Below are 69,686 nucleotides of genomic sequence, written 5' to 3'. Positions count from 1 at the left end.
ATGGCTAAATAATGTAACCATGTAATTAAGCTCAAATCTCACAGGTTGTGTGTTCTTAGCTTAAAACGATGTTCCAATTTACAATCTTCAAACAAGCTTCTAACACAAAAATTTTTAATTTAAATTAGTGAAATTTTTCAAAAATAGAGTCTTTAAAAGAAACTTATTATTTTTCAACCAATTAGAACATGCATGCAAATAACTATTACTATGCAATCTATCCTATCCTAAAAAAAAAGAATTTATCTACTGGTGTTAAGAGAGAAAAGTTACCTCCGAAAGTCAGGTACTGACCGTCTTCCCCACACTTAAAACTTTGCACCATCCTCGGTGCCATCATTTAGGAACAAAGGGGGGCTGGTAGCAGTGTCTCCACAATCGGGACTGTCATGGCTCCCCGTGCTGGTAGTTGAAGTGGAGTTCGGAGTATTTGGGTCTTTTTCAGGTGGGTGGTTCCCAACAATCAGCCTCTTGAGGTATGTGAATTGGCGCTTGTTATGGCACTCCATGCGTTCCATCTACCGGTCTTATCGGTTCAACCTCTGAAGTATTTGAAGGAGTAGCTGATTTGTTGAAGGTGCTTGTGATGTGGAAGGAGAAGGGATATCTCTGGCCGGGTCCACAATCCGGCTAGTAGTGGCTGCTGTGAGTCTGATGTACTTCCCACTCAGAACATATTCATCATCCCAAGAAATCATGGCCTTGGTGTCCCCAGCTCTGTAGGAGACTCCGGCTGCGGAGACTAGATCTGAAACCAAGGCGGAAAAAGGTAAGTTGCTCACAATTTGTACGTGTCCCATGGCATGCCGGATGTGTCTTGATAAGTTGAGAGGCTGGTCTGTAAGGATACACTAGAGGAGAATAGCCATGTCTGCAGTAAAGGAGGACTCGTGAGTGCTCGAAAAGACGTAATGGGACATAATATGTGCCCATACTCGAGCCTCCAAGGTAAGTGCTGAAGCCAATATCCCCTTGGGTTTGGAACGATGGTATCCATAGATCCATCTGCTACCAGGTTGTGCTATAACTCTGAGAATGGTTTCCCAGTCAAATTGGTATGTCTGGCGCTTGACAGAGGCTTCTTGAAAGGCGTCCAACCCTTCTGGAGCAGGAGGAAGATATAAAGCTTGCTGAATGGCCCTTTCAGAGATAGAGATTTGTTTCTGACAGATGTAGATAGACTGCAAGGTTAGCATATGGAAGTTGGAGTAGAATTCGACTACCTATGAAAGATTGACCTGCCGTGGCTGCTTCCGTAAGAAATTCCAATGTCTCTTTTCAATGCGGGGCTCCACCAAATCAACAATGTTTGCAGGAAGGATAAGAAGGTGCTCATTATTGTAGTTCCTTGCTGCCAGAATGGGGAACATCTGCTCACAGAAGCGATTAGTGAACCGAGCAGTGTCCTTGGCTGGAAAGGCTTTTTCAGATTCATTGACCTTGATGATCTTCTTGACTCGCTTTGTTGATGGTTTGACAACTGTTGAAGATGGTTCCGCAGTTAGCACTCTTTTTGTTCCTCTCGTTGCTTGTGGCTTGGGGGTAGCTTTCTCTTTGCCCTTTTTGGTGGCCATCATGAAAAAGGGAAAAGAAACGTAGCATGTAAGTCCAAGGGTTAGAGCAAGGAAGAGAACAGTACGAGTGATAATCAATGCCCAGGTAAGGAAAATAGTGAACGAAAGACATGGTCGCGATTCTATAGGATCAGTTCATCAATGGAAATATAGCAAGGGCATATGATGGCAAGATGCAAGATATTTATTAGCATGCCGACAAAGGCATGAGTAGCATAGATCAAGCATTAATTGCCTAAATTGGTTATCAAGTGTTTCAAACTATCAATCTGTTTGTATTGACAATTATATTCAATCAATAAAATATTGAAAGGGGTTTTGTGAAAACCATGCGTTAGAGTAGTAGGATAGAATAATTAAAAATTACACAGCGCCATACGGGCTTATTCACAAACACTTAGCATGCATGTTTAATATAATAGGGAGAGAATTAAATTGGAACATGCAAGCATCCCAAAAAATAATTAATATTAATTGTCAAACAACTCCATAATAATAATCACAAGCATTTATAGAAGAAATCACCCATTAAGATATCTAACACCAAGTAGAGTAATGCAAAAATAAATAATTAAGAGGAAGAAGGGAGAGAAAATAGAAAGAAAGAACCTTGAGAAGAATGTGATAAAGGGAGGGATGATGGAGAAATTAAGATTGAGAAAATATGAGAGAAGGGGGAAGAAGAAGAAGATAGAAAAGATAGAGAGAGAGGAAGAAGATAGAAGAAGAAAGAGGGAAAAAGAAAATAGGATTAGAGAAGAAAAGATATGAAAAGAGGTGACACAGGGATCAGGTTGCGCTACGCTGATGACGCGTACGCGTGGTGGACGCGTACGCGTGGGTTGCGCAAAAAGGAAGGTGACGCGTACGCGTCGGTCACGCAGACGCATGACCGTGTTTGTGCTACTAGCGCGAGTGCAACGTGGCTCTCGCACAACCTTCTGTGCAAATTGGGATGTGTGCCAAAATGCCATCTGACGCGTGCGCGTCAGCTACGCGCACGTGTGAAAACTTATAATTTGAAAATGATGCAAACACGTTTGGGACGCGTACGCATGATGCAATTTATGCCTCGAGCACTGTGCCAGTGCCAAACCAGCCCAACTTTCGGCCAATACATCTCTTACGTCGATTTTTCAGGGTCACGCATGCGCGTCACTAACGCGTACGCATGAGGTGCCAAAAACCCCAAATGACGTTGGTGCATGAAATTACGATCTACATGGCGCCAACAACTTGGTACGCACAATTGTAATATCACTATTTTTCACAATTTCACACAACTAACCAGCAAGTGCACTGGGTCGTCCAAGTAATACCTTACATGGGTAAGGGTCGATCCCATGGAGATTGCCGGCTTGAAGCAAGCTATGGTTATCTTATTATTCTTAGTCAGGATATCAATATGGTTCTTTAGTTTTAATTGTAAAAAGTGAAAGAGCATGAAATGAATATTTGTTACACAGTAATGGAGAATGGGTTGGAGTTTTGGAGATGCTTTGTCCTTTGAATTTCTGCTTTCCTATTGTCTTCTTCTTCACGCACGCAGGTCTCCTTCCATGGTAAGCTGTATGTTGGTGGATCACCATTGTCAATGGCTACCAGCTGTCCTCTCAGTGAAAAGGGTCCATGTACATGGCTAATCATTTGTTGGTTCTCACTAATGTTGGAATAGGATCTAGTGATCCTTTTGCGTCTGTCACTATGCCCAACGTTCATGAGTTTGAAGCTCGTCACAGTCATCCCTTCCCGGATCCTCTCGGAATACCACAAACAAGGTTTAGACTTTCTGAATTTCAGGAATACTGCCAATTAATTCTAGCTTATACCATGAAGACTCTGGACTCACGGATTGAACGCTCTGTTGTCAGGAGAGGCAGTCAAACTTGTGAACCAGAAGCCCAAGAGATATACATTCAATCTAAGGTAGAACGGAAGTGGTTGTCAGGCACGCGTTCATAGGTTGAGAATGGTGATGATTGTCATGGATCATCACATTCATCATGTTGAAGTGCGAACGAATATCTTAGAATAGAGATTAGCGAGAATGAATAGAAAACAGAAATACTTGCATTAATTCATCGAGACGCTGCAGAGCTCCTCACCCCCAACCATGGGGTTTAGAGACTCATGCCGTCAAAGATACAAGTTCAGATGTAAAAATTTCATGAGATATAAAATAAATCTCTAAAAATATTTTATATACTCAACTAGTAACCTAGGTTTACAGAAAATGAGTAAACTGAGATAGATTGTGCAGAAATCCACTTCTGGGGCCTACTTGGTGTGTGTTGGGACTTAGCATTGAAGCTGTCACGTGCATAGGCCATTATTGGAGTTAAACGCCAGTTTGTAACCTATTTCTGGCATTTAACTCTGCTTTGCAACTTGTTTCTGGCGTTTGACGTCAGAATAGGGTAGAAAGCTTACGTTAAACGCCAGATTGCGTTGTCTAAACTTGGGAAAAGTATGGACTATTATATATTGCTAGAAATCCCTGGATGTCTACTTTTGAACACAATTGAGAGCGTGCCATTTAGATTTATGTAGCTCCAAAAATTCCACTTCGAGTGCAAGGAGGTCAGTATCCAATAGCATCAACAGTCCTCTATCAGCCTTTGAATCAGATTTTTGCTCAGGTCCCTCAATTTCAGCCAGAAAATACCTGAAATCACAGAAAAATACACAAACTCATAGTAAAGTCTAGAAATTTGATTTTTGCATAAAAACTAATAAAAATATACTAAAAAGTAGCTAGATCCTACTAAAAACTATATTAAAACACCCCCAAAAAGCGTATAAAATATCCGCTTATCACAACACCAAACTTAAACTGTTGCTTGTCCCCAAGCAACTAGACAAATAAAATTGGATAGCACGAAGATCAAGAGGAAATCTCAGAGTTTTACATGAAGCTCAATTCTAATTAGATGAGCAGGACTAGTAGCTTTTTGCTTCTGAATAGTTTTGGCATCTCACTTCATCCCTTGAAGTTTAGAATGATTGGCATCCGTATGAACTCGTAATTCAGATAGTGTTATTGATTCTCCTAGTTTAGTATGTTGATTCTTGAACACAGCTACTTTATGAGTCTTGGTCATGGCTCTAAGCACTTTGTCTTCCAGTATTACCACCGGATACATAAATGCCACAAACACATGACTGGTGAACCTTTTCAGATTGTGACTCAGCTTTGCTAAAGTTCCCAATTATAAGTGTCCAGAGTTCTTAAGCACACTCTTTTGGATCACGACTTTAACCACTCAGCCTCAAGCTTTTCACTTGGACCTACATGCCGCAAGCACATGGTTAGGGATAGCTGGGTTCAGCCGCTTAGGCCAGGATTTTATTCCTTTAGGCCCTCCTATCCATTGATGCTCAAAGCCTTGGATCCTTTTTACCCTTGCCTTTTGGTTTTAAGGGCTATTGCCTTTTTCTGCTTGTTTTTTTTCTTTTTTTTTCTTCTCTTTTTTTTCCACTGCTTTTTCTTGCTTCAAGAATCAATTTTATAATTTTTCAGATTACCAATAACATTTCTCTTTTTCATCATTCTTTCAAGAGCCAATAGTTTTAACATTCATAAACAACAAGATAAAAAATATGCACTGTTTAAGCATTCATTCAGAAGACAGAAAGTGTTACCGCCACATATAAATAATTTGAATTTTTCTTGTTAAGAACTAAAAAAATTGCCTCCTTATTCTAAAAAGCTATTTTATTCATGTTTAATGACGATGAGATAAATAAATTATAGCTTACTTGGAGATGATAAAAATAAAAAATAAAAATACTAATTACTACTGCTCATATGACTCCTAAGATAGATTTCTAATAGCAGAAGTTATCGCAGGATTAAGATTAGGACTCAACAACCTTTATTTTGGGAGATGGACACTCCTTCAATTTGTGGGTTGTCTGGACCTTCAAGAGAAAGCTTCTGGCGCTTCAGCTCCTGTAGTTCACGCCCTTGCTTCTCCTATTCCTTAAGCAATTTGCAGATCATAAACTTTTGATTCTGCTGTTCTTCCTTGAGTTGATCCATAGTTTCTTGCAACTTGGTGATAGATGCTTCTAGGCGGGTCCAATAGTCAATCTGAGGGATTTCTGGGAGGAACTTCTGCGCCCTCCTTTTGATGGAGTTTTCTTGTACTTGTTGTCCCTCCATTGACTTCTTGGTGATTGGATGTTCGACTGGGATGAACTCATCTACTCCCATCTTCACCCCAGCCTCTTTACATAACAGAGAAATCAAGTTTGGGTAAGCCAACTTGGCATCCTTAGAGTTCTTATTTGCAATTGTGTAGAGCTCACAAGAAATTAGTTGATGAACCTCCACTTCGTTTCCTTGCATAATACAGTGGATCATCACTGCTCTCTTGATAGTGACTTCGGAGCAGTTGCTGGTAGGCAGTATGGAACGCCCAATGAAATCCACCCAGCCTCTAGCAATTGGTTTGAGATCCCCTCTCTTGAGTTGATTTGGAACACCTTTTGTGCTGGTTGTCCACTTGGTTCCAGGGATGCATATGTCCTCTAGAATTTGGTCCAAACACTTATCATCACATACCATTCTCATATTAAAGGATTTTGGATCATCTTGTGGTAAAGGTAGCTTGAAGACCTCTCTTATTCTGTTAAGGTGGAAGTGAATCATCTTCCCTCTAACCATCGTTTGAAAGGTATAGAAAGCGGTTCTAATCATTCTCTGCCTCTCTATTTACCACAGATTTGAGTAGAATTCCTGAACCATGTTTTTACCCACTGTTGTCGCAGGATTAGCTAGAATTTTCCAGCCTCTATTTCGAATTTGTTCTTAGATCTCCGGATATTCGTCTTCTTTCAGATCGAATTTTACTTCCGGGATCACTGACCTTAGACCCATTATTTTGTGGTAATGGTCCGAATGTTCCTTGGTTAAGAACCTCTCTTGATTCCAAGGTGGTCTTGGATTATTCTCTTTCTTACCTCTTGAAGTGGTTTGTTTTCCCTTAGGAGTCATGATCTTAGTGAGTCTTAGCTCAGTGATCACGCAAAGCCTAGAGTTAAACAGCAGAACCTTTTGTCCTGGCTCAAAGACTCTGGATGACAGGTTCTTATCATGCCATCTCTTTGCTTTTCCTTGTAAATTTTGGCATTTTCAAAAGCATTGAGTCTGAATTCCTCTAGCTCATTCAACTGGAGCAATCTTTTCTCTCCAGCTAATTTGGCATCAAGGTTTAGGAATCTGGTTGCCCAGTAGGCTTTATGCTCCAGTTCCACGGGCAGGTGACAGGCCTTCCCATACACAAGCTGGTATGGAGAGGTTCCTATAGGAGTCTTGAATGCTGTACTGTATGCCCATAGAGCATCATCCAAGCTCTTTGCCCAATCCTTTCTACAGGCAATTACAGTCCGTTCCAATATTCTTTTTAGTTCTCTATTAGAGGCTTCAGCTTGCCCATTGGTCTGTGGATGATATGAAGTTTCCACCTTGTGGCTAATTCTATATCGGACTATGGCAGTATAAAGTTGTTTATTGCAGAAATAAGTGCCTCTATCACTGATCAGTGCCCTAGGGACACCAAATCTGCTAAAGATATATTTCTGGAGGAACTTCAGTACTGTCTTAGTATCGTTAGTAGGTGTTACAATTGCCTCCAACCATTTAGATACATAGTCTACTGCCACCAGAATGTAAGTGTTTGAGTACGTTGGTGGGAAAGGACCCATGAAGTCAATACCCTATACATCAAACAACTCAATCTCTAGGATCCCTTATTGAGGCATGGCGTAACCATGAGGCAGATTACCAGCTCGCTGGTAACTGTCACAGTTACGTACAAACTCTCGGGAGTCTCTATAGATTGTAGGCCAGTAGAAGCCACATTGGAGGAATTTGGTGGCTGTTCGCTCACCTCCGAAATGTCCTCCATATTGTGATCCATGGCAATGCCATAGGATCTTCTGTGCCTCTTCTCTAGGCACGCACCTATGGATTAGTCTGTCTGCGCATCTCTTAAAGAGATATGATTCATCCCACAAGTAGTATTTCGCATCAGAAAGCAGTTTTTTCTTTTGCTGCCTGCTGAACTCCTTGGGAATGAACCTTGCAGCTTTAAAGTTTGCGATGTCTGCAAACCATGGCACCTCCTGAATGGCAAAGAGTTGCTCATCCGAAAAGGTGTCAAAGATCTCAATGAGGGGGTAGAGACATCCCTTCTACTGGTTCTATCCGGGACAGATGATCTGCTACTTGATTCTCTATCCCTTTTCTGTCTCTTATTTCTATATCAAACTCTTGCAGAAGCAACATCCATCTTATGAGCCTGGGTTTTGAATCATGCTTTGTAAGTAGATATTTAAGAGTAGCATGGTCACTGTACACAATCACTTTTGATCCTACCAAATAGGATCTGAACTTGTCAATGGCATAAACCACTGCAAGCAATTCCTTTTCTGTGGTTGTGTAATTTTTCTGCGCATCATTTAGAACATGGCTAGCATAGTAAATGACATGCAGAAGCTTGTCATGCCTCTGTCCCAATACTGCACCAATATCATGGTCACTAGCATCACACATTAGTTCAAATGGTAATGTCCAGTCCGGTGCAGAAATGATAGACATTGTGACCAGCTTAGCCTTCAGAGTCTCAAAGGCCTGCAAACACTCTGTGTCAAAGATAAATGGTGTATCAGCAGCTAGCAGGTTACTCAGAGGTTTTGTGATTTTTGAATAATCCTTTATAAACCTCCTGTAGAATCCTGCATGTCCCAGAAAACTTCTGATGGCCTTAACATTAGTGGGGGTGGTAATTTTTCGATTACCTCCACCTTAGCTTGATCCACCTCTATGCCTTTGTTTGAAATTTTGTGCCCAAGGACAATTCCTTCAGTCACCATAAAGTGACATTTCTCCCTGTTTAAAACCAAGTTGGTCTCTTGGCACCTTTTCAGAACAAGTGCTAGATGGTCAAGACAGGAGCTGAATGAATCTCCAAATACTGAGAAGTCGTCCATGAAGACTTCCAAAAAATTTTCCACCATATCAGAGAAAATAGAGAGCATGCATCTCTGAAAGATTGCTGGTGCATTACAGATACCAAATGGCATCCTTCTGTAGGCAAATACTCCAGATGGACATGTGAATGCTGTTTTCTCTTGATCCTAGGGATCTACTGCAATCTGGTTGTAGCCTAAGTAGCCATCCAAAAAGCAGTAATAGTCATGACCTGCTAGTCTTTCTAGCATTTGGTCTATGAATGGTAAGGGAAAATGATCCTTTCTGGTGGCTGTATTGAGTCTTCTGTAGTCAATACACATATGCCACCCTGTAACTATTCTTGTAGGAACCAGTTCTTTTTTCTCATTATGAACCACTATCATGCCTCCCTTTTTGGGTACAACTTGGACAGGGCTCACCCAGGGGCTATCAGAAATGGGATAAATAATCACAGCCTCTAGTAATTTAGTGACATCTTTCTGCACCACCTCCTTCATGGCTGGATTCAGCCACCTTTGTGGTTGAATCACTGTTTTGGCATTATCCTCCAGTAGGATCTTGTGCATGCATCTGGCTGAGATAATGCCCTTGAGATCACTAATGGACCACCCCAAGAGCTGTCTTATGTGTCCTTAGCACCTGAATTAGTGCTTTCTCTTCCTGTGGCTCTAAGGTAGAGCTTATGATTATAGGAAAAGTTTCACCTTCTCCCAAAAATGCATATTTTAGGGATGGTGGTAGTGGTTTGAGCTTGGGTTTAGGAGATTTCTCCTCTTCCTGAGGAATTTTCAGAGGTTCTTGTGTTTCCTCTGGTTCCTCTAGATCAGGCTGAACATCTTTAAAGATATCCTCTAGCTCTGATTCGAGACTCTCAGCCATATTGATTTCCTGTACCAGGGAATCAATAATATCAACACGCATGCAGTCTTTTGATGTGTTTGGGTGCTTCATTGCTTCAATAGCATTCAGCCTAAACTCATCCTCATTGACTCTCAGGGTTACTTTCCCCTTTTTGGACATCAATGAGGGTTCGTCCAGTTGCTAGGAAAGGTCTTCCTAGAATGAGAGTTGCACTTTTGTGCTCCTCCATTTCCAGCACTACAAAATCAGTGGGAAAGGCGAATGGCCCAACTGTGACAATCATATCTTCAATCACGCCTGATGGGTATTTAATGGAGCCATCAGCAAGTTGAAGACATATCCTGGTTGGTTTGACTTCTTCAGTCAAGCCAAGCTTTCTGATAATGGATGCAGGGATTAGATTGATACTTGCCCCAAGATCACATAGAGCTGTCTTGGTACAGGTTCCCTCTAATGTCCATGGTATCATAAAGCTTCCATGATCCTTAAGCTTCTCTGGTGAGCTCTTTCAAATGATTGCACTGCATTCTTCAGTGAGAAAAACTTTTTTAGTTTCTCTCTAATCCTTCTTATGACTTAAGATCTCTTTCATGAACTTAGCATGAGAGGGTATTTGCTCAAGTGCCTCTGCAAATGGAATCTTGATTTCAAGAGTCCTGAGATAGTCTGCAAAGCAGGCAAATTGTTTATCCTGTTCCGCTTGGCAAAGTTTCTGAGGATAAAGTATTTTGCCTTTGTATTCTTCAACCTTGGTTGCTGCAGGTTTATTTCCTACAGAGGTAGGTTGAGAAGCCTTCTTGAGGGAGTTATTATCAGCACTCTCAAGTGTCTGACCCCTCATAGGCGTTTGAACACCCGGATTGGGGGCTGGATTGGCGTTTAACGCCAAATTCCCTCCCCTTTCTGGCGTTTGAACGCCAGAACTGAACATGGTTTGGGCATTTAATGCCACTTTTTCTCCCTTTTCTGGTATTTGAACGCCAGAACTGGGCGTCCACTCGGCGTTTAACACCAGTTTTTCACCCTTTTCTGGTGTTTGAATGCCAGAATCATTCCTCTCTGGGCTCTTACTGTCCTCAGAGGGATTTTGGATAGCAGTCTGCTAATCCTCTATTATTTGTTCTTTTCTTGGCTTTCTGCTGCTTTGAGCTAAGGTATTCAATATTTTTTCACTCCTTAATTGAACTGCTTAGCACTCTTCTGTTATCTATTTTGATAACTGCTATCTTGTCTTGTCAAGTTGTGCTTCCATGTTCCTGTTAGCATCCTTAGTGTCTTGTAACATCTCTTTAAATTCTGCCAACTGTTCTGTCAGATAACATAAATGCTGATTGATTTCAACAACTTGTTCCAGAGGACTAAGTTTAGCAGATACTGCCTTAGCCTCCTCTTTTATAGAGGACTCACTACTCAAGTACAGATGCTAATTTCTAGTAACTGTATTAATGAGCTCTTGAGCCTCTTCAATTATTTTTCTCATATGTATAGATCCACCAGCTGAGTGGTCTAGAGATATCTGAGCTTTTGTTGTAAGCCCGTAGTAGAAGATGTCTAACTGCACCCATTCTGAAAATATTTCAGAGGGGCATTTCCTTAGCATCTCTTTGTACCTCTCCCAGGCATTGTAAAGGGATTCATTATCCTCTTGTTTAAAGCCTTGGATGTCCAGCCTTAGCTGTGTCATCCTCTTAGGAGGGAAATATTGATTTAGAAATTTGTCCCATAACTGTTTCCATGTTCTTATGCTAGCTTTAGGTTGGTTATTTAACCACCTCTTAGCTTGGTCTTTTACAACAAATAGAAACAGTAATAATCTATAGACATCCTGGTCTACATCCTTATCATGTACTGTGTCAGTAATTTATAGGAACTGTGCCAGAAACTCAGTTGGTTCTACCTGTGGAAGACCGGAGTATTGACAATTTTGCTGCACCATGATAATGAGCTGAGTATTCAACTCAAAACTACCGACACCTATGGAGGGTATACAGATATTACTCCCATATGAAGTAATAGTGGGGTTAGCATATGACTCCAGAGTCCTTCTGGACTGTTCATTTCCACTTAGGTCCATGATGGAGTAAGGGAGACGAGGTAGATTTATTTTATTTACTTTATTATATTTATTTATTAAAATTTTTTGAAATAATAAAATAAAACAAAATAAATAAATAAATAAAGATTTGAAAATATTTTTTGAGGACTTTCGAAAAAAAGAGGAGAGAGAAAGTGGTTAGGATGTTTTTGAAAAAGATATGATTTTAAAAATTTTAAAAGGATATGATTTGAAAAATTTTGACTAAGTCAACCCAAGGGATTCGAAAATTATGAGCAATTAAAGGAAAAGATATTTTTTATTTTTGAATTTTATTATGAAAGAGAAAAACACACAAAAGACACAAGACTTAAAATTTTTAGATCTAATGCTCCTTGTTTTCGAAAATTTTGGAGGGAAAACACCAAGGCACGCCAAACTTAAAAATTTTAAGATCAAAACACAAAGAAGGCTCAAGAACACCAAGAACAAAAGAAAGAACACTAACCTTAAAATTTTTAGAAAACCAAAATAAAATTTTCGAAAACTAAAGAAAAATTAACAAGAGAATACCAAACCTAAAGTTTGGCACAAGATTTAATCAAGAAAAATTATTTTTTTTTGAAAAAGTTTTAAAAGAAAGATACCCAATTAGCAAGAACACAAGCACAACGCTCTAGCCAACTGAGCTATAAATTTAACGTATTTTAAAAAGGTATTTTTAAAGGAAAACAAAAACATGCAATTGACACCAAACTTAAGATATGAAACTAAACTCAAACAAAAGACTCCAAGAAAAATTAAAAACTAATAAAAAAAATAATATTTTTGAAAGATTTTTTAAAAGGAATAATAAAAAATGCAATCCTAGTGACTCTAAACCAAAAAAACAAATTTTTCCTAATCTAAGTAATAAAATAAACTGTCAGTTGTTCAAACTCGAACAATCCCCGGCAACGGCGCCAAAAACTTGGTGCACGAAATTGCGATCTCAATGGTGCCAACAACTTGGTACGCACTGTAACAACCCTGATTTTCGAGTACGCGAGATCTTTTCTGAAGTCACGGATTTCTCCGGTAGATCAGTAAAGGGAACACCTCTTCTATATCAACAAGTATCTCAATCCTCATTGTCATTATGTCCTCCTTATGCTAGAACTTTTTCCAAGGCAAGCTCGATAACGCGGACACGAAGAACATAGTTTTTGAACCGTATCGGTTAGGAGTTTTGATCCGGTTTTTCGTAGATAGTCTCAGTTTGACGAACTGGACTCGATTCATGAGAGAAGAGAGATAATAGGGTAATATTATCATTATATTAGTAATAAAAGTTTCTTGAATGATATTATAAGGTTACTTGGTCAGTTTTAGTTAAAAACAGAAAATCGGTTTAACCGGGTTTACGGTTTACTGGTGCAGCTTAGCACCAGCACTCTCTGATGACTTTAGCAATGCTAAGGCCTCATTATTCATGTTTTATTCTCATAATAAATATGTTACTAGTGTCATTTATGCTAGTAGCTCATAAAATAATTTTTAGAGATGTTTTTACAAGTGTTTCGATACACCTAGTTTTAGTAGTTATACACCAGAGATATTTTAATATTATTTTAATCCACCTTCAAGCCAACCAATCACAACTCTCCTTACACCCCCAAGACACTCCAAGGCTGGTCATTTACTCCCTTTGGCCGAAAATGTGAAGAGAGAAAAGAGAGAAACTTTCATGACCCTTTAATCTTCAAAGCTTGATTTCTTCTGAACTAAAACTCAAATCAAAACTCCGATTTCACCAAAATGATCCTCTCTTCTTCCTCTACATAACCATGTGACTTATCAAGGCTGGAAATAAGGTGAGATGGCTGTCTCCCTCCCTCTTCAATTCGGTTTTCAAGGAAAACCATGTAAACATGTGTTTTCTTGATGTGATTTAGGAGGAAAAAGTGCTAAAGGACCACCTGAAAGTTTAACCAAATTAGGAGCAGCAAAACCAGGTAGGGTTTGGTAAAATTAATCTTGATTGATTGTGTTTGAGATGTGTGATTATGATATGGTTTGGTTATGCTTGAAATTGATTGCTTATATGAGTTATTCTTGGTGAAAGTTTGTTGAAATTTTGATGAAATTTGATGAAATTCAAGCTTTATGTTCATGTTCTTGGAGCAGCTGGAAAAACGAAACCCTAGGCCTAAATTGAGGTTCAATTTGTGTTAAAATCATGTGGAAAAGATGGGGTTTTAGTGGCTGGGAATTTATTATGAATTTTGGTAAAAATCGGTTGCTGAAAAGATTGAAAAACGGGTAAAAACAGAGAAAGAATTTGAAGAATATACGAAGAACACGAAGAACACTTTGAGTGTGGTGAAGAACAATGAAGAACACCTTTTTGATTCATAAAAGGGCAGGGAAGTAATTATTTTGGTGTTTGAGGGGTTATTTGGTAATTTCTGAAAGTTAGGGTGGTTAAAGTAGAAATATTAAAAGTTACCGGGATAAAAAGTTAATTTTAAAGGTTAAAAGGTAAAGGCAAGGTAATTTTCGAAAATATATTAATAAAATAATAAATAATAATAAAATATTAAATAATAATATTTAATTAAAAATAATATTTTAATAAAAATAATAAAATAATGCGAAAAAAGGCAGTTTTCTGTAAAAGCTTTAGAAAGACAACTTTAAGTGCAGAATCTCATAATTACCTTCATAAAACACTTAGGGAGTGGTAAGAACATATTAGTGAGGCAAAGATAAAAGAAAGATAAAAGTTAAAGGAAAGATAAAAACCAAAGAAAAGTCTGTAAAGTTTTAATAACAGAAGAACAGACAGAGACTAGCGAACGAACTAGGGCAACATAGTTAGTCCTCGAGTTGCGACTAGGGTTAGGTATTATATGAAAAGTTAAACTGTTTCAGTATAGACTTAATGAATCTATACTTGGGACAGGCAAACTATTCATACCGAGATTTACATAATATTAAATACATACGTTAAGCAGAGAAAAGAGTAATCAGAGTAGAATAAAGTAACACAGAGAACATAGTAACCAGAACAGAGTAAAGAGATACGAAGGGAAAAGATTAATATGATAAAGAGAAATGATTTGAGCCAAGCTTTTGTACAAGTGAAAGATGTAAAGTTTGTATAGTATGGTTGAACAAAGAAAGAGATAGATATTGTATAAGAATATGTAACTGGAGATGAATAATGAGAATGATAACTTATGATGATAATTACATTGATTCTGTTGAGGAAAAGTATTCAGTTTATGAAATTGTTGGCAAGGACGTGGGTTTTGTCCCGCTTGCATATTTATGATTATAAAAGAGAATAAAAAGCAGAGGACCTGTTGAAAGGTCATTGTTGCTTGAGGCAACCCAAGAGATATTTAGTTGTTGCTTGAGGCAACCCAAGAGATGTGTTTATTCATTTGTTGCGTTATGGCAACTCTTGAGATATTTGTGTGATGATCTGCTGCGTGAAGGCAGTCAGATAGATGGTGGTACGACCACTGAGAGTGCTTTCCTGGGATACTTAGCTATAATGCTATTCTGTAAGTCAGAGGACTCTTACAGAGGTATCGAGAATACATGACTAGCATATACTCCTGTAAGTCAAAGGACTCTTACAGTGAGAGTGTGTGTATGCTCTTGTAAGTCAAAGGACTCTTACAGAGAGTGTGTTGGGCAGATATAAGTTAACTAGCTCCGCCATGCAAGTCAAAGGACTCTTGCAGTGGGTTGCTAGTGCCGCCCTGCAAGTCAAAGGACTCTTGCAGTGGTTTGCCTCACAAGTCAAAGGACTCTTGCGAGGGACATTGCCAACAGGAAAGCCTTACCTGGTCAGAGGACTCCGGGTAACGTCGGGAGCGGGTATGTAACCGACAAATGAGCTCATTACCTGCACTAGGGCTAGACATGCATCATTCTTGTCTGCGCATCATTCTCTGTTGTATACCTTTCTGTGTGTGATCTATTTCTTTGTGTTTGTCTGCTTGTATGCTATTTCTATGTTTTATTTTCTTGTATTCTTTTGTTTGTGTTCTGCTTTCTATTGCCTCTACTTTCTCTTTCTATCTTTATCTTTTGGTTATTGCTTCGCTATATTCTATTATTTGTCTGCTAATCGACCCCAAATAAATGAATATAACTAATAACCCCGACCCTACTAAGGACTCCCCAGTTCTTACCCCTTCTCTCTCCCTTCCCCTTCAGATGGAAGTAAGAGTACCTTACCGTAGTTCGTTGATGATGGTTCTGCAACGAGGATTCTGCTCGAGATAGTCTTCTGAGTCTAGGGTGAATCTCGTTCTCTGATTATATGTATATACTGTGAAACCAGCCAACGTCTGCACCCCGCTTATCTACAAACTTTAGCCTAACTCCTTCGTACGATGTTGCTGTTATGTGGCCACTCGATGAAGTACTTGAGAGATGCTCTTTGATGTCATATGATCGTGCAGAGGAGTAGTATACAACCTTCCACCTTTTGATGACGTTCCACCTGACTTGAGTTTAGAAGACCTAGAACGTATTTTCCCTCGCTTTAGTAGGTTAGAGGGACTAGGTGAGTATAGAGTCTAGGCTAGCCTGGGCGCCAGCTTAGGGACTTCTTGAACAGGTCAGGGCCTAGGATGTTGTATGTATATATGTGTACATAGTTATTATCTAGCTATATCTAGGGGTGTTCTAACTAAAGGTCTATACTCTAACAAAGGCTGGATAAATGAATGTTGCTAGCTACTCGTGATGTATTTATGTGTGGTTGTTTATAACTGTTTTATATATTATTAGTTGTGAATTAATTATGAATGATACTGTTTGTTAATCCAAATGTTTTCAAAAAAAAAAAAGTACCTCGTAAAATAACTACGCTTTTAACAACGAATCAGGCTCATATAATAAATAATAGATAATAATTAGGTAGACAAGTTGGTAGCGCTCAGTTTCTAGTATGATCATGACGTACCAGAAATTGGGTCGTTACACGCACAATTGTAATATCACTCTTTTTCACAATTTCACACAACTAACCAGCAAGTGCACTGGGTCTTCCAAGTAATACCTTACGTGAGTAAGGGTCGATCCCACGGAGATTGCCAGCTTAAAGCAAGCTATGGTTATCTTATTATTCTTAGTCAGGATATCAATAGGGTTCTTTAGTTTTAATTGTAAAAAGTGAAAGAGCATGAAATGAATATTTGTTACGTAGTAATGGAGAATGGGTTGGAGTTTTGGAGATGTTTTGTCCTTTGAATTTCTGCTTTCCTACTATCTTCTTCTTCACGCACGCAGGTCTCCTTCCATGGCAAGTTGTATGTTGGTGGATCACCGTTGTCAATGGCTACCAGTCGTCCTCTCAATGAAAAGGGTCCATGTAGATGGCTAATCATCTATTGGTTTTCACTAATGTTGGAATAGGATCCAGTGATCCTTTTGCGTCTGTCAATATGCCCAACGTTCGTGAGTTTGAAGCTCGTCACAATCATCCCTTACCGGATCCTACTCGGAATACCACAGACAAGGTTTAGACTTTCTGGATCTCAGGAATGCTGCCAATTGGTTCTAGCTTATACCACAAAGACTCTGAACTCACGGATTGAACGCTCTATTGTCAGGGGAGGCAGTCAAACTTGTGAACCAGAAGCCCAAGAGATATACGTTCAATCTAAGGTAAAACGAAAGTGGTTGTCAGGCACGCGTTCATAGGTTGAGAATGGTGATGATTGTCACGGATCATCACATTCATCATGTTAAAGTGCGAACGAATATCTTAGAATAGAGACTAGCGAGAATGAATAGAAAACAAAAATACTTGCATTAATTCATCGAGACGCTGCAGAGCTCCTCACACCCAACCATGGGGTTTAGAGACTCATGCCGTCAAAGATATAAGTTCAGATGTAAAAATGTCATGAGATACAAAATAAATCTCTAAAAGTAGTTTATATACTCAACTAGTAACCTAGGTTTATAGAAAATGAGTAAACTAAGATAGATAGTGCAGAAATCCACTTCTGGGGCCCACTTGGTGTGTGCTGGGGCTGAGCATTGAAGCTTTCACATGCATAGGCCATTATTGGAGTTAAACACCAGTTTGTAACCTGTTTCTGGCGTTTAACTTTGCTTTGCAACTTGTTTCTGGTGTTTGACGCCAGAATAGGGTAGAAAGCTTGCGTTAAACGCCAGTTTGCATCGTCTAAACTTGGAAAAAGTATGGACTATTATATATTGATGGAAAGACCTGGATGTCTACTTTCCAACACAATTCAGAGCGCACCATTTAGATTTCTGTAGCTTCAAAAATTCCACTTCGAGTGCAGGGAGGTCAGAATCCAACAGCATCAGCAGTCCTCTATCAGCCTCTGAATCAGATTTTTGCTCAGGTCCCTCAATTTCAGCCAGAAAATACCTGAAATCACAGAAAAACACACAAACTCATAGTAAAGTTCAGAAATATGATTTTTGTCTAAAAACTAATAAAAATATACTAAAAAGTAGCTAGATCCTACTAAAAACTATATTAAAACACCCCCAAAAAGCGTATAAAATATCCGCTCATCAGACGTGTACGTGTGGAGTACGCGTACGTGTGACGATACTTGTGCGATTGGCACACTTTTTGCACTGCTCCCACGTGAATTTCTGCCACTTTCTTTTGTTTTGGTGCAAATATGCAGATGTAGATGCAGACTATATGCAGAATAATGAGAAGAGTCACTAAATAAAGCAAAAAAGAGAGAAGGGAACGATCATATCATGGTGGATTGTCTCCCACCCAGCACTTTTCCTTAACGTCCTTAAGTTGGACGGTCCACTAGTTTAGTCTTCTGCTGTGGGTGGATCCTCCAAGAGTTAGATCTCCAGCTTCTTTCTTTTCTTCATCTACTCACCATGATACAGCTTAAGGCGATGTCCATTTACTTTTATAAATTTGGAGCTTGAAGGATGACTTAGGTAAAAGACTCCGTATGGCTCTGCCTTCTCTACTCTATAGGGACCTCCCATCTTGATCTCAACTTGCCTGACATGAGCATTAGTCTGGAGTTGTAGAGGAGAACTAATTCCCCTGGTCTGAACTCTCTCTGTTTAATGTGCTTGTCATGAACAGCCTTCACCTTCTCTTTGTATAGCCTGGAGTTATCATACGCTTCAAGGCAAAGGTTCTCTAATTCTTGTAGTTACATCTTCCTTTCTGCTCTGGCCCTCTCAAATCCCATGTTGATTTCTCTTATCGCCCAGAATGCCTTGTGCTTTAACTTGACTGAGAGGTGACAGGCTTTTCTATAAACTAAGTGGAAGGGGCTCATCCCTATAGGTGTGTTGTATGCTGTTCGGTATGCCCAAAGTACATCTTGTAGCCTGGTGCTCCAGTCCTTCCTATGAGGCTTGACTATCTTCTCCAGGATACACTTTATTTCTCTGTTAGACACCTCTGCTTGTCCGTTAGTCTGCGGGTGGTAAGCAGTTGCTACCTTGTAAATAATGCCATGCTTCTTTAGTAGAGCGGTCATTCTCCTGTTATAAAAATGGGTGCCTTGATCACTCACGATTGCTCGTGGTGATCCAAAGCGCCAGATGATATGGTTTCTAACAAAAGAGCCAACAGTGTTAGCATCATCAGTGTGGGTAGGAATTGCTTCCACCCACTTGGAGACATAATCCACAGCTAACAATATATATAAGAAATCGCTAGAGTTTGGAAATGGACCAATGAAGTTAATACCCCAAACATAAAAAATCTCACAGAACAACATAATTTGTTGGGGCATCTCATCCCTCTTGGATATATTACCAAACCTCTGGCATGGGGAACAAGATTTACAGAAGGTAGCAGTATTTTTAAAAAGAGTACGTCACTAAAATCCACAATCTAAAATTTTTCTAGCTGTTCTTTAAGGGCCAAAATGTCCACAACTCTCAGAGGAGTGGCAGGCCTCTAAAATGGACTGGAATTCTGATTGAGGCACACATCTTCTAATTATCTGGTTAGCACCATACCTCCATAAATATGGATCATCCCAAATATAATATTTGGACTCACTTTTCAGCTTGCCCCGCTAATGCTTAGTAAAATTGGGAGGGAAGGTATGACTAACTAGATGATTAGCTACAGGTGCATACCAAGGAACTACTTTAGATACTGCATGCAAGCTATCAAATGGAAAAACATCATTGATAGGAGTGGAGTCATGCTTGATATGCTCAAGGCGACTCAAGTGGTCCGCTACTAAATTCTGAGAACCATTCCTATCCTTAATTTCTAAATCAATTTCTTGCAGTAATAGTATCCAACGTATTAGCCTTGGTTTAGACTCCTTTTTAGCTAATAAATACTTTAGAGCTGCATGGTCCGAGTATACTACCACTTTAATACCAGGTAAATAGGCTCAAAATTTATCCAGAGCAGAAACAATAGCTAAAAGCTCTTTTCAGTGGTGGTGTAATTAGACTGAGCAGCATCTAAGGTCTTTGAAGCATATGCAATTACAAAAGGATCCTTACCTGCGCGTTTGGCCAGCGCCGCTACTACAACATGGTTGGAGGCGTCACACATAATCTCAAAGGGCTGACTCCAGTCTGGTCCTCGCACAATTGGAGCTTGAGTCAAGGCGATCTTCAGCTTATCAAATGCTTCCAGACAGTCCTCACTCAGCTCAAACTCAACATCCTTCTGCAGCAGTCTAGATAAAGGTAAAGCTACCTTACTGAAGTCCTTGATAAATCTCCGGTAGAAACCTGAATGACCAAGGAACGAACGGATTTCCCTCACGGAGGAGGGGTAAGGCAGACTAGAAATGACATTTACCTTTGCTGGATCTACAGAAATACCAGTATTAGAGACAACATATCCTAGAACAATACCTTGTTTGACCATAAAATGACACTTTTCAAAATTTAAAACAATGTTTGATCTAACACACCTGTGTAATACATTAGATAAACTATCCAAGCAAAGGCTAAAGGAATCATCGTATACACTAAAATCATCCATAAAATCCTCCATACAGCTCTCAATGAGATCAGAGAAAAGACTCATCATGCACCTTTGAAAAGTGGCCGGTGCATTGCATAAGCCAAAGGGCATTCTCTTGTAAGCATAAGTCCGAAATGGACATGTAAAAGTAGTCTTTTCCTGATCCTCAGGAACTATGTAAATTTGAAAATAGCCTGTGTAACCATCTAAAAAGAAGTAATGGGATTTACCTGACAGGCGATCAAGCATTTGATCAATAAATGACAAAGGGTAATGATCCTTGCGAGTGGCTTGGTTGAGGCGCCTATAGTCAATGCACACCCTCTAGGAATTCTGCACTCTAGTTGCTATGAGCTCTCTTTACTCATTTTTTACTGTTGTGACTCCAGACTTCTTGGGCACTACTTGCACTAGACTGACCCATTCACTATCTGAGATGGGGTAGATGATATCTGCTTCCAGCAGTCTGGTCACTTCCTTCTTGACAACCTCCAAAATGGTGGGATTTAGTCTTCTTTGGGGTTGATGAACAGGCCTTGTTCCCTCTTTTAAAAATATTTTGTGCTCGCAAATTTGAGGGCTGATGCCTACTATATCCACCAAGCTCCACCCAATTGCTTTCTTGTGTCTTCTCAGCACACCAAGCAACTGCTCCTCCTGTTGGGATGTGAGTTCCCTTGCAATGATAACTGGGAGCTTCTGATTGTCCTCAAGGTAAGCATACTTGAGGTGGGGTAGAATGGGTTTTAACTCCAAATTCTACTCCTGACTGGGTATTGGATCGTCTTGAGCTAGTGAGGATGGCAAGGTGTTCTCATTGTGTTCAGAAGGTGTCCCCACACTTGGACCTTGTTCCATGTGCATCTCTTCTACTGCTTCTTGGTGAACTGCAGCTACTGTCTCATCAATGATGTCGCACTGGAAGACGGAATGTCTTCCGGAGGGTGCTTCATAGCCTCATTCAGATTGAAGCTCACTGCTCGGCCGTCTATTGATCAACCCCTTTTTGACGGTTTATCTTGTATTGATTTTAAGAGATTTTATCACCTTTTACCCACATTTATTCAATGAAATAGCATGGTTTGTGATTGTCTCCTTATTTGTGCTTAGATGTGAAAACATGCTTTTTGTTGATTGGTAATTAGAGAGATTGCTAATTGGTTTGGAGTACACTAAAGCTAGTCTTTCCTTGGGAGTTGGCTAGGACTTGTGGCTCAAGTCAATTCATCTATTTGACTTTCCTTTATTTAGTAAGGGTTAACTAAGTGGTAGCAATGAACAATTCTCATCACAATTGAGAAGGATAACTAGGATAGGACTTCTATTTTTCATATCTTGCCAAGAGCCTTTTATAGTTGTTAGTTTATTTTCATTGCCATTTACTTTTCATGCTTCTTATACAAAACCCCAAAACAACTCAAACCAATAACAAGACACTTTATTGTAATTCCTAGGGAGAACGACCCGAGGTTTAAATACTTCGGTTTATAGATTTTAGGGGTTTGTACTTGTGACAAACAATCTTTTGTATGAAAGGATTTTTGATTGGTTTAGAAACTATACTTGCAACGAGACTTCAATAGTGAAATTCTATACCATCAAAAATCCAATCATCAAAATGCTCTCTTCTCTCTAGAATTAGGATTAGGATTAGGTTTAGTTCTTAGATCTAGATTTTAATTCATCTTCTACTTCTATCTTCTCAATTCCTTGCAGTTACATTCATTCTTCTTCTATTCTTTTGGTGTAATCTCTTTTATGTTGTTCTTATGTTTTGTTGTAGATCTACTATTGTTTCTTCCATTTTCTTTCAATTCAATAAGAGGTAATTCATAATAATTGTTCCTCTTTGCTTTTCTATTGTTGATCTCTTATTTTCGTAGTTAGATCTCTCTTTAATTCTTGCATTTAATAATGTTTACTTCTGTTGCACTTTATGTGTTTGTTGAAATGCCTCTTCTAGATATAGTATAGATTTTGTTCCTCTTGGCCTAGGTAGAGTAATTAGTGACACTTGAGTTATCTAATTCCTTTGTTGATTGGTAATTGGAGAGATTGCTAATTGGTTTGGAGTACACTAAAGCTAGTCTTTCTTTGGGAGTTGGCTAGGACTTGTGGCTCAAGTCAATTCATCCATTTGACTTTCCTTTATTTAGTAAGGGTTAACTAAGTGGTAGCAATGAACAATTCTCATCACAATTGAGAAGGATAACTAGGATAGGACTTCTAGTTTTCATACCTTGCCAAGAGCCTTTTATAGTTGTTAGTTTATTTTCATTGCCATTTACTTTCCATGCTTCTTATCCAAAACCCCAAAACAACTCAAACCAATAACAAGACACTTTATTGTAATTCCTAGGGAGAACGACCCGAGGTTTAAATACTTCGGTTTATAGATTTTAGGGGTTTGTACTTGTGACAAACAATCTTTTGTATGAAAGGATTTTTGATTGGTTTAGAAACTATACTTGCAACGAGACTTCAATAGTGAAATTCTATACCGTCAAAAATCTAATCATCAAAATGCTCTCTTCTCTCTAGAATTAGGATTAGGATTAGGTTTAGTTCTTAGATCTAGATTTTAATTCATCTTCTTCTACTTCTATCTTCTCAATTCCTTGTAGTTACATTCATTCTTCTTCTATTCTTTTGGTGTAATCTCTTTTATGTTGTTCTTATGTTTTGTTGTAGATCTACTATTGTTTCTTCCATTTTCTTTCAATTCAATAAGAGGTAATTCATAATAATAATTGTTCCTCTTTGCTTTTCTATTGTTGATCTCTTGTTTTCGTAATTAGATCTCTCTTTAATTCTTGCGTTTAATAATGTTTACTTCTATTGCACTTTATGTGTTTGTTGAAATGCCTCTTCTAGATATAGTATAGATTTTGTTCCTCTTGGCCTAGGTAGAGTAATTAGTGACACTTGAGTTATCTAATTCCTTTGTTGATTGGTAATTGGAGAGATTGCTAATTGGTTTGGAGTACACTAAAGCTAGTCTTTCCTTGAGAGTTGGCTAGGACTTGTGGCTCAAGTCAATTCATCCATTTGACTTTCTTTTATTTAGTAAGGGTTAACTAAGTGGTAGCAATGAACAATTCTCATCACAATTGAGAAGGATAACTAGGATAGGACTTCTAGTTTTCATACCTTGCCAAGAGCCTTTTATAGTTGTTAGTTTATTTTCATTGCCATTTACTTTTCATGCTTCTTATCCAAAACCCCAAAACAACTCAAACCAATAACAAGACACTTTATTGTAATTCCTAGGGAGAACGACCCGAGGTTTAAATACTTCAGTTTATAGATTTTAGGGGTTTGTACTTGTGACAAACAATCTTTTGTATGAAAGGATTTTTGATTGGTTTAGAAACTATACTTGCATCGAGACTTCAATAGTGAAATTCTATACCGTCAAAAATCCAATCATCATCTATCTCAAAGGAATAGGTTTCTGAGAGTGCATCCAACTTGAACTTTGAGGTCTTCAGAAATGGTCTTTCGAGCAAGATGGATGATGGTTTCCCTGAGCCATTTGGGGGCATTTCCAAGATATAGAAGTCAATGGGAAATGTGTGCCCCTTAATGCTCACCAGCACGTCCTCAGCAATTCCAACCACTGTAATAATGCTTTTATCTACTAACACAAAACAAGTTGCCAATCTTTTTAAGGGAGGGAGCCTCAAGGCATTATATATGGACAAAGGCATAATACTCACGCATGCTCCTAAATCACACATGTAATCAAAAAATATTACATCCCCAATGGTACAGTTAACCATACATGGACCTGGATCACTACATTTTTCAGGTATATCCCCCATCAATGCAGAAATAGAACTACCTAAAGGAATAGTTTCTAATTCATTAATCTTATCCTTATGTATGCACAAATCCTTTAGAAACTTTGCATATTTAGGTACTTGCTGAATAACATAAAAAAAGGGAACATTTACCTCAACCTTTTTGAAGATTTCTACCATTTTTGGGTCAAGTTCCATCTGCTTTCTGGGCTTTCTTGCAAGGTGTAGAAATGGGATAGGGATGGCGTCTATGGTAGCTGTAGCTCCTTCTGGTGCGCCATTCTTTGGTTGAGTTGCCTTTTCTTCAACCGTGTCCTGTACTTCATCTTCCTTTTTAACATCCTCCACCTCCACCATGTCCTCAGCAGAGGCGTATTTTTGTGGGCTTGACTCCTCAGGATTTCTCTCTTACAGTGTGGTTCCAGACCTCAAGGTAATGGCATTGATGTCACCCTTGGGGTTGGGTAAGGGTTGAGAAGGAATTCCACTGGAGATTGAAGGCTAGTTGTTGGAGTTATTCAGTAATCCAGTCTGTGAGACAAGAGCTTGCAAGGTAGAGTTCAGACCGTTTAAGGTAGAGGTAAGGTTGTTCTCCATGGTCTTCTGTCTCTGATCAATAGAGTGTAGTAACTCGTCATTGGAAGAGTTAGAAGGGTAAGTGATCTGAGTGATTTGCTGAGACGCTTGGGGCTGCCTTAGATGAGGTGCTCTGTAAGCCTGGTTCTGGTTCTGCTATTGATAGGCAGGATTCTACTGATACCGGTTCTGCTGATTGTTGTTATTATTCCACCTCTGATTTCCTTGGCCGTCTCTGCCTCCTCTGTTATATTTATCCCTCCAACCTTGGTTAAAGTTCTCACCTTGGTTATATTTGCCACCTTGTTGGTAGTGTCCTTGATTCGGGCGGTCATAGAGATTGTGAGTAACTGCCACAGTGTTGTCCTCATGTTGGAGCTGTGGACACTCATCAGTGTAATGATTATAATCAGTGCATATTCCACATACTCTTTGAGGAACCAGTTGTTGGCTATGTTGTGGTAAAGGGGGCTGAGATTGTTGCTGGCCCATATGTATCTGCTTCAGTAGGTTGGTCATCTCACATATTGATTGTGTGAGAGCATTATTCTCATTGCTAGAGAAAACCTCTGCCACAGCCTTAGGGTGGTTGTTCCTATGGTGCTTGTGAGTCTGAGCAGACTCATCCAAGTCGGCGATCAGTTGCCATGCTTCATCTGTGGTCTTGTACTTTTTCAGAGAACCATTGCTTGCACCATCTAATGTAGTCTTATCTTGAGGCTTCATGCCTTGTGTGAAGTAGCCGATCAACACCAACTTTTCAATCATGTGGTAGGGGCATGCGTCTAGGAGATTAGTGAAGTGCTCCCAGTACTCGTAGAGAGTCTCAGATTCGCTTTGGATGATCATTAAAATCTCTTTCCTTAGTCTATCAGTAACTTCAGCTAGAAAGTAGTTTTCGAGGAATTCTCTCCTGAGCGTATCCCAGTTAGTAACAACTGCTTCAGGTTGAGTGTAGTACCACTTCCTCACCTTTCCCTCAAGAGAAAATGGGAATGCTGCCAGCAGAATAGAAGTCTCACAGTTGCACCATTACGCCAGACAGTAGAATAGGCTGTTTGAAAATCCCTGAGGTGCTTGAGAGGCTCTTGGGCAGGTAAACCATGAAACTTTAGCAGTAGATTGATTAGTGCAGTCTTCAGTTCAACATCTGCACCCAGATTTGGATGACACGCTTGGAAAGGTGGTAGTGTAAAGTCTGGAGCTCCTGCTTCCTAGAGAGTAATCCTCCTGGGAGCTGCCATGTCCTCTGCGCGTAAATCAACCAAATCAGTAGAGAGGGAGCTTGTTTCTTTCTTAAATGACATTTCAGATTTGCCCTCAGAGAGGACTAATTGACGCCGAGCTTGCCTTATACGTGAAATAGTTCTTTCAATCTCAGGATCAAATATGGGTAAGCTCAGATCAGGTAGTGAACACGTCATTCAATGAAAGAAACATACAGCTCACAGTAGCAAAATAAAATGCAAATAAAAAAATTCCAACTAATAAATTAGCACACTATTGCAACTCCTTGGCAACGGCGCCAAAAATTGACGTACGGAAAAATCACCGATCAAGAGTTTATAGAGAAAACAACGCTGCAAGTATAGCTTTTAACCAATGTTGATTCCGCGTATCAATTTAGAAGGGGTTGTCACGAAATTTTAGAAATAAAATACTGGGAGTATGAATCCCAGGTCGTCTCCCAACGAGTTGCAAAGAGAGTGCTATTTTATCAATCAGAGGTTTTCCAACAGATTTTTGAGTTTTGAGAAACAGAGAAATAAAAGATTGAGAATTTATATAATTCAATTAAAAGCCTTGACCGGGAGAAGATTAAATGAAAGTTCTATTCCTATTGAACTTTTCCCAAGTGTAATAATAAAATGGTTGTTGTCCTACTTAGTTATCCCATATATGATAAGGGAAAGTCAAGTACTCTCAAACTAATCCTATCACTTGCGTCCTAATCCTTTTCTAAGAAAGGATTAGAGTTGAAGACAGGAGAATTAGCCAACAACTTCCAATTAATATTAACATTTGAGTATTCCAACTCAAGGTTTTCCTTTTAATCAACTCCCCATCAAGTTAGGAAACAACTCCATTATCATGAATATAACTTTCACATAATTAAGAGAGGAATAAAAGGAAGACATGATAATTAACAACTAAAAATCAATTAGAAGTAAAAATGGTTCTTTGCATTAATAAATCCCAAAATCATGAACATACTTATATAAATAGAGTCAATGGGCAATAAAAGAGTAAAGAGTAGAGAGACAAACTAGAATGAGGAAGCTCCAATAGAGGTAATAAATCTTCTCAATATCCAAAGCAAAGCACTAAAACTCTACAACTATGAATGTGAAGAAAACCTAGAGGAAGAAGTAGAATTCTCTCTAGATTCCCAAAACTAAACTAAAACTATGCTGATGAGAATGTGTCTTGAGTCTCTGCATGTTCTCTTGCTTTAGTCTGTGTTTCTAGGCCGAAAACTGAGTCAAAACACGACCCGAAATCGCCCCCAGCATTTTCTGTTAATTCTACAGATTGCGCGTGTCACGCGTTCACGTCAAGCACGCGCTCGTGTCATATTGCAGAACTCCAATCCACGCGTACGAGTCAGGCACGCGCACGCGTCACTGCAATTTTCTCCATGTCACGCGCACACGTGAGCCATGCGTGCACGTCGCTGCTTGCTGGTTATCTCATTAGTTTCTTGTGTTCCTTCCATTTTTTTGCAAGCTTCCTCTCCATCCTCTAAGTCATTCCTGCCCTATAAACTCTGAAATCACTTAACACACATATCAAGGCATCGATGGTAATAAGAGAGGATTTAGCAAATTTAAGGCCCAAAGAAGCATGTTTTCAATCATAGCATAAAATTAGGAAGGAATTGTAAAATTATGCAAATCATATGAATAAGTGAGTAAAGAGTTAATAAAAACCACTCAAATTAGCACAAGAAAAACCATGAAATAGTGGTTTATCAAATATCTTTTCCTATTTTAAAATAAAATACAAATTCAATTAAATAAATTTAGCTTCATTTTCAGCTTTGTATGAATGCCTGGGACCACTTGCGTATTGAGGGTCCACGCTGAACTTGGAAAACTTCAAGTTCAACGTGGAGAAGGCAGTGTTGATTCCCGCTTCCATTTTGAATCCACGCTGAACTTGGATTAGCCCAAGTTTAGCGTGGGGTGATGTGCAATTCCTCCTTTGTAAGTGGACTCCATGCTGAACTTAGAAATTCCCAAGTTCAGCGTGGAGGAGGCAGTGTTGCTTCCACACTCTTCCTCAATTCCCACGCTAAACTTGAATTATTCCAAGTTCAATGTGGATGATGCATGCTTTCTCTCTTTGGTTCTTCAAGCCCACGCTGAACTTGGGAAAAGCCAAGTTCAGTGTGGAGTAGGCTGAGACACTTCTTCACTTTCAGCATTCTCTGGCCTAGACTTAAACTCTGCGAACTTCTTCTAAAATGTTACCTGAAATAAACAGAATTTCACACGACTCAAAGTAGCATTCATGGTGGATAAAATATATTAAATTTTGATTAAACTTAGCAATTGAAGTGCAAATTCACTAGAAAAAGACAGAGACGATGCTCACGCATCAGTGTTCAATGCCAAGGGTAGGTATCCCTTCTTGGCATTGAACACCAAGTGTATCGTTCCCCTTTGGGCGTTCAACGCCAGGAGTGTGCACCCCTTCTTGGCACAGAATGCCAATGGCATTCCCTCTTGGTTGTGCAACGTCTTCAGATGTGTCTTAAATAGTTGTCTGGTTGTCCTCTGTCAGCTTTTCTTCTTCTGGTTTTCTGTTGCTCTGAGGTTGAGTGTTCAATGTTTTTCCACTCTTGAGTTGGATTGCCTGACATTCATCTTTTATCTGCTTAGATAATTATTGCCTTGTTTGACTCTGTTGGGCTTCTACATTCTTGTTAAAAGCCTGAGTTTCTCACAAAGCCTCTTGCAAGTCCAGCAGCTGCTGTGCAAGGGCGTGTAGCTACTGAGTCAATGGGTCATCTTGTTCTGGAGGGTTAGATTCAACAGATACTGCCTTAACCTCTCCTCTTATGGAAATCTCATCACCCCAAATACAGATGCTGGTTCATGGCAACTATCTCAATAATTTCACGAGCCTCTTCAATTATTTTTCTTATGTGTATAGAGCCACCATCAAAGTGGTCTAGAGACATCCTAGCCAAGTCTGTGAGGCCATAATAGAAGATGTCTAACTTCACCTATTCTGAAAATATTTCAGTGGGACATTTTCGTAGCATTCTCCTATACCTCTCCCAAGCATCATGAAGAGATTCGTTGTCCTCTTGCTTGAAGCCTTGGATATCCAGCCTTAACTGAGTCAACTTCCTTGGGGGAAAGTATTGATTCAGAAACTTGTCTACTAGCTGCTTCCATATTTTCAAGCTAGATTTGGGTTAGTTATCTAACCACCTCTTTGCTTTATCTCTTACAACAAAGGGAAAGAGTAGCAGTCTGTAAACTACCTGATCTACTCCCTCAGTATGTACTATGTCAGTAATTTATAAAAAGTTTGCCAAGAACTCAGTAGGTACTTCCTGTGGAAGTCTAGAGTACTGGCAGTTTTGCTGCACCAGAATAATGAGATGAGGATTGAGCTCGAAATTACTTGCTACAATGGGAGGTATACTAATACTTCTCCCATAGAAGTCTGGATTGGGAGCCATGTAGGACCCCAAAGTTCTTCTGAACTGTTTATTCCCACTTGGGTTCATGATGAAAGTAAGGTAGGGGAAAGAAGTAACGAGAACTAGAATTAAATTGTTTTTGTTTTTATTTTTATTTATTAAATAAATTTGAAAATAAAAGCTTATTTTGTTAAAAAGATTTGAAAAATTGAATAATGAATTTCGAAAAAGAAGAGAGAGAAAAGGATAAGAATTTTTCGAAAATAGAAGAAAGAAGAATTAGTTAGGAAGTTTTGAAAAAGAAGAAAGAGAAAACAAGTAACTAATTAAGAAATATTTGAAAATAAGATGAGATTTGAAAAAAATTTAAATTTGAAATTTGAAATTTGAATTTTTGAATTTTTGAATTTTAAAATTTGAAATTTGAAAACTGAAATTGAATTAAGATAAGATAAGATTTTGAAAATTGAATTTTAAAATTTGTATTAGGAACAAGATGAGATAAAGATTTGATTTTTAAATTTTAAAAGAAAGATAAGATAAGATAGAATCACAATTAAAAGAAAAGATATGAAGATTTTAAAAAGATACGATTTGAGATTTGAAATTTGAAATTTGAACTTAAGATAAGATAATGATTTTGAAATTAAAATTTGAAATATTTTTGAAATTTTCAAAAATTAAGGTAAAAAGATAGAAAAGATAATTTTTATTTTATTTTTCTAATTAATGAAGAAAGAGAAAAACAACCAAAAGACACCAAACCTAAAACTTTTAGATCTAAAACACTAAGTTTTCGAAAAATTAAAAGAAAAACAACCAAAAGATACTAAACTTAAAAATTTTAAGATCAAAACAAGAAAAGAAACAAGAACAACTTGAATACCAAGAAAGAACACAAAGAACAATTTGAAAATTTTGAAAAAACCAAGAACACACATAGGGCACCAAACTTAAAGATTGACACAAGACTCAAACAAAAGACACAAATTTTGAAAATTTAACAAGAACAAGAACAAGAACAAAGACTCAAACAAAAAGATAAAGATCAAAAAGAAAATAAAAGGTTTTGAAAAATATTTTTTTATTTTTTTCAAAAAAAGAAAATAAAATACTCAAACAAAATTAAAAAGTACCTAATCTAAGCAACAAGATAATCTGTTAGTTTCTCGAATCCGAACAATCCCCGACAACGGCGCTAAAAACTTGGTGCGCGAAATAAGAACTCGCACAACTAAACCAGTAAGTGCACTAGGTCGTTCAAGTAATACCTGATGTGAGTCAGAGTCGATCCCACGGAGATTGTTGTTTTGAATCAAGCTATGGACACCTTGTAGATCTTAATCAGACAATTAGAAAAGATAGTTTGTTGATATAAACGCATAAAACAGGAATAGGGATGAAATTACTTAATTTAATTGAAAATAGTGATAAGAGAACAGTTGAGGCTTTGAAGATGCTTCATTCTTCTTGATCAACCTTTCCTACTATCTTTCTCCAACTGTAAGTGATTCCTTCAATGGTAGGCTGTAAGTGATCAATGCCAGTTTAATGGCCACCAATCTTCCTCCCTCAGGCCGCACGCCAGGTTTAGTGTGCACCCAATCTGAATGAGGTGAAGCTCCTGCAGTTCATCCCCTTGATGATCCTACTGAAAACGCCACAAACAAGGTCGAATCTTCCGAATCAGAGAATGATGCACCTTTGGTTCTAGCCTATACCAAAAAGACCCTAATCTCCCCAAACCTCGGCTAAACTAGTGTCTTGAGAAGTCCCCAACGAAGTCGTGGATTAGCCGTCTAAGAGATGTATAATCAAGCTGTGGTTCAGTGATCTCTGGTTAAGGACTCACACTGAACCTATGTAGAATGAAGATGAGTGTCACGGATCATCCCATTCATAAGGTTGAAGAACGAAGATACATCTTATAATCGAGTCACACACGAATTGAATAGAACAGTAGTACTTTTATTAATCCATGAAAATAAGCAGAGCCCTCAACCTTAACCTAGGAGGTTTAGTGACTCATGCTGGTAGAAAAATACAATGGTAAACATGAAAGTGGGCAAGAGTCCTTAACAAGGGTGAACTCTTGTCTATATATACTAATCTAATGACTAAGGATTACAGAAATAAGATCAACTGAATTGATAGTGCGAAAATCTACTTCCGAAGCCCACTTGGTGAGTGTTTGGGCTGAGCAAAGAGTGTCTCCATGTGCCAAGACTCCCTAGAGGAATTGAACACTAGCTAGTGGTCCCCTTTTGGGCGTTGGATGCTGGCCACCCCTGTTGGGCGTTGGACGCTGGCCACCCCTGTTGGGCGTTGGACGCCAGGAATGGGGCTGGTGGCTGGTGTTGAATGCCAGTTTTGGACATTCATTTCCGAAACAAAGTATCAATTATTATATATTTCTAGAAAACCTTGGATGTTAGCTTTCCATATCCATTGAGAGTGCTCCATTTGGACTTCTGTAGCTCCAGAAAAGCTCTTTCGAGTGCATGGAGGTCAGATCCTGACAACATCTGTAGTGCTTTCTCTGTTTATGAATCAGACTTCTGCTCAAACTCCTCAATTTCAGCTAAAAGATACCTGAAATCACCATAAAACACACAAACTCAAAGTAGAATCCAAAAATATGAATTTTGCACTAAAACCTATGAAAATATAATAAAACTTAAACAAAACATACTAGAAACTATATGAAAACAATGCCAAAAAGCGTATAAAATATTCGCTCATCATTTCATGCATGAAATTGTTAGTGTTTTTGGATAGTTTTGCAACTAAATATTCCAAGTCAAAATGTTTTTGAGAAGGAAGGGGCGCATGGTATTATTGAGAGGACTGAAACTGACAGTTGTTCTTGTTGAAATTATTCTGATTGAAATTATCCTGAGGAAAGTTATTTTTGTTAAAATTTGGTTGCCTTTGTGGTTGATTTTTCCATCCAAAATTTAGGTGATACCTCCACCCCGGATTGTAAGTCTTGGAAAAAGGGTCATTATTGGGGTCTGGAGGAATTGCCTATGTAATTAACCTGTTCAGAGGAAAATTGACCATAATCATAATTCTCACCTTGGGAAAATCTATCACGTATTTCATAAGGAGCATCTTGGGTATTAATAGCTAAAACTTGTAATCCACCCAAGTGTTGAGTAATGGCATTTATCTGTTGAGACATGGCTTTATTCTGAGCAAGAATAGGATCCAAAGCATCTAGTTTCATGACTCCTATCCTCATAGCAATTCTCTCAAAAGAGTATAAATACTGATTATTAGCAACCATTGCAATCAACTCTAGAGCCTCTTCATTGGTTTGCTTCATGTGAAGAGATCCTCCTGCAGAATTATCCAAAGAAGTCCTGGCAGCCTGAGTAATCTCAATATAAAAGATTTGTAATTGTATCCAGTCTGGAAACATGTCGGGAGGAAACTTTCTGAGCATAACCTTCTACCTCTTCCAAGTTTCATAGAGAGATTCACCCTTTTATTGTCTGAAGGTCTGAACATCAGTCTTTAGCTTAGTCAACCTCTGAGGTGGGAAGAATTTAGCCAAGAATCTGCTGACCATATTTTCCATATATCCAGGCTCTCCTTGAGTTATGTATCAAGCCACTTCTTGGATCGGTCCCGTACAGCAAACAAAAAGAGCAACAACTAATAAATATTAGGATGAACTGCATTAGTCTTAATTGTATCACAAATCTGCAGAAAATTAGAGAAGAACAAGTTTGGATCTTCTTGCGAGAGTACATAAAACTGACAGTTTTATTGCACCAAAGTGATGAGTTGATGCTTTAACTCAAAGTTATTAGCAGTCATAGGGGGCACAACAATGCTACTACCATAGAAAGTGGAATTTGGAGCAGTGTAAGAGCCAAGAGTTTTCCTAGGTTGCTCAGGAGCATTAGGAGCAACAACGTTGTTGTTGTTAGGCTCCATAGTGATTTCTTCAGTTTCTTTCTCAGAATCGTCCTTGAGACTTTCAGCAGTTCTATAAGCTCCACGCTGCTGTTGGTGTCTTCTAATAGTACTTTCAATCTCAGGATCAAAATTAAGGAGAGGTTCATTGTCCCTATTCCTACTCATAAACAAACAGAAAACAAGAAAAAGTGAGAATCTTTATGTCAAAGTGAAGAGGATTCCCAGTGAGGTAAACAGATAAAAAAATAAAATTAACTAATTAAATAAAAAAAGAGGTATGCAAAAATTAAAAGAAAAAATTAAAGAAAAAGTAACAAAAAAATTTTGAAATTAAGAAAGGAAAACTAAAAATTTAAATGAAGAAAATGTCTAATCTAGGTAATCAAACAACAAGTAGTTATCAATCACAGTTAATCCCAGCAACGGCGCCAAAAACTTGGTGTGGATTTTGAATACCACAAACTAACGGGCAAGTACACTGGGTCATACCAAGTAATAACTCATGTGAGTGAGTGTCGATCCCATCAGGATCAATGAATAAAGCAACAATAGTTGAGTGATTAGACTAGTTAGACAAGCTAAAATGAGTGGTTTCAAGTTCAAATAGCTTAAAACAGTAAATCAGAGAGTGCAAGAAAGCAAACAGTGAATGGTTGGTGAAAATAATATGAGAAAATAGTTAAGGCTTTGGAGATGTTTAAATTTCCGGATTAACAATTCTTATCAACTACTTTAATCATGCAAAGATTCAATTCATAGAAAACCTTAAGTGATCAAACCCTAATTCCTTAGTAATTTAATCTTCTCTAATCTAATCAACCGCCAATTCCTTGATCACTTAATTTAAATTAGAAGATTAAATTCAATTCTAGTTTGTGAGCCACACAAACCCTAAGTACCCAAAAATGAGGCGATTATATGTCACGTATCGCGTTAAATCCAGATACTTAAAGAGTTGTGAGGAATTGATTTCTAGCTGTAATTCTAGTGATATAACATTTCCAATAGTCAACAAGAATTTAGAATTCAAATAGAAAAAGAGTTATCTTCCAATATACTCTAATTCTTAAGATGAAGAACGAAACCAATCCTTGAATTTTAATCAATGTATTAATTAAGAGTAGAATGGCAATTTTATTAATCCATCCTAACCTTAACAATGGAGGTTTAGTTGCTTATGACTCAGAAAAAAACCTAGAGTTGTAAAAAGTGTAAAAGTGTTGAATAAGGAAGAAGAAAAGAAGAAAGCCCGAAGGGCTAAATCTTTTCTCCTTTTATATCTAATCCTAATTGATACAAAATTAAAATTCTAAAACCTAATAATCTTTTCTTAATTCAAAAATTAAATTGAAAACCAAAAAAAGTGTCTTCCGTGGATTTGCTTGACACGTGTGCTCCCCAATTGAAAACGCGGGCCTGGCAGTAAACGCCGAGTAGTGGCGTTTAGCGCCACCAAGACAGAACGCTTTTTTCAATTTACGAGGCACTTGACACTAAATGCCGGGTGGTATTTAGCGCCACCTTCATAGAATCATTGCACAAATTATGAGGCCCTTGGCACTAAACGTTGGGTAGTGGTGTTTAGCGCCAACTTGATAGCAACCATTTTTCTCTTTTTTCTTCTGCACGAACTCTATCAAACTCGCCCGAATTTTACTGTAATCAACAAAATAGCAATACAACTCAAAGTAGCATTCATGATGGTCTAAAAACCAAAATCTTATAAAAACTCAACAAATCCACATCGAATTTACTAAGAAAAGATAGAAAAGATGCTCACGCATCAGCGGCCACCACGTCGGCAGAAAAACCTAACACAAAAGGTCATCTAGGTCGGGGACTTCTGGCCGACAATCATCAAAGACGCACTCTAGCTAGTAAGAAACTACAAACAATGCCAAATGCATGCAGACTTCCACCAAGCAGCCGCCCCTAGAAACTCAGCACCATATCGATTGAACATCCATTCAAAACCTGGGGAATCGACATCATGGGTCCCTTCCCCAAGACTCTTGGGCAGCTAAGGTTCCTAATCGAATCCATTGACTATTACATCAAGTGGATCAAAGCGGAAGCAATGGCCACAATCACGGCAACCCAATGTCAAATTATTTCTGGAACTCATAACCCGATTCTGCATTCTAAAGGTCGTAATCTCAAATAATGGAACCAAATTCGCGGACAAGCGCTTCTGTGGGTTCCTAAAGGGCCTCGGCATCTCGCAAAGATTCAACTCGGTAGAGCACCCTTAAACCAACGGCCAAGTCAAAGCGGCTAACAAGATCATTCTCAAAGGAATAAAAAAGGATGGATGAAGCCAAAGAACTATAGGTAGACGAACTAGGCTCTGTGCTCTGGTCCTATTGAACCTCACCTCAGAGCTCAATCGGAGAAACCCCCTTCAGACTAACCTATGGAATAGAAGCTGTGATCCCTGTTGAGATCGGAGAGCCAAGCCCTAGGACCATTGGAAGACTCGACAAGAAAGCTTAAAGGGACCTAGTCGACGAGGTTCAAAGCATAGCCCACTTACGAGAACTTGTCCTAAAACAAAGAGTAAGCCTGAGGTACAATCAGGGCATAGCAAGGCGCAAATTAAAATAAGAAGACCTGGTCCTACGACGCAATGACATCGCCACCTCCCCCCACTCAGGAGGAAAAGAAGTTAACTCTCAATTGGGAGGGACCTTACCCAGTTAAGTCCGTGATCGGAAAGACACTTACAAGCTAGAATGACCCAACGGCAAAGAGCTACCAACATCATAAAACGCCACGAACTTGCAATATTACTACTCATGAACGAGTACCTGAGTTGGTAACTTTGGTAAAATTTGTTAAAATTTAGCTTTTCTTTTAGTGATAATTTTTCTCATTTTAGACCATTCTAAGACACTCTTTCCTACCCAAAGAAGCGGAAGATTTTAACGACGCCCACATTCTTTTAATATTTCTAATAAAAATTTCCTCAACTGCATCCAAACACATCTAAAATTCAATAATGGTCGCATTTGAAAGACACCAATAGTAACATAGTAACATCTGAAATCACTCAATTATTTACAAATTTCATTATATTTTTGCACCCTTAACATCCGAATTTCATTATTTCTAACATTCAGAGTTCTTCATTTCCAACCCGGAAAACATAATACTCCAAGATATCCAAAATTTATTATCTCTACATCTAAAACTCTTCAATTCCAACATAAAAAAACATAATCATAACACCAAAATTCATTATTTTCATCGTCCGAAACTCCTTAATTCTAAGACTCATACAATGGTGTTTCCTCCACTTCAAAATTTGTCTGCAATACAAAAGCCAAGAAAAAATGGTCACAATTGTGTTGCAGGATTAATCATGAATAAAACATGAAGTTACTAAATCAGAATCAAACTATAAAAGAAACCTATTTGATATCATCATATTACTTTTAATATACATCTATAACTAAAACTGTAGATGGGGTCTACTTAGAAATTACCTACTAGAGGGGGTTCATGGAAGGATATCTGTCAACTACAGATTAAGGAGCAGCATGTAAGAGACAAGATGATAACCGGATTGGCTATGGAAATTGGTGACAGTAGAAGAACTCGATTCTGGGAGGATGTCTGACTATTTTGTGGTCCTTTGAAGGATAGGTTTCCAAGGCTCTTCTCGGTTTCAATATAGAAAGGATCTGTCATCGGGGACTGTGGGTTTTGGGATGAGTTAGAGTGGATTTGAAACTTCCAATGGAGGCGTGACTTATTCCAATAGGAGTTGGAACTTGTAAGTCAACTACATGACACTTTGAGGCTGGTAAATCTAGCAGCTGACAGAGAGGATAGAGTTGTGTGGAAGTTTGACAGACAAAGTGTATTTTCTACTAACTCATTTGTGCAGGTATTGTAGGAGGAAACGCTTTCGGAGGACGTAACAAGTTATAGTTTCACCAAGACTATCTGGAAAGGCTTAGTTCCTCCAAGAGTAGAGATGTTTGCTTGGTTTGTCTTGATAGGCTGGGTGAATACAAAGAAAGATTGTGTCAGCTTGAAATAATTAACCATGAGGATAATATGTGTGTACTATGTAATAAGAATGTGGAATATGTTCATCATTTGTTTCTTGGATGTGATTTTACTTGGCAGATGTGGTGCGCATGGTTAGTTCATCTTGACAGACAGTGGTCCGTTCCCGGTACTTTGAAGGGACATTTTCAAAACTGGACAAGAGCAACTTGTAGCAAGGAGGAGCGTAAGAAATGGTTCATATATTTCTTTGCGGTAGTTTGAAACGTCTAAATTGAAAGGAATATGAGGATATTTCAGAATAAAAAAAAAGAGTAGATGAGATCATTAATTTGTCTAGTCTTAGTTAACAGGAGTGGAGACGTGATGATCCTTTTTGTTGTTGATGGCTATGCCCAAAATGACAAGGGGATGCATTTTTTTATTGGTAAGTGCTTCGTGGTCATGGTTTATGTTGATTAGTTTTTCTTTGTTTCTTCTTTTCTTTGCTTTTTTGCTCCACAGTGTGTGTTGAGCTCCTTTGTTTCAAAAAAAAATATCAAGATTTTATTTAAATCAAGTTTGATAATTTGGTAATGCCAAAATCAGTTTGCAATGCTTTTTAGTTTTTACAATTATTGTGCAAGTATCATGCAAACCTTTTGAAGAAACAAGAGGACGATGAAATTTGCGAACCCATATAAATTCTAAACATCCAGATTAATGAAATTTGAAAAAGAAAAAAACACACACAAAAAGAAACCAGAAAATCCAAACTTGTTAGTGCTGGAAAATGAAGCGACATCCAAATTAGTAGTACTTAGACGCCTCCATTTTAAAACCATGAGCATCAGAACTAGTAGTACTTAGACCTGTAAGCAAACCAAATTCACTAAGCAAAAGCACTATAAACTGAATATACCACTAAACAAAGATTTAACACCAAATAAGGAAAGTCATTATATCTTAAATCAAAAGTCAACACCAGCAGCTAGAATCTTTTATAGCAAGTACACTTGAAACTGATGCTACTTTATATATATAAGGTAATATATTTTCTATACCTGATATTTTCGAAAAAATTCAAAAATATCTCTAGCATTCGATTTGTTTTAATTTTATTTCTAATATTTTAAATAAGTTTTGATTCTACATTGGATTTTTTTTTTTTTTATGGTCACTCACTCAGCCTTTTAACCCTAATCCAAAATCCCTCACTCTGAACGCCAATCAAACCCACCTAGTCCAACTTTGAAATACTTCATATAATTAAAAAGGACAAACTTTGATGGTCCTTGCCTCAAGGACGAGCTCAGCCACCTTCGTGTCTAGAGCACCGTCCCTCTTTTTGTTCCTTTGCTTTCCCGACAACGACACTTTCGACATCTAGAGAGCTTTCGCAAGGTCAATGACCAAGGGGAAAAAACCTCCCAGTGGTTCCATGAGAGTTGCACCATCCTCAGCAACAATAACTCCCTATATCTCCTTCAATATGACCTGGTGGCAAAACTAAGAGAAATCATCAATCACATGATGGGGTTGCGGGTGATGATGGGGGTGAGGGGTTGGGGTTATGGTTGTTATGATGATAGGGTGGTGCAGTGGGATTAGTCGATAATGAGGTACATTGGCAGGGTTGAAGTTGGCGTGGACAGGAAGGTAAGGGTTCAGGGGTGATGAGTTTGGGAATGTAGGTTTGACGCGAGTTTGGGGGATTGAAATGAGGGGTTAAGGTTAGAGTTTTAGGGTTAGGATAAGAGGTTGGGAGTAGAGTGTTGTGGTTAAGGGAAAATTTGGCAAAACAAGAATTTTATCAAATGTTTATTGTCAAAAAAGTAACCCCAATGATAGAATTGCAACTTATTTAAAACGTGAGACAAAATTGAAACAAATTAAACATTACAAGTATTTTTGAAACTTTTCAAAAACTTAACACAAAATGTATACTTTATATTATGCATGGCATTGCAAGACACTACATATATTTTATGGCATCATCTAGCATGAAGCTTTGTCTCTCTATGGAAACCAAACATGTCAAAATGTCCCCATCCATAGACAATTTGGTGAAAGGAAAAAATGAAGTTAAGAAAAACGAATCTTTTCTCAGATGAAGCTAAGAGTGAAAAGATAATGAATGATACATATTAGTGTACCTTATTCAAATGGGAATTAATTTTTCCATGGCCTTCATCTTCTCATCATTTCGCCTCCTCCTAACGCTCTGGCCATACAATGAAAACCATTAACGAAAACTTCTAAGTGAAAATTTTCTAAGAAAATTGAAGGACCAACCAACCAAAGACCAAACCTCTTTCAGACAAATTATGAAGCTGGGTTTCTCTTTGAAAAAGTAGATGGAAATGCCGAAGCCACACCATTCTTCAACATAAAAAGCAAGCATATGTACAAACAAACAAAAGCATCCTTTCATAAACAAAACTGAATCTGTATCTGATTACTGCAATCACTGAGATAGTAGGCAACAGAAAAATGCTTAAAAAAAATATTGCAATTTTGAACTTAAAAGAAACCAAAAAGAAGGCAGAATTGTTAAAAAGTTTAGGAAGTACATCAACATTCCACAACAATGAAATATGAACTAGGGTGGCAATGGCTATTAGGTGGCAAGGTACTCTCTGTCTCTGATATGAATGAATAGATAGTTATGGTTAATACAATAAGGGTGTTTCTTCAATAGGCCATAGCAGTATGAAGTATGAACTGAAATCTAGCACAAACATTAGTTTAAACCCTTTCCTGAAATAGCAGATTACGTTGAAGACCTGGACCAGCAATGATCACACATACAACAAACAAAAAAAAAAGGATCAATTGGTTAAAAACAGGAACTAGGGAGTTTGATGACCACATATCTCTTTAAGAAGCAAAACTCTCGCCTTGTTGACAGTGTAAATGCAGAGGCATACGTGCTCCGCAAGATCATCAAGCTGGCGGAGAAAACTTTCATTGTTCTTGCATAGGAGCTTGAAAACCTCCTGGATAGGATAACTCGCCCTTCCCTTCTCCAACCCCATCCTAACAAGACGCTTGTCTCCCTCAATTGTAGTGTGGAGTCGAGCCACGAGTCGATCAATGGTGTCGAGGTCATAGCTCAGCACGTAAGCACCTTTGGCAGCGGCATCTAGCTGTGCCAGCCTGGCAACTTCCCTCTTTTCAGCCGCACAACTCGGATTGGGGATGTAAGCACTGCAACAGGGACCAGCAGCGGCGGCAAGGGCAAAAACGGCATGAATTGTGAGTGCAACCGCCGCAGCTGCCACTCCAACCGCAGTGGCGACGAAACAGAGAGCAGAACCGGCAGTAGCGCGCCGGAAGAGGCGAATCCGAGAGCGAGACTTGCCGAGGCCAAAATCAAGCTGGTTTCTAAGGTCTGTGAGGCAGTTACGGATGTCTTTGCTGGAGACATTTGAATCAGGGAAAGGGTTTTCGTTGCCATCGAACTGAACGAATAGATCGAAGGTGCGGTCACAATCATGGGAGTCGCGGAGGTCGAAGAGGGGTGCGTACATGGCTCGTGCGCGATCGACGCATCGATGAAGGCGGAGGCAGTGCTGCGAGGCGGTTTCAGTGTGGTTGAAGTAAGTGCTAATGAGGCTGGTGAAGCTGCCGTTTCTGTTTCTGATTATTGTGTTGTTGTTGAGTGCTTCATTTACACAATCTCCGTCAGGGTTAAGAAGGTGCACTTCGCCCTCCGCTGGAGCACCCTGTATCATGGACCTAATCTCCGCATAGGATTTGGCCTGCACTGTTAGGTTGTATTCGCGAGAGACGCTCGCTGTGGAACTGGATGTGCTGGGTGTGTTGTCACCTGTCATTTATACAAACAGGTAGGTTATAAGGATGGAAGCACTAAGCATTAAGCTTGAGGCATTTCATTTTGTAACTTCTTTTTTTATTCTTACCATGGGAAGACGGTGGAAGACTTGGAACTGAAGCAGGTCCTGAGGATGAATTGGTGAATGACTTGAGGAACTGACAATCCCGCATTCTAATTTTGGTTAGGAGGAATTCTCAATTCTCAGTTTATAGTGGACACTTGTTCTGCGTCACGTTGCGCAGTTCCGCCGAGAGTCCGCTTCACCCCAACAAATGAGAGAAGGAAAGTTGGCGAGAGATTGCCGTAACACCGCGTGCTTCTAACAGTTATTTACATTGAGATGCCGTAAGTCAATCTTGCACTAGAACAACACTACTTCGGCTGCGCTTGGATTAGCCTTGGATCGCAGAAGAGTGCATTTTTTTGTATATTTAGTTTTTTTTTTCTTTGTTGAGTTAATACTTAGAAAAGCGCATAAAATTTGACTTTCAATTTAATTTAGTCTTTAAATTTTTAATTGACTTAAAATATATTATAAAATTTTAACGTTGGTTTTAAATTAGTCCTTTCATCTATTTTCATTACCAAAAAAATTGACTTGGTACATTTTGTTAACACTTGACAAAAATAAAACGAGATGTCATTTTTAAATTCGTGTCGAAATTAAACCAAAACATCTCCGAATGATACTAAAAGAGTTAAAGTAAACTCTAACTCACTATTCCCTCGTTACGATCTTAATTGACGCTTCTTTTTCTTCTTTCTCTCATCGATGTTGGACTCGAGAAGAATTAATGGTGTCTCAATAGGCCAATTTAAAAACTTTCTATACTTATCTCATTTGCCTATAGTGAAAAAGAAAACCCTACTAACTTAAAGTTGTTCAAGAACATGTCAGTAACAAAATCATTATTCTTAACCTTCATCAATGCTCTGATTTCATAATTGTTGTTGGGTGAGGGTTGTTGTTCATTATTTTATGCTCTATTTAATCAGTAAATCGTTTAGATAAATAAGTTATTTACGATAGTTGATAGTGTTAAGGTTCTTAGATTTTGATCCTCTAAAATTTGAATTTTACTTTAGAGAGTAAACTATAATCTTTTATCCTTGAATAGTTTCTCTTTCATATTTATTATTGGTCCCACCTATGAAATAAATGGTGAGAAATCACACTTTACTCTTTAAAGTAAAATTCAAATTTTAGAGGATCCAAATCCAAGGTTCTCTTATTAGGATTTAAATTTTTTAAATGAATTTTCACTATAATCAAATGTGATTGATGCGTCTGGTACAAGAATATTACTAATGATATTTTTTTAATTCTTTTGTTGATTATTGGTTAATATTTTTTTCTAAAGTAGTTTATTAGAAGTTAAAATACATAAAGGATTTAACTTAATATTTCTTATTTTTAAATGGAGTTTGATGATGCATGATTTTAAAATGTGTTGAACTTAGTGTAGTTGTTAACCATTCTATGTTTTGAATCTTTTTTACAGAAGAATGATGATATAACAATTGTGTATCATTATGAAAGTAGTTTTGTGACCAAATCGGATGGAAGTGTGGTTTATGAGAGTAATTATTTACTAATTATTTACTCATTATTGAGTAATTATTTACTAATTATTCAAAATTTACATATATAATATTAATTATGTATTTGTTGATTAAAGAGAGATAAATTAAGTTTGATATTAATATAAATAACCTACCATAAAATTAAACATATTATTAAAAATAAATTAAAAAAAGAAATAGTTATATATTATAAAAAGTTATATGTAATAAATATTTACATATTATAAATACTTAGATAATATAAACAATAAATTAAACAAACTAAAAATTAGACAACCAAATGAAAATCATAAAACATGAATAAAAAATAAATAACCATGGACCCAACAGCAATTAATAAATAAGTATAATATAACCAAAAGAAAGTACCAAAATTATAGAAAAAACAAAAAAGCATCACTACACACGAACAAAATGCCCCAATTTGAGATACCGGACCACTATTAATTATTTCCAATCCACAACTAGAAAATTGCTTATTACAGATGAATTTATAAAAAAATTTGGTCTTTGTTATAGACAAATTTTTGGTTATCGACGAATTTTGTCCTTCTATAAAAGCCTCATCAAAAATTATTTACCGACAAATTTTTTTCGTTGGTAATTTATTGACAAATTTTTTCCGTTACCGAAAGAATTTTCATCGGTAATGGTTCCCCCTTTTGCTAAAAAGTTGTCAGATTTTTTGACATATTTTCAGTCGGTAATTTACTGACAGATTTTTTCTCATTACCAACAGATTTTTTCTCGGTAATCATCACTTCTATTTCGCTTAAATCGTCCGAATTTCTGACAGATTTTTCGTCGGTAACTAGCATCAGATTTTTTTCAGATTTTTGGTCAATAATTGGAGCCATGGAAAAGCATTTCCAAACTCTGAATATAGACGAAAAATCTGTCTGTAAAATAAAACATAATTTTTTTTAGATTTTTTCATTGCAAAATAAACCTTTTTCCTACAAAATAAATATAAATTTAATGAATACAAATTTTCATCTAACTTATATTCAAAAATTTATAATATTTCAAAAAATAAACAAGTTCATCGTATTATCAAACTAAAAGAAAAGTACTATAATAAACAAGCAAGTCAATATAATTCAAAACATAAACAAAGTGTATTGATACATCAACTATATTCCTCAATGTATTATTCAACCAAACTAAAATTATCAACCATACTAAATAGTATGTGAAACTAGTAATTCTTAGACACTGATCACAACTCAAGATGGCATCCTTGGTCTTCAAGATTCAACAGTGGCTGAAGCAGCCAAAGATATAGAGATTTGTGGGTATTACTTCAGCTGTGATTGCACTCTTCTATTACAATAAAAACAATAATGAAATAAATTTATATTATTTCAATATATGAGAACCAAGTACATAATGGTGAGGAGTGATGAAATTTACATAGTTTATGTACTTCCCAATCTAGAAGGTTACCTTTCCTGATATTGGAGCCATTTCCATTATTACTAAAGCCAAAGTAGAACATACATGCTGTGAAGAATTTGATGACAGCTCCTTGATACATAGATTTATTGTCGGTTTAGAATTTCTCTTATAGAAAAGAATTACTTCGTTGTAAGTATAGCTCCAAACCAATAAATAACTCTCAAATCAAATTTAAATTGTTTGGTTGTTACAAGTATAAACCCCAATAAAAATTAACCGAAGTATTTAAACCTCGGGTCGTCTCACAAGGAATTGCGATAAAGCGGTCAATTATTGGCTATGAAGGAACAAGGGGTTTGGTTTATAAAATGGGCAAGGAAATAAAGGGCAAGAAAAGTAAATCAAGCAACTAAAGAGAGCAAGTAATAAAGAGATACATTTACGACAAGAATTGAGAATATAGGCTTTCTATCCTAGTCATACAATGATTAGTTCATCCTATTTAGTCAACTCAAACTAGGAAGAAGGTACAATATTAACTTCCATGAGAGAACGTCAAATAAGATTAGTTAATCATATCACAATAATAATCAAGAATTTAGCCTATTTCGTCATCTTCAACATAGGGAGAAGGTACAATATTATCTCCTCATCGGAAGAAGGTCAAATAAGCCTAACTAATCTCAATCCAAAAGTCCTAATCAACTTACTAATTGAATTAGCAAAAGATTAGAGTCAATGAAAATAACATTAGCTAACAACTCTAGATCACCAACATAAATTGGGTATTCATGACTCAAGATTGCCCAATCCCTCTTTCCAAACCAAGAATGCTCAAATATCTACTCTAACATCCAACCAACCATTTTGTCAAACACTTGGAAGGCATAAAAGGATAGCATGGTAAATTGCAAGAAAAGATAAAATCTACCAACTACCTATTGCGAGGAAAGTGAAATTCACAACTCAATTCAACAACAAATGGAACATCAAACATAAAATTGCATTAAAGAGATCCAAATCCAACATGAGCATTCATAAAAATAAAAGGAGGCTGACAAACCCCATTTGTAGGGTTTATCTTGTATTGATTTTAGGGGATTTTATCACCTTTCACCCACATTTATTCAATAAAATAGCATGGTTTTGTATATTCTCCTTTAATTGTGCTTAAGAGTGAAAACATACTTTTTAGGACTCAAAATAGATAAATTTAAGTCACCTTGACTCTATTAGATGCCTTGATATGTTTGTTAAGTGATTTAAGGTTTAGGAGGCAAAGATTGGATCAAGGGAATGAAGAAAAAGCATGTAAAGTTGGAGAACTCATGAAGAAATGATGGAACCAAAAAGCTGTCAAGGCTGACCTCTTCGCACTTAATTGACCATAACTTGAGCTACAGAGGTCCAAATGATGCCGTTTCAGTTGGGTTAGAAAGCTAACATCTGGGGCTTCGAAATGATATAAGATTTGCCATAGTTGCATCGCGCATAGGGGCGCGCACGCGCACGGTACCCGGACGCGCCGATGGTGGCACATGACCCACTTAATGCAACACGTGGCCAGCGATTTTAGAAGCCTTGTGGGCCCAATACAACTCATTTCTGATACTATTTAAGCCAAGGATTGAAGGAGAATCAATATACTTTTCATACTTTTCATACTTTTGATCATTAGTCATAGTTTAGTTTTAGAAGTAGTTAGAGTTAGAGAGAGAAGCTCTCTCTTCTCTCTAGAATTAGGATTAGGAATTAGGGTTAGATTAGGATCTCATAGTTCTAGGTTTAATTCAAGTCTCCTTCTACTTCTACCTTCAATTGATGATTGCTACACTTTGGTTCTTCTTTCTATCCCTATCCTCTTGTTGTAATTTCTCTTATTTTGTTTCTAAGTTTTGTAATTGAGAAATTTTTGTTCTTTTGTTTTCTTTTAATAATGCAATTTGAGATAATTCATGTGATTGTGATGTTGTTGATTGTTGTTTTGTTAATTCTTTGTGATTGTTAGTTGTTGATTCCTTTTATTCTTACAAATAAAAAAATGCTTTCTTTCATTACCCTCCAAGTGTTTGATGAAATGCTTGAGAGGATGTTAGAGTAGAATTCTATGTTTTTGGCTTGAGAAGGTGACTTAGGATTTCTTGAGTCATTAGTATCCAATTGATTGATAGTTGATAGCCATTAACTCTAGCCTTCATTAATCCAATTAATGGAAAGCTAGGATTTATGGACTAGGATTGATATAACTCACTTGACTTTACTTTGTTAATTGATTTAAGGATGACTAAGTGGGATTAATCCTTGCAACTACCATACTTGTGGCTAGTGATAATGATGAAGACCCTTGACAACCAAATCTTGCCAAGACCATCTTGTTAATAAAGTTTTCTTACCATTTACTATTCATATTTCTCATCCAAAATCCCAAAATAAATAAGTCCATAACCAATAACGAGAACACTACCCTGCAAGTCCTTTGAGAGACGACCCGAGGTTTAAATACTTTGGTTTATAGATTTTAGGGGTTTGTACTTGTGACAAATAAATTTTTGTATGAGAGGATTATTGTTGGTTTAGAGACTATACTTCAACGAGATTTCATTTGTGAAATTCTAAACCGTCAAAAATCCAATCATCAAAATGGCGCCATTGCCGGGGATTTGCAATGGTATTGTGTTATTGGTTATTGTACATATGTGAATATTGTGAATAGGTTTATCTTTTGTTTGTTTCTTAATTTTTGTTAGTTTTATTTTGTTCTCTCATAATGAGTTCTCACTTTGGCTATGAGTTTGGCTCTAATTGTATTGTAGGGAATGTGAACTTCAATGCTAACATGTACCAAGGATGGGACACTCCAAGATGGGAGGAGCCTCAAGGAATTGATCACTCCCATTGGCATCAACCTCCGGACACTTATAGGTATAATTCTCATCCTAATGCATGTCAATTTAATGGTTGTGGTGACTCCTTTTATGACAATCAACCACCACCATATACCTATGAATCTTATCCTCAACATGATGCTCAACCATACTCACAAGCCCCATGGTGCACGAAATTGCAATCACACTTTTGCAACCCCGCACAACTAACCAGCAAGTGCACTGGGTCGTCCAAGTAATACCTTACGTGAGTAAGGGTCGATCCCATGGAGATTGTCGGCTTGAAGCAAGCTATGGTTATCTTGTAAATCTTAGTCAGGATATCAGAAATTATCAGGATTGATTGTGAAAAGTAAAAGAACATGAAATAAGTACTTGTTTTGCAGTGATAGAGAATAGGTTGAGGTTTTGGAGATGCTACATCTTCTGAATCTCTGCTTTCCTACTGTCTTCTTCTTCAAACACGCAAAGCTCCTTCCATGGCAAGCTGTATGTAGGGTTTCACCGTTGTCAATGGCTACCTCCCATCCTCTCAGTGGAAATGTTCAACGCACCCTGTCATGGCACGGCTATCCATCTGTCGGTTCTCAATCAGGCCGGAATAGAATCCAATGATTCTTTTGCGTCTGTCACTAACGCCTCGCCTTCAAGAGTTTGAAGCTCGTCACAGTCACTCAATCATTGAATCCTACTCAGAATACCACAGACAAGGTTTAGACCTTCCGGATTCTCTTGAATGCCGCCATCAGTTCTAGCTTATACCACGAAGATTCTGATTAAAGAATCCAAGAGATATTTACTTAATCTAAGGTAGAACGGAGGTGGTTGTCAGGCACACGTTCATAGTTGAGAATGATGATGATTGTCACGGATCATCACATTCATCCGGTTTAAGAACAAGTAATATCTTGGAATGGAAGCAAGCATGATTGAATGAAAAACAGTAGTAATTGCATTAATCCATCAAGACACAGCAGAGCTCCTCACCCCCAACCATGGGGTTTAGAGACTCATGCTGTAGAAGATACAATGAGAAACGTGTAAAGTGTCATGAGGTCTAGAAACAATGTCAAAAGATCCTATTAATAGTAAGCTAGTAACCTAGGGTATACAGAAATGAGTAAATGACGTAAAAATCCACTTCTGGGTCCACTTAGTGTGTGCTTGGGCTGAGCATTGAAGTTTTTATGTGTAGAGACATTTTCTGGAGTTAAACGCCAGTTCTCATGCCAGTTTGGGCGTTTAACTCCAAGTTTTATGCCAGTTCCAGCGTTAAACGCTGGAAATTCTGAGGCTGATTTGCCACGCCGGTTTGGGCCATCAAGTCTCGGGCAAAGTATGGACTATTATACATTGCTGGAAAGGCCAGGATGTCTACTTTCCAATGCCGTTGAGAGCGCGCCAATTGGGCTTCTATAGCTCCAGAAAATCCACTTCGAGTGCAGGGAGGTCAGAATCCAACAGCATCTGCAGTCCTTCTCAATCTCTAAATCAGATTTTTGCTCAGGACCCTCAATTTCAGTCAGAAAATACCTGAAATCACAGAAAAATACACAAACTCATAGTAAAGTCCAGAAAAGTGAATTTTAACTAAAAACTACTAAAAATATACTAAAAACTAACTAGATTATACTAAAAACATACTAAAAATAATGCCAAAAAGCGTATAAATTATCTGCTCATCACAACACCAAACTTAAATTGTTGCTTGTCCCCAAGCAACTGAAAATCAAAATAGGATAAAAAGAAGAGAATATACTATAGACTCCAAAATATCAAGGAAACTTAGCTCCAATTAGATGAGCGGGACTAGTAGCTTTTTGCCTCCGAACAGTTTTGGCATCTCACTCTATCCTTTGAAGTTCAGAATGATTAGCATCTATAGGAACTCAGAACTCAGATAGTGTTATTGATTCTCCAAGTTAAGTATAATGATTCTTGAACATAGCTAGTGTATGAGTCTTGGCTGTGGCCCAAAGCACTCTGTTTTCCAGTATTACCACCGGATACATACATGCCACAGACACATAATTGGGTGAACCTTTTCAGATTGTGACCCAGCTTTGCTAGAGTCCCCAATTAGAGGTGTCCAGGGTTCTTAAGCACACTCTTTTTGCCTTGGATCACAACTTTATTTCTTTCTTTTTCTTTCTCTTTCTTTCTTTTTCGAAAATTTTTCTTTTTTTTTTGTATCCACTGCTTTTTCTTGCTTCAAGAATCAATTAGATGATTTTTTAGATCCTCAATAACAGTTCTCTTTTTTCTCATTCTTTCAAGAGCCAACAATTTTTAACATTCTCAAAACAACAAATTCAAGAGACATATGCACTGTTCAAGCATTCATTCGGAAAACAAAAATTATTGTCACCACATCAAACTAATTCAACTGGTTTCAAGGATAAATTTCGAAATCCTGTACTTCTTGTTCTTTTGTGATTAAAGCATTTTTCATTTAAGAGAGGTGATGGATTCATAGGACATTCATAGCTTTAAGACATGAATTTTAAATTCTATTAATTATGAATTAAAAACAAGACTCAAAAATAGATATAAGATTAGACTAGAAAATAAAAATAGAAAACAAAAATTTAAATAGGCTCCTAATGATAGAGGTTTTCACAGAGTTAGGACTCAACAACCTTGATTTTGAGAAGTGGATGCTCCCTCAACTTGAGATGAAAGCTTTTGGCGTTTCAACTCTTGGAGTTCATGCCCCTGCTTCTCTTGTTCCTTCAGCAATTTGCAGAGCATGCAGTTCTGATTCTGCTGTTCTTCCTTCAGTTGCTCCATAGATTCTTGCAGCTTGGTGATAGATGCTTCTAGGCTGGTCCAGTAGTCAATTTTAGGGAATTCAGGGAGGAACTTGGTAGCGCGAAATTGTGATCAATACTTTTCACAAATCAAATAATCCCCGGTAATGAATCCAAAAACTTGGTGTTCAATACCATGGCATAAACACAACTTCGCACAACTAACCAGCAAGTGTACTGGGTCGTCCAAGTAATAAACCTTACGCGAGTAAGGGTCGATCCCATAGAGATTGTTGGTATGAAGCAAGCTATGGTCACCTTGTAAATCTTAGTCAGGCAAACTCAAATGGGTATGGTGATAAACGCATAAAACATAAAGATAAAGATAGAGATACTTATGTAATTCATTGGTAGGAATTTCAGATAAGCGTATGAAGATGCCTTCCCTTCCGTCTCTCTGCTTTCCTACTGTCTTCATCCAATCCTTCTTCCTCCTTTCCATGGCAAGCTTAAGCAAGGGTTTCACCGTTGCCAGTGGCTACCTCCCATCCTCTCAGTGGAAATGTTCAACGCACCCTGTCACGGCACGGCTATCCATCTGTCGGTTCTCGATCAGGCCGGAATAGAATCTAGTGATTCTTTTGCGTCTGTCACTAACGCCCCGCCTTCAGGAGTTTGAAGCACGTCACAGTCATTCAATCATTGAATCCTACTCAGAATACCACAGACAAGGTTAGACCTTCCGGATTCTCTTGAATGCCGCCATCAGTTCTAGCCTATACCACAAAGACTCTGATCTCACGGAATGGCTGGCTCGTTTGTCAAGCGAGCACTCGGTTGTCAGGCGATCAACCATGCATCGTGTATCAGGAATCCAAGAGATATTCACCCAATCGAAGGTAGAACGGAGGTGGTTGTCAATCACACGTTCATAGGTGAGAATGATGATGAGTGTCACGGATCATCACATTCATCAAGTTGAAGAACAAGTGATATCTTAGAACAAGAACAAGCGGAATTGAATAGAAGAACAATAGTAATTACATTAATACTCGAGGTACAGCAGAGCTCCACACCTTAATCTATGGTGTGTAGAAACTCCACCGTTGAAAATACATAAGAACAAGGTCTAGGCATGGCCGAATGGCCAGCCTCCCAATGATCTAAGAACTAGATGTCCAAAGATGATCAAAGGATCTAAAATAATCCAAAGATGAAAATACAATAGTAAAAGGTCCTACTTATAGAGAACTAGTAGCCTAGGGTGTACAGAGATGAGTAAATGACATAAAAATCCACTTCCGGGCCCACTTGGTGTGTGCTTGGGCTGAGCATTGAAGCATTTTCATGTAGAGACTCCTCTTGGAGTTAAACGCCAGCTTTGGTGCCAGTTTGGGCGTTTAACTCCCATTCTTGTGCCAGTTCCGGCGTTTAACGCTGGAATTCCTGAGGGTGACTTTGAACGCCGGTTTTGGGCCATCAAATCTCGGGCAAAGTATGAACTATTATACATTGCTGAAAAGCCCAGGATGTCTACTTTTCAATGCCGTTGAGAGCGCGCCAATTGGGCTTTTGTAGCTCCAGAAAATCCACTTCGAGTGCAGGGAGGTCAGAATCCAACAGCATCTGCAGTCCTTTTCAGTCTCTGAATCAGATTTTTGCTCAGGACCCTCAATTTCAGCCAGAAAATACCTGAAATCACAGAAAAACACACAAACTCATAGTAAAGTCCAGAAAAGTGAATTTTAACTAAAAACTAATAAAAATATACTAAAAACTAACTAGATCATACTAAAAACATACTAAAAACAATGCCAAAAAGTGTATAAATTATCCGCTCATCACAACACCAAACTTAAATTGTTGCTTGTCCTCAAGCAACTGAAAATCAAATAAGATAAAAAGAAAAGAATATGCAATGAATTCCAAAAAACATCTATGAAGATCAGTATTAATTAGATGAGCGGGGCTTTTAGCTTTTTGCCTTTGAATAGTTTTGGCATCTCACTCTATCCCTTGAAATTCAGAATGATTGGCTTCTTTAGGAACTCAGAATCCAGATAGTGTTATTGATTCTCCTAGTTAAGTATGATGATTCTTGAACATAGCTATTGATTGAGTCTTGGCCGTGGCCCAAAGCACTCTGTCTTCCCGTATTACCACCGGATACATACATGCCACAGACACATAATTGGGTGAACCTTTTCAGATTGTGACTCAGCTTTGCTAGAGTCCCCAATTAGAGGTGTCCAGGGTTCTTAAGCACACTCTTTTTGCCTTGGATTACAACCTTATTTCTTTTCTTTTTCTTTCTTTTCTTTTTTTTCTCTTTCTTTTTCTTTCTCTCTTTTTTTTTTCGAATTTTTTTTTTGAATCACTACTTTTTCTTGCTTCAAGAATCATTTTTATGATTTTTCAGATTCTCAGTAACATGTCTCCTTTTTCATCATTCTTTCAAGAGCCAACATTCATGAACCACAAATTCAAAAGACATATGCACTGTTTAAGCATACATTCAGAAGACAAAAATATTGCCACCACATCAAAATAATTAAACTGTTATAAAATTCAAAATTCATGCAATTCTCTTTCTTTTTTCAATTAAGCACGTTTTTTATTCAAGAAAGGTGATGGATTCATAGGACATTCATAACTTTAAGGCATAGACACTAAGACACTAATGATCACAAGACACAAACATAGATAAACATAAGCACTAAAATTCGAAAACAGAAAATAAAGAACAAGGAAATTAAGGAACGGGTCCACCTTAGTGATGGCGGCTCTTTCTTCCTCTTGAAGATCCTATGGAGTGCTTGAGCTCCTCAATGTCTCTTCCTTGTCTTTGTTGCTCCTCTCTCATGATTCTTTGATCTTCTCTAATTTCATGGAGGATGATGGAGTGTTCTTGATGCTCTACCCTTAGTTGTCCCATGTTGGAACTTAATTCTCCTAGGGAGGTGTTTAGTTGCTCCCAATAATTTTGTGGAGGAAAGTGCATCCCTTGAGGCATCTCAGGGATCTCATGATGAGTGGGGTCTCTTGTGTGCTCCATCCTCTTCTTAGTGATGGGCTTGTCCTCATCAATAGGGATGTCTCCCTCTATGTCAACTCCAACTGAATAACAGAGGTGACAAATGAGATGAGGAAAGGCTAACCTTGCCAAGGTAGAGGACTTGTCCGCCACCTTATAGAGTTCTTGAGCTATAACCTCATGAACTTCTATTTCTTCTCCAATCATGATACTATGGATCATGATAGCCCGGTCTATAGTAACTTCAGACCGGTTGCTAGTAGGAATGATTGAGCGTTGAATAAACTCCAACCATCCTCTAGCTACGGGCTTGAGGTCATGCCTTCTTAATTGAACCGGCTTCCCTCTTGAATCTCTCTTCCATTGGGCGCCCTCTTCACATATGACTGTGAGGACTTGGTCCAACCTTTGATCAAAGTTGACCCTTCTAGTGTAAGGATGTTCATCTCCTTACATCATAGGCAAGTTGAATGCCAACCTTACACTTTCCGGACTAAAATCCAAGTATTTCCCCCGAACCATCGTAAGATAATTCTTTGGATCCGGGTTCACACTTTGATCATGGTTCTTGGTGATCCATGCATTGGCATAGAACTCTTGAACCATCAAGATTCTGACTTGTTGAATGGGGTTGGTAAGAACTTCCCAACCTCTTCTTCGGATCTCATGTCGGATCTCCGGATATTCACCATTTTTGAGTGAAAAAGGGACCTCGGGGATCACCTTCTTCAAGGCCACAACTTCATAGAAGTGGTCTTGATGCACCCTTGAGATGAATCTCTCCATCTCCCATGACTCGGAGGTAGAAGCTTTTGCCTTCCCTTTCCTCTTTCTAGAGGTTTCTCCGGCCTTGGATGCCATAAATGGTTATGGAAAAATAAAAAGCAATGATTTTACCACACCAAACTTAAAATGTTTGCTCGTCCTCGAGCAAAAGAAGAAAGAAGAGAGTAGAAGAAGAAGAAATGAGGAAGAAGGGAAGGGTTTTGTGTTCGGCCAAAGGGGGGAGAAGTGGTATTTAGGTTGTGTGAAAATGAAGGAGTGAAGGAGGGTTTATATAGGAGAGGGGGAAGGGTGATGTTCGGCTATGTATGGGTGGGTTTGGGTGGGAAAGTGGTTTGAATTTGAATGGTGAGGTAGGTGGGGTTTTATGAAGGATGGATGTGAGTGGTGAAGAGAAAGATGGGATTTGATAGGTGAAGGGTTTTTGGGGAAGAGGTGTTGAGGTGATTGGTGAATGGGTGAAGAAGAGAGAGAGTGGTGGGGTAGGTAGGGATCCTGTGGGGTCCACAGATCCTAAGGTGTCAAGGAAAAGTCATCCCTGCACCAAATGGCATGCAAAAATGCGTTTTTAGCCATTTTTGGCATTAAACGCCGGGCTGGTGCCCATTTCTGGCGTTTAACGCCAGCTTCTTGCCCTTTTCTGGCGTTTAACGCCAGTCTGGTGCCCCTTTCTGGCGTTAAACGCCCAGAATGGTGCCAGACTGGGCGTTAAACGCCCAACAGCTAGCCTCACTGGCGTTTAAACGCCAGTGGGTTCTTCCTCCAAGGTGTGCTATTTTTCTTTCTGTTTTTCATTCTGTTTTTGCTTTTTTCATTGATTTTGTGACTTCTCATGATCATCAACCTACAAAAGACATAAAATAACAAAGGAAAATAGTCAAAATATAATATTGGGTTGCCTCCCAACAAGCGCTTCTTTAATGTCAGTAGCTTGACAGTGGGCTCTCATGGAGCCTCAGAAATGCTCAGAGCCATGTTGGAACCTCCCAGCACCAAACTTAGAGTTTGAATGTGGGGGTTCAACACCAAACTTAGAGTTTGGTTGTGGCCTCCCAACACCAAACTTAGAGTTTGACTGTGGGGGCTCTGTTTGGCTCTGTTTTGAGAGAAGCCCTTCGTGCTTCCTCTCCATGGTGACAGAGGGATATCCTTGAGTCTTAAACACAAAGGATTCTTCATTCACTTGAATGATCAATTCTCCTCTATCAACATCAATCACAGCCTTTGCTGTGGCTAGGAAGGGTCTGCCAAGGATGATAGATTCATCCATGCACTTCCCAGTTTCTAGGACTATGAAATCAGCAGGGATGTAATGGTTTTCAACTTTAACCAGAACATCCTCTACAAGTCCATAGGCTTGTTTTCTTGAATTATCTGCCATCTCTAGTGAGATTTTTGCAGCTTGCACCTCAAAGATCCCTAGCTTCTCCATTACAGAGAGAGGCATGAGGTTTACACTTGACCCTAAGTCACACAAGGCCTTCTTGAAGGTCATGGTGCCTATGGTACAAGGTATTGAAAACTTCCCAGGATCCTGTCTCTTTTGAGGCAGTTTCTACCTAGACAAGTTATCCAGTTCTTTGGTGAGCAAAGGGGGTTCATCCTCCCAAGTCTCATTTCCAAATAACTTGTCATTTAACTTCATGATTGCTCCAAGGTATTTAGCAGCTTGCTCTTCAGTGACATACTCATCCTCTTCAGAGGAAGAATACTCATCAGAGCTCATGAATGGCAGAAGTAAGTCCAGTGGAATCTCTATGGTCTCATTTTGAGCCTCAGATTCCCATGGTTCCTCATTGGGGAACTCATTGGAGGCCAGTGGACGTCCATTGAGGTCTTCCTCAGTGGCGTTCACTGCCTCTCCTTCCTCTCCAAATTCGGCCATGTTGATGGCCTTGCACTCTCCTTTTGGATTTTCTTCTGTATTGCTAGGGAGAGTACTAGGAGGGAGTTCAGTAATTCTCTTGCTCAGCTGACCCACTTGTGCCTCCAAATTTCTAATGGAGGACCTTGTTTCAGTCATGAAACTTTGAGTGGTTTTGATCAGATCAGAGACCATGGTTGCTAAGTCAGAATTATTCTGCTTAGAACTCTCTGTCTGTTGCTGAGAAGAAGATGGAAAAGGCTTGCTATTGCTAAACCTGTTTCTTCCACCATTATTGTTGTTGAAACCTTGTTGAGGTCTCTGTTGACCCTTCCATGAGAGATTTGGATGATTTCTCCATGAAGGATTGTAGGTGTTTTCATAGGGTTCTCCCATGTAATTCACCTCTTCCATTGAAGGGTTCTCAGGATCATAAGCTTCTTCCTCAGATGAAGCTTCCTTAGTACTGCTTGGTGCATTTTGCATTCCAGACAGACTTTGAGAAATCATATTGACTTGTTGAGTCAATATTTTGTTCTGAGCCAATATGGCATTCAGAGTGTCAATCTCAAGAACTCCTTTCTTCTGACTAGTCCCATTGTTCACAGGATTTCTTTCAGAAGTGTACATGAATTGGTTATTTGCAACCATTTCAATCAGCTCTTGAGCTTCTGTAGGCGTCTTCTTCAGATGAAGAGAGCCTCCAGCTGAGCTATCCAAAGACATTTTGGATAGTTCAGAGAGACCATCATAGAAAATACCTATGATGCTCCATTCAGAAAGCATATCAGAAGGACACTTTCTGATTAATTGTTTGTATCTTTCCCAAGCTTCATAGAGGGATTCTCCTTCCTTCTGTCTGAAGGTTTGGACTTCCACTCTAAGCTTACTCAATTTTTTGAGGTAGAAAGAACTTTGCCAAGAAGGCATTGACTAGCTTTTCCCAAGGGTCCAGGCTTTCTCTAGGTTGAGAGTCCAACCATGTTCTAGCTCTGTCTCTTACAGCAAAAGGGAATAGCATAAGTCTGTAGACCTCAGGGTCAACCCCATTAGTCTTGACAGTGTCACAGATTTGCAAGAATTCAGCTAAGAACTGATGAGGATCTTCCAATGGAAGTCCATGGAACTTGCAATTCTGTTGCATTAGAGAAACTAATTGAGGCTTAAGCTCAAAGTTGTTTGCTCCAATGGCAGGGATAGAGATGCTTCTCCCATAAAAGTCGGGAGTAGGTGCAGTAAAGTCACCCAGCACCTTCCTTGCATTGTTGGCATTGTTGTTGTTTTCGGCTGCCATAGGTTCTTCTTCTTTGAAGAATTCGGTTAGGTCCTCTATAGAGAATTGTGCCTTAGCTTCTCTTAGCTTTCGCTTCAAGGTCCTTTCAGGTTCAGGGTCAGCCTCAACAAGAATGCTTTTGTCTCTGCTCCTGCTCATAAGAAAGAGAAGAGAACAAGGAAATATCGAATCCTCTATGTCACAGTATAGAGATTCCTTGAGGTGTCAGAAGAAAAAGAAAAATGGAAGGCAGAAGTAGAAAATTCGAACTTATCAAAGAAGATGAAGTTCGAATTTTGCATTAAGGAATAGTGTTAGTCCATAAATAGAAGGATGTGAGAAGAAGGGAAGTAATTTTCGAAAATTAAGTAAAAGATTTTGAAAACAATTTTGAAAAACACTAATTGATTTTCGAAAATGAAAGTGGAAAAGAAATCAAGTGATTTTTGAAAAAGATTTTGAAATTAGAAATCAAAAAGATTTGATTGAAACTATTTTGAAAAAGATGTGGTTAAGAAGATATGATTAGTTTTTAAAAGAATGTGATTGAGAAGATATGATTTGAAAAACATTTTAAAAAGGTTTGATTTTAAAAATTAATGACTTGGCTATCAAGAAAAGATATGATCCTAACATTAAACCTCTCTCAACAGAAAAGGGCAACATACTTGATATGTTGAATCAAATCATTAATTGATAGCAAGTATCTTTGAAAATAGAAAGAAATTGATTTTGAAAACATATGATTGAAAAGATATGATTTGAAAAAGATTTGATTTTGAAAAATTTTGAAACTTGAAAAAAAAATTTGATTTGAAAACAAAATCTTCCCTCTTGTGCCATCCTGGCGTTAAACGCCCAGAATGGTGCACATTCTGGCGTTTAACGCCCAAAACTATACCTTTTTGGGCGTTAAACGCCCAACCAGGTACCCTGGCTGGCGTTTAAACGCCAGTCTGTCCTTCTTCACTGGGCGTTTTGAACGCCCAGCTTTTTCTGTGCAATTCCTCTGCTGTATGTTCTGAATCTTCAATTCTCTTGTATTATTGACTTGAGAAGACACAAATTAAAAATATTTTTGGATTTTTAATAATAAGGAAAAATCAAAATGCAACTAAAATCAAAAGAACAATGCATGCAAGACACCAAACTTAGCAGTTTGTATACTACTGACATTAATGAGAATGCACATGAGACACATAAACACTCAAGTCAAGAGAATTCAAAGATCAGAGTAAGAAATCATCAAGAATTATTTGAAGATCCTTAAGACACATGAATGAATGCATGCAATTGACACCAAACTTAAAATGAAACACTAGATTCAAACAAGAAACATACAATATTTTTTGGATTTTATAATTTTGTAATTTTTTTTGTGTGATTTTCGAAAATTAAGTGGAAAAAGATATCAAAATTCTTAATGAGAATTCCAGGAATCATGCAATGTTTAGTCTAAGACTCCGGTCCAGGAATTAGACATGGCTTCACAGCCAGCCAAGCTTTCAAAGAAAGCTTCGGTCCAAAACACTAGACATGGCCAATGGCCAGCCAAGCCTTAGCAGATCATTGCTCCAAAAGCAAGATTGATAGAAATCAACAAGCTCTTGTGATGATAAGTTGAAACCTCGGTCCAATGAAATTAGACATGGCCTCTCAGCCAGCCAGACTTCAACAAATCATCATGAAACTCTAGAATTCATCTTCAAGAATTCCGAAAAAAAATACATAATCTAAGCAACAAGATGAACCGTCAGTTGTCCAAACTCAACAGTCCCCGGCAACGGCGCCAAAAACTTGGTAGCACGAAATTGTGATCAATACTTTTCACAAATCAAATAATCCCCGGTAATGAATCCAAAAACTTGGTGTTCAATACCATGGCATAAACACAACTTCGCACAACTAACCAGCAAGTGTACTGGGTCGTCCAAGTAATAAACCTTACGTGAGTAAGGGTCGATCCCACAGAGATTGTTGGTATGAAGCAAGCTATGGTCACCTTGTAAATCTTAGTCAGGCAAACTCAAATGGGTATGGTGATAAACGCATAAAACATAAAGATAAAGATAGAGATACTTATGTAATTCATTGGTAGGAATTTCAGATAAGCGTATGAAGATGCCTTCCCTTCCGTCTCTCTGCTTTCCTACTGTCTTCATCCAATCCTTCTTCCTCCTTTCCATGGCAAGCTTAAGCAAGGGTTTCACCATTGTCAGTGGCTACCTCCCATCCTCTCAGTGAAAATGTTCAACGCACCCTGTCACGGCACGGCTATCCATCTGTCGGTTCTCGATCAGGCCGGAATAGAATCCAGTGATTCTTTTGCGTCTGTCACTAACGCCCCGCCTTCAGGAGTTTGAAGCACGTCACAGTCATTCAATCATTGAATCCTACTCAGAATACCACAGACAAGGTTAGACCTTCCGGATTCTCTTGAATGCCGCCATCAGTTCTAGCCTATACCACGAAGACTCTGATCTCACGGAATGGCTGGCTCGTTTGTTAGGCGAGCACTCGGTTGTCAGGCGATCAACCATGCATCGTGTATCAGGAATCCAAGAGATATTCACCCAATCGAAGGTAGAATGGAGGTGGTTGTCAATCACACGTTCATAGGTGAGAATGATGATGAGTGTCACGGATCATCACATTCATCAAGTTGAAGAACAAGTGATATCTTAGAACAAGAACAAGCGGAATTGAATAGAAGAACAATAGTAATTGCATTAATACTCGAGGTACAGCAGAGCTCCACACCTTAATCTATGGTGTGTAGAAACTCCACCGTTGAAAATACATAAGAACAAGGTCTAGGCATGGCCGAATGGCCAGCCTCCCAATGATCTAAGAACTAGATGTCCAAAGATGATCAAAGGATCTAAAATAATCCAAAGATGAAAATACAATAGTAAAAGGTCCTACTTATAGAGAACTAGTAGCCTAGGGTGTACAGAGATGAGTAAATGACATAAAAATCCACTTCCGGGCCCACTTGGTGTGTGCTTGGGCTGAGCATTGAAGCATTTTCGTGTAGAGAGTCCTCTTGGAGTTAAACACCAGCTTTGGTGCCAGTTTGGGCGTTTAACTCCCATTCTTGTGCCAGTTCCGGCGTTTAACGCTGGAATTCCTGAGGGTGACTTTGAACGCCGGTTTTGGGCCATCAAATCTCGGGCAAAGTATGAACTATTATACATTGTTGGAAAGCCCAGGATGTCTACTTTCCAATGCCGTTGAGAGCGCGCCAATTGGGCTTCTGTAGCTCCAGAAAATCCACTTCGAGTGCAGGGAGGTCAGAATCCAACAGCATTTGCAGTCCTTTTCAGTCTCTGAATCAGATTTTTGCTCAGGACCCTCAATTTCAGCCAGAAAATACCTGAAATCACAGAAAAACACACAAACTCATAGTAAAGTCTAGAAAAGTAAATTTTAACTAAAAACTAATAAAAATATACTAAAAACTAACTAGATCATACTAAAAACATACTAAAAACAATGCCAAAAAGCGTATAAATTATCCGCTCATTAGAACTCCTGCGCCCTCCTTTTGATAGAGTTGTCTTGCATTTGTCCTTCCATTGACTTCTTGGTGATTGGATGTTCAATGGGTATGAATTCATCTACTCCCATCTTTACCCCAGCCTCTTTATAGAGCAAGGAGATCAAGCTTGGGTAAGCCAATTTGGCTTCAGTGGAATTCTTATTTGCAATTGTGTAGATCTCACAAGCAATTACATGATGAACCTCCACTTCTTTTCCAAGCATAATGCAATGAATCATCACTGCTCTCTTGATAGTGACCTCAGAACGGTTGCTAGTGGGCAATATGGAACGCCCAATAAAGTCTAGCCAACCTCTTGCAATTGGTTTGAGGTCTCCCCTCTTGAGTTGGTTTGGGACACCCTTAGAATTGGTTATCCACTTAGTTCCAGGGAGGCATATGTCCTCTAGAACTTGATCCAACCCTTTATCTGCTCTCACCATTCTCCTATTAAAGGATTCAGGATCATCTTGCAGTTGAGGCAATTTGAAGATTTCTCTTATTTTGTCCAGATGGAAGTACGTAACTTTCCCTCTGACCATGGTTCTGTAGGTATGGTAAGCAGTTCCAGTCATTCTCTGCTTATCTGTTAGCCACAGATTTGAGTAGAATTCCTGAACCATATTCCTTCCAACCTTTATCTCAGGATTGGTTAGAACTTCCTGATGAGCGAATAATTTATACGCTTTTTGGCATTGTTTTTAGTATGTTTTTAGTATAATCTAGTTAGTTTTTAGTATATTTTTATTAGTTTTTAGTTAAAATTCACTTTTTTGGACTTTACTATGAGTTTGTGTGTTTTTCTGTGATTTCAGGTATTTTCTGGCTGAAATTGAGGGTCCTGAGCAAAAATCTGATTCAGAGACTGAAAAGGACTGCAGATGCTGTTGGATTCTGACCTCCCTGCACTCGAAGTGGATTTTCTGGAGCTACAGAAGCCCAATTGGCGTGCTCTCAACGGCATTGAAAAGTAGACATCCTGGGCTTTTCAGCAATGTATAATAGTCCATACTTTTCCCGAGATTTGATGGCCCAAAACCGGCGTTCAAAGTCACCCTCAGAAATTCCAGCGTTAAACGCCGGAACTGGCACAAGAATGGGAGTTAAACGCCCAAACTGGCATAAAAGCTGGCGTTTAACTCCAGAAAAGGTCTCTACACGAAAATGCTTCAATGCTCAGCCCAAGCACATACCAAGTGGACCCAGAAGTGGATTTTTACGTCATTTACTCATCTCTGTACACCCTAGGTTACTAGTTTACTATTAATAGGATCTTTTGACATTGTATCTGAACCTCATGACACTTTACACGTTTCTCATTGTATTTTCTACAACATGAGTCTCCAAACCCCATGGTTGGGGGTGAGGAGCTCTGCTGTGTCTTGATGGATTAATGCAATTACTACTGTTTCTCATTCAATCATGCTTGCTTCCATTCTAAGATACTACTTGTTCTTAAATCGGATGAATGTGATGATCTGTGACAATCATCATCATTCTCAATTATGAACGTGTGCCTGACAACCACCTCCGTTCTATCTTAGATTAAGTAGATATCTCTTGGATTCTTTAACCGGAATCTTCGTGGTATAAGCTAGAACTGATGGCGGCATTCAAGAGAATCCGGAAGGTCTAAACCTTGTCTGTGGTATTCTGAGTAGGATTCAAGGATTGAATGACTGTGACGAGCTTCAAACTCCTGAAGGCGGGGCGTTAGTGACAGACGCAAAAGAATCACTGGATTCTATTCCGGCCTGATTGAGAACCGACAGATGGATAGCCGTGCCGTGACAGGGTGCGTTGAACATTTCCACTGAGAGGATGGGAGGTAGCCATTGACAACGGTGAAACCCTACATACAGCTTGCCATGGAAGGAGCCTTGCGTGTTTGAAGAAGAAGACAGTAGGAAAGCAGAGGTTCAGAAGATAGAGCATCTCCAAAACCTCAACCTATTCTCCATCACTGCAATTCAAGTACCTGTTTTATGTTCTTTTGCTTTTTACAATCAATCCTGATAATTTCTGATATCCTGACTAAGATTTACAAGATAACCATAGCTTGCTTCAAGCCGACAATCTCCGTGGGATCGACCCTTACTCACGTAAGGTATTACTTGGACGACCCAGTGCACTTGCTGGTTAGTTGTGCGGAGTTGCAAAAGTGTGATTGCAATTTCGTGCACCAAGTTTTTGGCGCCGTTGCCGGGGATTGTTGAGTTTGGACAACTGACGGCTTATCTTGTTGCTTAGATTAGGACTGTTTTTGTTTTTGTTGGTTTAGAGTCTTTTAGTTGAGTCTAGTTTCATATTTTAAGTTTGGTGTCAATTGCATGCTTTTGTTTTTCTTTTAATTTTCGAATTTGCATGTCTTTAGTCCCTTTTTGATCCGTAAAACTTCTAAGTTTGGTGTCCTCTTTGTGTTTTTCCCTTAAAATTTTCGAAAAAAAAAATTTGTGTTTGATTTTCTAAAAATTTTAAGTTTGGTGTCATTTTGTTGTTTTTCTATTTCCTCATTTCAAAAATCAAATCTTTTTCATAAAAATTTTTCAATCATATCTTTTTAATTGCTATTTTCAAAATCTTTTTAATTGACTAATTGATTCAGTTTTCAATTTGCTTTGATCTTATTCCCTTTTAATTTTCGATTTTTTTATTTTATTTTCCTTTTGTTTTTATTTCATTTTTCGGTAAATTTAAAAAAAAATTATATATTTATCTACTTGCAATCCATATCATTTCCCTAATCCATCATGGACCTAAGTGGAATTGAACAGTCCAGAAGGACTCTGGGGTCATATGCTAACCCCATTACAGCTGCATATGGGAGTAGCATCTGTACACCTCCCATCAAAGCAAGCAGCTTTGAGCTAAATCCTCAACTCATTATCATAGTGCAGCAAAATTGCCAGTATTCCGGTCTTCCACAGGAAGAACCTACTGAGTTTCTGGCACAGTTCTTACAAATTGCTGACACAGTACATGATAAAGAGGTGGATCAGGATGTCTACAGACTATTACTGTTTCCATTTGCTGTAAAAGATCAAGCTAAAAGGTGGTTAAATAACCAACCTACAGCAAGCATAAAGACATGGAAACAGTTATCAGACAAATTCCTGAATCACTTTTACCCTCCAAAGAGGATGACACAGCTAAGGCTGGACATCCAAGGCTTTAAACAAGAGGATAATGAATCCCTTTATAATGCCTGGGAGAGGTATAGAGGTATGCTAAGAAAATGCCCCTCTGAAATGTTTTCAGAGTGGGTACAGTTAGACATCTTTTACTATGGGCTCACAGAAAAAGCTCAGATGTCTTTAGACCACTCAGCTGGTGGATCTATCCACATGAGGAAGACAATTGAAGAGGCTCAAGAGCTTATAGACACTGTTGCTAGAAACCAATATTTGTACTCTAGCAATGAGTTCTCTCCAAAAGAGGCAGTCATGGCACTAGCCACTGATCCTAATCCTCAAGAACAGATGATTGAGCTTAATCAACAATTGCTCCTGATGACAGAACAGCTAGCAGAATTTAAAGAGATGCTCCATGAAACTAAAGTTGCTAACAAGAACATAGAACTGCAGTTGAATCAAGCTAAACAACAAATATCTAAACAAATAACAGAGGAATGCCAAGCAGTTCAACTGAGGAGTGGGAAGACACTGAATAACACTGCTCAAAAGAACAAAAAGCCAAATGAGGAACAATTGACAGAGGATAACCAAACCACTGTTCAAAATCCCTCTGAGGATAGTAAGAGCCCAGAGAGGAATGTTATTGGCGTTCAAACGCCAGAGAGGGAAGGAAAACTGGCGTTAAACGCACATTCCTTGCCCAGTTCTGGCGTTCAAACGCCAGAAAAGGGGGAAAAGTTGGCGTTAAACGCCCATTTTCCACCCAATCCTGGCGTTCAGACGCCAAGGGAGGATCAGACACCTGAGAGTGCTGACAGTAATCCCTCTAAAAAGGCTTCTTCAACCACTTCTGTAAGGAATAAACCTGCAGCATCTAAGGTTGAAGAATATAAAGCCAAGATGCCTTATCCTCAAAAACTCCGCCAAGCGGAACAGGATAAGCAATTTGCCCGCTTTGCAGACTATCTAAGGACTCTTGAAATAAAGATTCCGTTTGCAGAGGCACTTGAGCAAATACCTTCTTATGCTAAGTTCATGAAAGAAATCTTAAGTCATAAGAAGGATTGGAGAGAAACTGAAAAAGTGTTTCTCACTGAAGAATGCAGTGCAGTCATTCTAAAAAGCTTACCAGAAAAGCTTCAAGATCCAGGAAGCTTTATGATACCATGCACATTAGAAGGTGCTTGCACCAACACAGCCCTATGTGATCTTGGAGCAAGCATCAATCTAATACCTGCATCCACTATCAGGAAGCTTGGGTTGACTGGAGAAGTCAAACCAACCCGGATATGCCTCCAACTTGCTGATGGCTCCATTAAATATCCATCAGGCATAATAGAGGATATGATTGTCAAGGTTGGGCCATTCGCCTTTCCAACTGACTTTGTGGTGCTGGAAATAGAGGAGCACAAGAGTGCAACTCTCATTCTAGGAAGACCTTTCCTAGCAACTGGACAAACTCTCATTGATGTACAAAAAGGGGAAGTGACCCTGAGAGTCAATGAGGATGAGTTCAAGTTGAATGCTGTAAAAGCTATGCAGCATCCAGACACACCAAATGACTGCATGGGCGCTGACATTATTGACTCTCTGGTAGAAGAGATCAATATGACTGAAAGCCTAGAATCAGAGCTTGAGGACATCTTCAAAGATACTCAACCTGATCAAGAAGAATCAGTGGAAACAAAGGAATTTTCGAAAATTCCTCAGGAGGAGGATAAGCCTCCCAAACCTGAACTCAAACCACTACCACCATCCTTGAAGTATGCATTTCTGGGAGAGGGTGACACTTTCCCAGTGATTATAAGCTCTGCTTTAAATCCACAGGAAGAGGAAGCACTGATTCAAGTGTTAAGGACACACAAGACAGCTCTTGGGTGGTCCATAAGTGATCTTAAGGGCATTAGCCCAGCTAGATGCATGCACAAGATCCTGTTGGAGGATAATGCCAAACCAGTGGTTCAACCACAAAGAAGGCTAAATCCAGCCATGAAGGAGGTGGTGCAGAAAGAGGTCACTAAATTACTAGAGGCTGGGATTATTTATCCTATTTCTGATAGCCCCTAGGTGAGCCCTGTCCAAGTTGTCCCCAAAAAGGGAGGCATGACAGTGGTTCATAATGAAAAAAATGAACTGGTTCCTACAAGAACAGTCACAGGGTGGCGCATGTGTATTGACTACAGAAGGCTCAATACAGCCACCAGAAAGGATCATTTTCCTTTACCATTCATAGACCAAATGCTAGAAAGACTAGCTGGTCATGATTACTATTGCTTTTTGGATGGCTATTCAGGTTACAACCAAATTGCAGTAGATCCTCAGGACCAAGAGAAAACAGCATTCACTTGCCCTTCTGGCGTGTTTGCCTACAGAAGGATGCCTTTTGGTCTATGTAATGCTCCTGCAACCTTTCAGAGATGCATGTTATCCATCTTCTCTGATATGGTGGAGAAATTCCTGGAAGTCTTCATGGATGACTTCTCAGTATATGGAGACTCATTCAGCTCCTGTCTTAACCACCTAGCACTTGTCCTGAAAAGGTGCCAAGAGACTAACCTGGTTTTAAACTGGGAGAAATGTCACTTTATGGTGACTGAAGGAATTGTCCTTGGGCACAAAATTTCAAGCAGGGGAATAGAGGTGGATAAGGCAAAGGTAGAGGTAATTGAAAAATTACCACCACCTGCCAATGTTAAGGCAATCAGAAGCTTTCTGGGGCATGCAGGATTCTACAGAAGGTTTATAAAGGATTTTTCGAAAATTGCAAAACCTTTGAGTAACCTGCTAGCTGCTGACACTCCATTTGTGTTTGACACACAGTGTCTGCAGGTATTTGAGACCCTGAAAGCTAAGCTGGTCACAACACCAGTCATCTCTGCACCAGATTGGACATTGCCATTTGAACTAATGTGTGATGCCAGTGACCATGCCATTGGTGCAGTGTTAGGACAGAGGCATAACAAGCTTCTGCACGTCATTTATTATGACAGCCGTGTTCTAAATGACGCACAGAAGAATTACACAACCACAGAAAAAGAGTTACTTGCAGTGGTCTATGCCATTGACAAGTTTAGATCCTATCTAGTGGGATCCAAAGTGGTTGTGTACACTGACCATGCTGCTCTTAAATACTTACTCACAAAGTAGGATTCAAAACCCAGACTTATAAGATGGGTGTTGCTTCTGCAAGAGTTTGATATAGAAATAAGAGACAGAAAAGGGACAGAGAACCAAGTAGCTGATCATCTGTCCCGAATAGAACCAGTAGCTTGGGCGTCCCTCCCTTTTACTGAGATCTCTGAGACCTTCCCAGATGAGCAACTCTTTGCCATTCAGGAAGCTCCATGGTTTGCAGATATTGCAAACTATAAAGCTGTGAGGTTCATACCCCAGGAGTACAGCAGAGTGCAAAGAAAGAAATTAATTTCAGATGTTGATAGCCATAAACTTGATAGATACGATTTAGGAAATTGCACAATCGGCAAAAATTCCTTCCGGCAAGTGCACCGGTTATCGTCAAGTAAAAACTCACAATAGAGTGAGGTCGAATCCCACAAGGATTGGTTGAGTGAGCAATTCGGATTAGAAGTGTGTTCTAGTTGAGCGGAATCAAGATTTAGATGAGAATTGCGGAATGTAAAATTGCATGAATTAAAGAGCGAGAAGCTAAATTGCTGAAATTAAAAAGGGAGCGGGGTGATTGCATGAATTTAATTGCAGAATGTAAAGAGAAAGTGGTAGATCAGAAATGGGGAATTCATTGGGTTTCAGGAGATATTGAGATCTCCGAATCAAAACATTTTTATCCCTTCCTCAACCAATGCATTCATTGAATTTTGCTTGGCAATCTTATATGATTGGATCCCAATCCCTTGGCTCACCAATTCTCTCTAAAAACAAACAAATTCCCAATCCCTTGGTTTAAATGTTCATAAGAAGAGATGATGCTCGATCACTGATTATACCACACAGTTTCATGAACCACAATTTGGTAGGATTACATGTCACAATATCCATCCAAACCCCAATCCAATTCACTGTGAGAAAGCTTCTCTAGCATGAATCCTCCATTCCTTTCCCAAGGTTCCGAAGGATTCCAATTATGGATAGTTTCTTTCCCAAGACAACTAACCAATGGAATTAGATCGAGAAGCTTTCTAACAAAATTCAAGAGAAAAGATTGAAGAAGAAGATAAAAACTATTATTGATTCATTGAATTACAATAGAGCTCCCTAACCCAATGAAAAGGGGTTTAGTGAGTCATAGCTCTGAATTCAATTACAAAAAAAAAATATGAAAACTAAAAAAAATGATCCAAAGTTTTGAAGTGAAGTCCTCGATCCCCCTCTGGGGCTGGATTCCCCTTCAATCCCCCTGCCTCAAATGCAGAAACTAAGGCCTTTAAATAGGCTCCCTAAATTACAAAATGAAAATGAAATTAAAAGCAAATTACAATCAAATGAAAATAAACTATTCTAGATGATTCTTGTGGCCTTGATTTGGTGTTGTTGATGGGCCTTGCTTGCTTGAAGGGTAGAGTGACATAATTGATCCAAAAAGGATAATGATCCATTAAACTACACTCAAACGTTGCACCCCCCTTTCTTGAGTCGTCACTTTGTTCTCTTGTCAACCTTGCCAATTTGATGCCAAATATAGACTATTATACCTCGTTGGAAAGCTATGGATGTCAGCTTTCTAACGCAACTGGAAGCACCTCAATTGGATCTCTATAGCTCAAGTTATGCTTGATTGAAGGTGACAAGGTTGCTGGTTGGTTTGACAGCGTTTAAGCCAACGTTTAAGTCACTTAAACGTGATCGAAAATGCCAATTTTGGGAGCTCAGTTGCATTGTCCACCCCATACTTCTATACATCGTTGGAAAGCTCTGGATGTCTACTTTCCAATGCAACTAGAAGCGCATCATTTGGAGTTCTACAACTCGAGTTATACTCCATGGAAGGTGAAGAGGTCAACTGGCCTGATTGCATGTTGGTACTATGCTCTTCTATGCACATTACGGGGCTGTTTTCTCCCTCAATTTTTAGTATCCACCATGCATGCCATATATGTTTGGAAAGCTCTAGATGTCTTCTTTCCAATGCATTTTGAATCACCTCATTTGGAGTTTTGTAGCTCAAGTTATTTATGTTTGAAGAAGGCATGGTCAAGCTGTTCCATATAACACGTTTAAGCTCCAGTTTAACACGTTTAAGCTCCAGTTTAACCTTAAACTGGAGCTTAAACGTGGGAATGAAGAAAGCAACCCAGGAGGAGAAATGTCGAACACGTTTAAGCTCCAGTTTAAGCTTAAACTGGAGCTTAAACGTTGGAAGCATCCTGGAGCAATTCCCTTCCTGGCATTTAGGTTCCAGTTTAAGCTTAAACTGGAACTTAAACGCCACAAATGATATTCAGGCTTCCTTCATTGATTTTTGTTGCTTCTTTGCCTAGCCCCTTCTTCCCTGAAATCATCCAAACAACTGCATCAAAGTCTTGCTAAAATTCATGAGAATTCTTCCATTCATAGCATTCAAGGAATATAACTAAAAACTCATGGAATTTGCATCAAAATCTTCATGTTTGAATGATTTAAGACAAGCATGACTATTTGGCCCAAATGATTACTTAAGGCTCAAGAAAATGCATAAAACAACTAAAAATAAAAGAAAAAGGCTAGTGAAACTAGCCTAAGATGCCTTGGCATCAGATGCCAAGTACTACCTATGGGATGAACCATATCTCTTTAAGAGATGTGCAGACGGAATGATCCGCAGATGTGTACCCAGAGAAGAAGCACAAAGGATCCTATGGCATTGCCATGGATCACAGTATGGAGGACATTTTGGAAGTGAGCGAACAGCCACTAAAGTCCTCCAATGTGGCTTCTACTGGCCTACTCTCTATAAAGATTCCCGAGAGTTTGTGCGTAACTGTGACAGTTGCCAAAGAGCTGGTAACTTGCCTCACGGATATGCCATGCCTCAACAAGGGATATTAGAGATAGAATTGTTTGATGTATGGGGAATTGACTTCATGGGTCCATTTCCACCATCATACTCAAACACTTACATTCTGGTGGCAGTGGACTATGTATCTAAGTGGGTAGAAGCAATTGCTACACCCACTAATGATACCAAGACCGTGCTGAAATTCCTCCAGAAACACATCTTCAGCAGGTTTGGTGTTCCCAGAGTACTAATCAATGACGGGGGCAC

General features: G+C 38.6%; 1 protein-coding gene, 1 long non-coding RNA gene and 1 other non-coding gene across 6 annotated transcripts; 2 read left to right on the top strand and 1 right to left on the bottom strand.

Annotated features, from left to right (window-relative positions):
- Positions 1-13,144: 13,144 nt before the first annotated feature.
- On the top strand, positions 13,145-38,006 carry LOC140184676 (uncharacterized). Its single transcript, XR_011881967.1, has 3 exons — positions 13,145-13,302; positions 13,384-13,443; positions 37,521-38,006. It is a non-coding gene; the product is annotated as an uncharacterized lncRNA (long non-coding RNA).
- A 308-nt stretch (positions 38,007-38,314) lies between these two features.
- On the bottom strand, positions 38,315-41,692 carry LOC112801083 (UPF0496 protein At3g19330). Of its 4 annotated transcripts, none has more exons than XM_025843620.3 (4): positions 41,306-41,692; positions 39,691-41,211; positions 39,536-39,603; positions 38,315-38,888 (listed from the first exon to the last, which is right to left on the bottom strand). In XM_025843620.3, the coding sequence occupies exons 1-2, from the start codon at positions 41,388-41,390 to the stop codon at positions 40,232-40,234; spliced, it is 1,065 nt and encodes a 354-aa protein (XP_025699405.1). In that variant the 5' UTR covers positions 41,391-41,692; the 3' UTR covers positions 38,315-38,888; positions 39,536-39,603; positions 39,691-40,231. The 4 variants fall into 4 exon arrangements, with proteins under 4 accessions (XP_025699405.1, XP_025699402.1, XP_025699404.1 ...); XM_025843617.3 differs by having other exon boundaries at positions 38,315-38,876; XM_025843619.3 differs by having other exon boundaries at positions 39,536-41,211.
- Positions 41,693-56,298: 14,606 nt separating this feature from the next.
- LOC112804837 (small nucleolar RNA R71) lies at positions 56,299-56,406 on the top strand. Its single transcript, XR_003203457.1, has one exon. It is a non-coding gene; the product is annotated as a small nucleolar RNA R71 (small nucleolar RNA).
- The last annotated feature ends 13,280 nt before the right edge of the window (positions 56,407-69,686 follow it).

The sequence above is a fragment of the Arachis hypogaea genome, chromosome 5 (assembly GCF_003086295.3).
Source record: "Arachis hypogaea cultivar Tifrunner chromosome 5, arahy.Tifrunner.gnm2.J5K5, whole genome shotgun sequence".
In the NCBI taxonomy this organism is placed as follows: Eukaryota; Viridiplantae; Streptophyta; class Magnoliopsida; order Fabales; family Fabaceae; genus Arachis; species Arachis hypogaea.
Note: the sequence above shows the minus strand (reverse complement) of the source record. Positions and strands in the feature narration are given on the sequence as shown.

Coding starts and splice junctions, on each gene's coding strand:
- LOC112801083 (XM_025843619.3), bottom strand. CDS start 41,390: ATGCGGGATTGTCAGTTCCTCAAGTCATTCACCAATTCATCCTCAGGA. Junction 41,212..41,305: donor TCTTCCACCGTCTTCCCATG/GTAAGAATAAAA, acceptor TATAAATGACAG/GTGACAACACACCCAGCACA.